General features: G+C 33.6%; 4 protein-coding genes, 2 long non-coding RNA genes and 2 pseudogenes across 9 annotated transcripts in view; 5 read left to right on the forward strand and 3 right to left on the reverse strand.

Moving 5' to 3' along the window:
- LOC144564503 (GDSL esterase/lipase At1g28600-like) overlaps positions 1–1,948 on the forward strand; it is a 3,153-nt gene extending 1,205 nt beyond the window's left edge. Inside the window, exons 3-5 of the mRNA XM_078314100.1 lie at positions 295–446; positions 874–1,150; positions 1,578–1,948. Of these exons, the coding sequence (XP_078170226.1) occupies positions 295–446; positions 874–1,150; positions 1,578–1,849 (701 nt within the window). The 3' untranslated portion in view covers positions 1,850–1,948. The remainder of the gene's footprint in view (positions 1–294; positions 447–873; positions 1,151–1,577) is intronic.
- A 15,288-nt stretch (positions 1,949–17,236) lies between these two features.
- LOC144564367 (uncharacterized) lies at positions 17,237–20,839 on the reverse strand. The gene is made up of 3 exons (XM_078313973.1): positions 20,789–20,839; positions 19,705–19,840; positions 17,237–19,632 (listed from the first exon to the last, which is right to left on the reverse strand). The coding sequence occupies exons 2-3, from the start codon at positions 19,807–19,809 to the stop codon at positions 17,518–17,520; spliced, it is 2,220 nt and encodes a 739-aa protein (XP_078170099.1). The 5' UTR covers positions 19,810–19,840; positions 20,789–20,839; the 3' UTR covers positions 17,237–17,517.
- Positions 20,840–22,053: 1,214 nt separating this feature from the next.
- Positions 22,054–23,191, forward strand: LOC144564690 (uncharacterized). Its single transcript, XR_013514704.1, has 2 exons — positions 22,054–22,505; positions 22,716–23,191. It is a non-coding gene; the product is annotated as an uncharacterized LOC144564690 (long non-coding RNA).
- Positions 23,192–30,814: 7,623 nt separating this feature from the next.
- LOC144564624 (uncharacterized) lies at positions 30,815–33,793 on the forward strand. The gene is made up of 6 exons (XR_013514675.1): positions 30,815–31,195; positions 31,660–31,762; positions 32,222–32,343; positions 32,706–32,808; positions 33,418–33,450; positions 33,546–33,793. It is a non-coding gene; the product is annotated as an uncharacterized LOC144564624 (long non-coding RNA).
- An 11,979-nt stretch (positions 33,794–45,772) lies between these two features.
- Positions 45,773–50,321, forward strand: LOC144563978 (serine/threonine-protein phosphatase PP1-like). The gene is made up of 6 exons (XM_078313442.1): positions 45,773–46,045; positions 46,679–46,737; positions 47,165–47,427; positions 48,662–48,958; positions 49,382–49,594; positions 49,971–50,321. Exons 1-6 carry the CDS (start codon positions 45,927–45,929, stop codon positions 49,983–49,985), a joined length of 966 nt encoding a protein of 321 aa, XP_078169568.1. The 5' UTR covers positions 45,773–45,926; the 3' UTR covers positions 49,986–50,321.
- A 350-nt stretch (positions 50,322–50,671) lies between these two features.
- Positions 50,672–57,551, reverse strand: LOC144563977 (quillaic acid 3-O-glycosyltransferase CSL1-like). Of its 4 annotated transcripts, none has more exons than XM_078313439.1 (9): positions 56,895–57,551; positions 54,057–54,161; positions 53,697–53,828; positions 53,142–53,354; positions 52,923–53,037; positions 52,651–52,844; positions 52,129–52,482; positions 51,582–51,826; positions 50,672–51,075 (listed from the first exon to the last, which is right to left on the reverse strand). In XM_078313439.1, exons 1-9 carry the CDS (start codon positions 57,504–57,506, stop codon positions 50,784–50,786), a joined length of 2,262 nt encoding a protein of 753 aa, XP_078169565.1. In that variant the 5' UTR covers positions 57,507–57,551; the 3' UTR covers positions 50,672–50,783. The 4 variants fall into 4 exon arrangements, with proteins under 4 accessions (XP_078169565.1, XP_078169567.1, XP_078169566.1 ...); XM_078313441.1 differs by having other exon boundaries at positions 52,651–52,841; positions 56,895–57,550; XM_078313440.1 differs by having other exon boundaries at positions 52,129–52,478; positions 52,647–52,841; positions 56,895–57,550.
- A 5,270-nt stretch (positions 57,552–62,821) lies between these two features.
- LOC144564368 (uncharacterized) lies at positions 62,822–64,087 on the forward strand (annotated as a pseudogene).
- A 2,004-nt stretch (positions 64,088–66,091) lies between these two features.
- Positions 66,092–67,395, reverse strand: LOC144564369 (uncharacterized; annotated as a pseudogene).
- Positions 67,396–72,089: the final 4,694 nt, after the last annotated feature.

The following is a 72,089-nucleotide window of genomic DNA, read 5'->3' on the forward strand; positions in this document are numbered from 1 at the left end:
CTGATCGGACTGTTTATAATGAATAAACAGAAAAAAAAAATGGTTTTGTTTCACGAGAGTTGAACTTTATAGACCACTATCTCAAGAAAAGAATTGCAAGCTCTGTAGATCATTTAACAGGATTATACTTTGTCAAGGAAAATGGGAAGGTGAAAGCAATAGCAGACAAAAGCAGGTACCCAAAAGACCAGGAAAGCGAAAAAAATGAAGAAAATGGAAGAAGTCAGACAATTGTTGATCGCCAATACATGTATAGAATAGCAAAAATTATTCACAAATTAATAAATTGTTCAGGATGTGGCAGGTCTATCATGAGCCGTGCTCTGTTTGTCGTAGGTGAGATCGGAGGAAACGACTACAACCATCCATTGGTTGATGGGGCAACCCTAGATGAACTCCTAACCTTTGTCCCTGATGTAATCAGAACCATGAGTTTAACCATCCATGTAAGCATTTGTTTTTGACTGTTTTCTCTTTTCTTAGCATAGTTTCAACTTTGAAGCCATTGATGTTTATTATTATTAAACATGTAATTGGCCTGGCCACATTCGCTTATCAGCTTATGCATTACCCACTGGCCTCTGCATCAGAAAAAAAAAAAAAATTGTTTTATACTGCTTAAACTGTGTACTAGTGTACTATTCATGCTAGCATGTTTGCCTACGGGCGTTATTCTCAAAAAAAAAAAAAAAGGAAAAAAAAAGGACAGGGCTGGTTCAAGCCAGGTTGTCATATTATTGAGAGTAATAATTACTTGATATAATAAATGTGGGTGGGTGGGGGGGGGGGGGGGTTTCAAAATTTCACATGCACAGGAATATATATGCCAATGCTAAACTAATGTATGATCTTAATTAATATACAATTATACAGGAATTGATCAAACATGGTGCCAAAACATTATTGGTTCCAACTATTTTCCCCATAGGATGTGTCCCGATGTATCTTACGCTGTTCCAAAGCCAGAAAAAGGAAGACTATGACCCAGAAACAGGATGCATCAAGCGCTTAAATGAGTTTGCAGAATACCACAATGCAATGCTTTCGGAGGAGCTTGCAAAGCTGCGGCATCACTATCCTGATGTGACTATTATCTATGCAGATTACTATGGAGCTGCCATGAACATTTTTCGCAATCCAAAAAAGTCAGGTACGATTTTGCAATCAAAATCAGTAAATTATACATTCTACAAGCCACCAAAATCTTAGCTGTCTCATTGTCTGTTATCAATAATAATTATTGTATGTCACTGTGGTCCTTACAACTTGATATCAATTTTTTAGAATTCAAATAATATAATTTCAAACTACTTCATGATTCTTTTTTAGGAGCTAAACATTATTTTATATTTTTTTGCATAAGCATTACTTTTCAAGCAGATAAGAAATATTTTAAAAGAGTGTTCATCTATTTATCGTGTGCACCAATTATATTCACTAAAGTTACTGTATATGCAAGGTAATTAATATAGTTTAATTAATTTGTTCCAATATATATTAGATCACTATACTAAAATGTAACATCCTTCTCATGTGTATTTTTAAGTTAGTTATTCAAGCTAATGTTTTGTGTGTAGGTTTCAGTTACCCTTTAATGGCATGTTGCGGGGCCAAAGGCCCTTACAATTACTCTTCAACTGCAGCATGCGGATACCAAGGTTCTACGGTTTGTTCGGACCCATCGAAGTACGTATCATGGGATGGGCTCCATATGACAGAGGCTGCTTATAAGGCGATTGCACATAGAGTGCTACGAGGCTTATACTCTTCCCCTCCCATAAGTAACACTTGCTCAAATATCATGCATGATTCGATTGACGAGCCTTCATCTCACTCCAGCGCAATGTAGTGAAGAGATAAACAACATATAGGCAATCATTCTTAATTATAGGTAGCAGCATCATTCTTGGTCTCGATTTTTTATTTTTTTATTTATTTTTTTAATATTTGAAGGTTCACAAGCGTTACAGTACTGGACTGCACGAGAAAAGGGATTATTTTTAGTAAATATAAAATCGGTTTGAACTTTGAGCACATAGGTCGATTTGTAATATGTATATTGCTTTAATATTATTTTTTAATTACTATTATTATTTAGCTTTCCATTTCAGATTAATTCTTTCCTTTTCCAATAAATAACTAAAATCCTGAAAAGGAGAACCTTTTTCCATGAAACATTTATTTGTACTGTAATTTTGAAGGTTCAAAAAATTTCACTAGTGGCCTATTTTTCATGGAAGGAAAAATTAGAATCGGAATCGGAATTGGTCATTTGACTGTAGAATCGAAGTCGGATGAATAGATCAGAATCAGCCAAATCAGATTGGAAATTCGATTTTTTTTTTTGCCATAAACTAATATGTACTACAAATATAGGAATAAAATTATAAACAAATAATTAGTCCAAAACATGTTAAGACCCACTTGTTGACCCCTAAAAAAATTGAAAACGAATAAAGAAAAAAAAGAAACCAAAAATGAAAAAAAGGAAACAGTACTTAAAGGAAAAAATATATCAGAAAATAAAAAACATACAAAAATGGAGGTGTCGTATTAACAATCGGAATGGAGTGGAAGAAAGAGGGGGAAAATAGAAATAATTTATATATTTTTTCAACATTTCTATAATTAGTGAGTGACTAGTAACGGTATTTATGAGATCTGTGGACCATTGTACAAAATTTCTGTAATGACCTCTCCATTCTGGCCTTGTTGTCTTGCTCTAGTAGACCAATATTGATAGTGTGGGCTCCATAAGTGATAGCAGTCATTTAATTAAGAATAATTATATTCATCCCTACACTTTTATCCCCATAGCTACAATTTAGGAAGATTGTATTATGATCCCCCACCAAGTATTTAAACACTTCTAAAATTAGAGGGTTCACGTTAAATAAGAAAGATGATAATTATTTAAATGTTGTACTATGGTTCCCACTAATTATTTATCCATACAAAAAAAATATTTATCACGATAAGCGTATACGAGGTGATTATTCAAGTATTTTTAACATATGTATAAATACTTATAATACTTGATATTAATATTTTCATATGTCAGTCAATGTCATATGTAAAAAATACTTTCAAGTATATGTATAAATACTTGAACGACGAGGTATTAATACTTGTGTGATGACGAGCCCGAAAATATGTTATCATGGATCTCATTTGGAAGAGAAAATTACATATAATTAATGGTTTTAGACTTGAAAAATTTATCATAGATCATCAGAAATGTGAATGAGATTGATCGGAAAAAAAAAAAACCACATCTAAAAATGTGTATGGCCCCCCATATAATTTGAGATTTGGTTGGAGAGAATTATTTATGTAAAAATTATTCACCTTATAGGTATAAATATTTATGTTCTTAGGTATAAATACTTATAAGATTAATACTTTAGAAAATAAAATTAGTACTGGAGCTTTTATGCTTCCCAAGACAGTTATGGAAATTAAGTGCAGGGATAAATGGGGGGATAGAGGTGCGAGGACAATTATCATGATCCTTTAATTAAAGAAGAGTCCCCATCTTAGCGTTTCAGTTTCTAAAGTAAAAGAACCATGCCTGATGTACGGGTGCAAACAGATCGGATAGTGGTAAAACTATATTCATATTTGTTTTTATTTTTCAGATACAAATGTCAATTGGATATTAGACGAATACGGATATGAATTGGATATTAAACGAATACAGATTCAGATATCCACTTTTTATAATAGTAAATAACATAATTATTTTCATAATATATGTTAAACTTATATAGTATATATCTATTATTCGAATACTAATAATTAAAATTTAAAACTATATATGTACCCGTATCCACACAGATATTCAGATATCGAATATCCATATTTAATTTTTGGATACGACTTCGGATACGGTCGGATAATATCCGACCCGTTTGCACCCCTAGCTTGAGATCCTTCCACCCTTACTGTGGCTTCATCTCTCCCAATCAACCTTTGACTGAGTCAAAATCAATTTTGCCCCTTTCCTTTAGAAAGCCGGGTCGTCGCACAATCAAATTCCTTTGCTTCTTCTGAAGAATCGCTTCCAATAGTGAAAATCTGCTCTAAAACATCAAGAATCAGTGAAAAATTACTTGACTCGGCTGGTTTGAACCGGATTTTCACTGAAAAATTGTAAATCAAGTAACTCGCTTCAAAATCAGATCATTGGCGATTGATTTCAATTTGAATCAGCTGATGGGGCCCACATAAGATAACCATGAAAATACTGGAGTAGGTCCCACGCACGCGATCCATGAAAATACTGGAGTAGGTCCCACGCACGTCGGCTTGCCTTGGAAATACTGGTGTGGGTCCCACGCACGCTACCCATGGAAATAATCTGGTGGGGCCCACATTCAATAACCATGAAAATACTGCGGTGGGTCCCACGCACGTGGCCCTTGGAAATAAACATGTGGGTCCCACGTCCATTTGCCTTGGAAATACATGGGTGGGTTCCACGCACGGGACCTTGGAAATAAACATGTGGGTCCCACGTCCGTTTATCTTGGAAATACAGGGGTGGGTCCCACATACCCTGCCCTTGGAAATACTTAAGTGGGTCACACACATGCAACCGTTGGAAATACTCCAGACAGTTCCTAAGTTACTTTGAAAGTATTTCCATGCGTATCGCATGAAAATAATCAGAAATGAGTATTTCCAACGACGTCCATGGAAATAAACACTATTTTCAATGAGGGTTGTACCAACGGGAGTATTTTCAATGGTATCGCATAGAAATGACGATTTCAGGGCTTTTTTCCAACGGTATTCCCATGGAAAAACTGATTTCCTACTCTTAGTAATACTTAGATTTTTGAAAATTGTCGTATCTTAGATTTTTGAAAATTGCTATATATATATAATAGACGTATTGTATTTTAGATTTTTAAAAATTACCGTATAGTCATATCGCCGTATCCATATTGTATCCGACACGATATCCGTACCCGTATCCATGCAACATAGACTGCAACAATTAAATACTGAGCCATAATATCTTCATCCACGCCTTGGTCGCTATGATCATCGCTCGGAGGCTAGGCAACATGCATGTCAAGTATATATGAATTGTAACATGGCCTTGAAAATCTGGGGTTCCGTATCTTAAATCTCAATGTACCTTTGTTTTCACTCATAGAGTCAAAAAATTCAGCCCGAAAAACAGAAGGCTAAGATATTTCAATGGGCTAGAAATGTTTACCCTTTTACCTTAAAAGAGAATTTTTTTTATAAACCATAAATAATTAAATTATTTTTAGGGAACCAATATGATTACTTTTTTTTTTAAAAACCATAAGAACCGGACGGTCCATCCGGTCTCAAAATCAGTTTTTCCCCAGACCGGACGGACCGTCCGGTCTCACTCTTTTTTTTTTTTTTATAAAAAACAGAAAAAATTTAAATTTTTTTATTTTTTGTATTAAAATATTAGAAATGTTGAATATATTTCTTTGAAAATAGATGAAATACAATATAATTTGATTTATTAGAAAGACTGCAACAAATAACCCGGATCAATATTTTTTAGATCGGATTTTTCGCGGCTGTAAGAAAAATTAATATATTTATTTATGTGTTATTAGAAAAAAAATAAAAATGCTTAGATTCTGAGTTATTGATCCCAGTTCAAAAGTCATTTCTAGGTAATCCAGAAAATATTGTGATCCTTCTAGGACATTTAATTTATAAAAAGTTGTATCTATTTTTGAAAAAAAACAAAAACTTTAAGTTATTTAATGATTATTATTCAAAAAGAATTCTCAAAATAGATACAACTTTTTATAAATTAAATGTCCTAGAAGGATCACAATATTTTCTGGATTACATAGAAGTGACTTTTGAACCGGGATCAATAACTCAGAATCTAAGCATTTTTATTTTTTTTCTAATAACACATAAAGAAATATATTAATTTTTCTTACAGCCGCGAAAAATCCGATCTGAAAAATATTGATCCGAGTTATTTGTTACAGTCTTTCTAATAAATCAAATTATATTGTATTTTATCTATTTTCAAAGAAATATATTCAACATTTCTAATATTTTAATACAAAAAATAAAAAAAATTAAATTTTTTTCTGTTTTTTATAAAAAAGAAAAGAAAAGAAGAGTGAGACCGGACGGTCCGTCCGGTCTGGGGAAAAACTGATTTTGAGACCGGACGGACCATCCGGTTCTTATGATTTTAAAAAAAAAAAAGTAATCATATTGGTTCCCTAAAAATAATTTGATTATTTATGGTTTATAAAAAAAATTCTAAAAGAGATGTCAGCAGTCAGCACTTTTTCCTTTGTTTTGTCATTGTTAGTAAGAAATTCTTTTTTCTCTAGATTGAGAAATTTGGATATATATCCATCACAACTTCTTTAATTAGATATTTACCCATTTAAAATTAAAAATTAGATATTTACCTATCTAAACATAACATATTTATTAATATATCCATTTTTAATTTTTTCCACTAAAAAACGTAAATTCATATTAATTAAATATTTAATAGACTATTCTATCCTTGAGAATTGAGCGCTCAAACCTCCATTTGCCGCTCCATTTTTCGCTTGATCCTTCTGACCCTTCCTCTCCCATCACGCAATCTCCTCCATCCCGTGCAACCCTCCTCCATCTCATGTCCCCATCCTGTCTAACTCTCTCTTCCCGCGCGATACTCCTCCATACTACGTGAACCTCCTCTGTTAGAAGCGATCCTTCACCTTCCGTCCAATTTTACCCCTTCTTTTTCCTCTCACAAAAACTATTTGCAATGAAGGAAGATTGGAACGGTATCGATCCATTTTCTTAGTTGATTATAAATTTTAACAATAATTCTAATACTGATTAGTCCAACAATGTTTTGAGCCACAAAGACGCAACGGCCCGTACGAAGTTGAAGTCGGTGAGAAAGAGAAGAGATGTGATGGTTGATTGTTCAAGGTATGTAAAATTGTAAATTTTGATTTGGACTATAAAACCTTCGAAACAAAAAGTTGGAGGATAAATTATGCCATCTGAATTGTTCAAGGTATTGTGAAATTTGATTTGAAGGATAAACCTCGGTAAACTGCACATTAATGAAAGGAATGAAACAATTATTGTAGCAGTGATTCAATTAGATTAACTTAAAGGAATGAGACAATTATATTAAGTCAAGAGTGTTCATTTGCATAGTTTCGGTTCTCTTCCACTTTTCTCAAATCTGTTTCATGTTTCTAGTAAAAAAATGATCCTTTGCCAAGTTTGTATTAGACTGTGTTTGATATTCAAAGTTAGTTGGTAGAAAATATAAATAGATGTGTTTTGGCCTTTTGGGCATTTATTTTTCTTGTATACGATAAATTCTTATTTTCTTTGAATACATTTATTTTTTAAAGCTTTAGTAATCAAATGACATATCTTTTTCTGAAGAGGGTTCTTTGAAACATCTCAAGGGAGATGATCGCAGAATTGGAAATAGCAAACCATGCATGTAGACCCCGGTGTTTTTTAGAATCTGTTCAGTAGCAAATGTAGCTTAGGTTGTTTTCTTTCTTTTCAGGAATTAAATTAGGGATTTTATTTTCAGTATAGTAACTAAGACTTTTTTCTGGTAGGTAGAAAGGAATTAGGATGTAACAAACTCTATTTGAATTTAATCAAAAGTGTCCAAGGGCTTTCATTAAAAAAAAAAAAAAACTTTTGTGCTACAGTTCTGGTTTTCCAGTTTTTTTATCTTCTGTTTTTTATGTTTTCACTATTTTATTTTAATTTCACAATTTTCTTCTTAGGTAAATCGTTTTGACCATATTTTAACTTTTAGGATTATTATGGCTCTCAAAGTCTCATGTAACTAAATTTCTGGTATTAATTAAGAATTTGAATACATATTAAAATGTTGCATTAATTATAATCTTTGCACGGGAGGAGAAGGGTGGGCTGGGAAGAGGGAGGGCGGGCGTGAGGTAAAGAAATATCACACAGTAAATTATAATAGAAAAGGATGTAGGAAAGAAATGACAAGGGTAAAATAGTCTATTAAATATTTTATTAATATTAAAAATAGTCTATTGAAAATGGGTATATTAATAAATATGTTATGTTTAGATGGGTAAATATTTAATTTTCAATTTTGGATGGGTAAATATCTAATTAAAGAAGTTGTGATGGGTATATATCCAAATTTCTCTATATTAAATGAACAAGCAAGATAATTTGCATAAAGCACTGTAATAAAATTTCTTGTATTGTCCATAGCAGAAAGACGTATTTATACCAACAACAAGCTAGAAAGGGTGATTGGGTCAATTCATGCTACGATTGCCTTTGTATGATGCTTGAGCCTAAAATAGTTTTTATTAAGATTGGAACTGTTGTACCGAGTAAGGCCAAAATTCAGGTCTATCAAGAAGACACTTCCAATTTGCATACGAATTGTTAGTTTAATAAGCAAACACTTTTTAAGTTGGTAGGCTATTATTAACATGTCGTATGCGAAAAGAAATTTTCTTTTAATAAGTGACACATTAATTTTCCACGTATCTTAGCAAATATATTAAGAATCTTAATTAGACAAAATCTGGTATAAAAAAGATCAACATTTCTCAAAATAATGTGTTACTGAATTACTCATGATTACGTACGTTGGTTATGGAATAATGTAATCGAATATCAGGATTTAGTAATTATTTCTCGAACGGTGTGAGCGACGGCTGTGGTCGCGGGTCAGGTTGTGTGACGCATGAGCGACAATCAACACACGAGCATCGGTCGGCACTAAGAAGAGAGTTGTGCGTCAGGTCGGCGGATGAATAGCGCTAGCGGAGACGAGAGACGGTAGTCGAGAGCCAAATTTTTTTAGTTAGCATTAAAAAAAATTCAAAATTGCAGTATATTGGTAAAATTTTAAAATATTAATCAGAACGCGGATATTTTTTGTTCGCAAAACTTGAACATTTTTTTTCTTACTTTTTAGGTTGTATATAAATAAATCGTAAATATAAATCATTTTAGTGAAATAAGTAATTTTATTTATATTTCTTTTGTATTTGTATTGTTAATAATTTGGATGTTATTTGTGTGTGTATTATTATTATTATTAATAATTCAATTAAGAAGTTTTGAGGATCTTTTGGTCAAACGATTTTAGAGTAACGTCTTAGATGTCACGCTGTATATCTCTTCACGAACTTTTTGAACTGGAGTCATACGCTAAAATCAGATTTTTCTATCAAAATTATAATCATTTAAAATTTTGAAAATAATACATTAACGTATTATTATAAAAACATTAATGACGTGTATATGTTTTAGAACCTGTTAATCCCTACAAAAATGCTAACTAAAAGAAATCGGCTCAGCAAGCTTGTGCGTTAATTGTGCGAATTTTGGGATTTACTAGCAAAGAAAGAAAGCGAGTAGGAGCAGAAAGAATGGAGTTTTTTTTTTTTTTTTTATAATTTTATGCTTATATTTTCTTTATAATTTAGAATAAAATATTATGGTACTTTAAATTAATTCCATATTTTATTATAAATTTATATGATTGATATTCAACATATTTTTTACCTCAAAATTTAAAAGTCTGGCTCATGAGAGAGCGCGAATCTCAATTTGAATAACAACAAATTTGATAAATTAATCAACAAGATATCTAGCAGTGAAAGCAATAGCAAGCTCACATAAGAAAGTAACACACACATGCGTTGCTCTCCTACATTAGAGACATCCACTTTTCATCGAGTCTAATCCTCTCCATCACATATTAACCCGTTTTTTTATTAATAGCAAAAACAAAACAAAATATTGATAATGGAATAAGATTTCATGAAATTTTGAAATATAGAAAAAAAAACATTATAAACCTTAACGTCCAATTAATCTAATTACTAATGATTTAAAAAAAAAAACACTGTAATTGAACGTTATGGCTTATAACATCTAGCTACAGTATTTTTTTAAACAATCTCACAATAGCGGCAACTAGCACTGAAGTAAATTTTTTTTAAAAAAAAAATACTGTAGCTAAATGTTATAAACCATAACATCCAGCTACAGTCTTTTTTTTTTATTATTATTACGATTATTAGCGATTAGATTAACTAGACCAACGTCCAATTACATGCCTAGATGTTATAAACCATATTATTTTCTGAAATTTCACGATATTTTGTTTTTTATATTTCCTATTAATAAATCTCTATCTAAACTGAAGTGACAACACTAGAGAAACCTCTCCAATGACCATTTTTCTACTCTCCTTAATTAAAATGCCCCCTAAAATAAACTTGAAAAAGGGGAAAAACAAAAGGCTATTCCCTCAAGAAGAATCAAGAAACAAGATTTAACTCTTTTTCTTTTTTAAGGTCATGTGGCAAGTTGCCTTCTGACATTGTATTAGATATAAAATAGTTTTTACAATCTAGCCGTACATGGTAGTTCGTACTGCTTATTTACTGGTACACAAACATGCCGATTTTTTTATTAATAGAAAAAAAAAAAATATCGAAATACGGGATTAGTTTTGAATTTTTTCGAAAAATAGGTAGAACGGGTTGTGAGAACCCGTCCACCGGACGGGCCTAATTATCCCGTCCGAGTTAATCTCCCTAATACACTACTTAACCAAATTCGCGCGAAAAAAAAAAATTACAAAAACCCGGACGGGTTATAGTGTCCCGTCCCGTCCCGAAAAATAAAAAAAATCTGAAAAGCCGGACGGGTTATAACATCCCGTCCCCTGCGTAAAAAAATAAAAAAAAATACTGGACGGGTTGTAGCGTCCCGTCCCTCAGCCACTCTGCGCAGAGGAGAACTAGAGCCCCTCATAATATAACAACACATCCGTTACAGTTTGTGAGGGATTTCGCCTCTTATCTAAAAGACAGGTTCAAAGCCAGCTCAGAAGTTTCAGCATTGCTATTGAAAGGAGAACTGGAGCCCCTTGTTTCATCAAAAGGAAAATAAAAGCCTATCAGTAACTACTATTTCAGTATATTATAAAAATTTACTGGCAACAAACAAACCCTTCAGACGGTCATGGTTTGTCTCCGATAAAACAAATAGGTTAGACTTCATCCTTTCACTAGAATTTATACTGGATTCCTCGGTATACCAACTAATGAAGCTACAACAATGCTAACAAATATCATCTAACAATTTTCATCAGAACAGTGTTACAGACATGCATGATGCAGCCCAAAACGATTATTCAACTAGAAAACTGTAGATTGTGACAGACGACAAACATTAGGAACTAACATACATAGAATCCATAAATTATACAAAAAAAAGAATATCATACAAATGATAAAGAATCTATCATATCCAGACAGCTTGGCAGATAACCTAATGATTATTGTCGCAAAAGCAAAAAAATAGATACATCTCCATCAAGTAGTAAGAAACAAACCCCGTAAAAATATCATATGCACATCTTGAAACCAATGAGATATCTGCCGTACTTGACTGTCCCCTCATCTCTTTAAAATACCCACAATATTTCTATTTTACATAGCTTCTCAACACTGGGCACTCTTCAAAGATATTGCCAGAGAGACAGGTGACATTTCTCATTCAACAAGTTTCGGCTCCTCTGGGGTACATTGATTTTTTTTTTTTTTTTAAAGTGCGGGACGGGACCTCTAAACCCATCCGGTTTTTTTTTTTTTTTTTTTTTTTTGCGCGAATTTGATTAAGGAGGGAATTAGGGGGATTAACCCGGATGGGTTAATTAGACCCGTCCGGTGGGACGGGTTAACAAGACCCATCCTACCTATTTTTCGAAAAAATCCAACAATACTCCCGTATTTCGATATTTTATTTATTTTTTTCTATTAATAAAAAAATCAGCACAAACATGTAAATAATAAATACCCAGATTTACATTACATTAAAATAAACTAAATTCTCACTTAAGAAATACCCAGATTTGCATTACAGGAAATAGTAAATAGTGTAAAACTCTTAGCAAAAAGTCAGAAGCCCAACGATTCTCCCTCAAGAACTTCGTTAAACCTACAACAATACCCCATCTCATATATAAAAACCCATACAACCTATATGATTATGTAAACCAAATTACCATCTCTAGTTCTCTACTCGAACTAATCATGGATTTTCCCCTCAAGTTAATGGAATCATTAATGAAAAAAGAAAAGTCTATGAAATGTACATGGATGCTTTAACAGCCCTTGCGGGCTGAGTTCGAATCTGTCAGTAACCCCCCGTACTGAGTTCCTTTTCTACATATAGATGAATTTCAAATACCAGCATGGAGGCTTGATTAAGGCATGTAACCACGCAGCGAGAAGCATCCATGAGATGACACCACGGATCAGGGTGGCAGAGATGGCCCACGCAGTTGGGCCGGCCCCTATCACACCGGGTAATTCATAACCGAGGGAATACTAGGAGTCCGATGCTCAAGACAAGGTCAGGAACCTGGTGACAGAGGAATGCAACAAGGATGTGTCACCGGCATTGTCTCGTTTTGATCTCAATTGATCTGCGCTCAAAGAAACGGTACAGCAAAACGCGCTCTGCAGCTTGAGAAAATGAAGCCTACCATTAGAAAAGTCTATTCACAGTACATGGATGCATTAATAGCTGTACGGGATGAATATGAATTAGCCCTTTGACAATGCACTGCGGCCACTGACTTGGCTGTCAAGAAATTCAAACAGGAGCACGGGATCATCATCTCTACGTTTAACAATATAGAGAAATTCATCTGTGAGATAATTAGCCCAACAGTTGATTAAGCAGGCCCCGTTCAGACCGGCTAATTCCGAGCCAAGGGAATGCTTAGAAGTCAGATGCCCAAGATGGTTGTGTGGCCCATCTGACAGATGAGTGCAACACGGCTACACTGCCGGCTTTCTCCTGATCTCGATATGACTTTGCCAGTAGAGTTGGAAGCGCATCACAAATACTATGAATATCAATAACTGTCTGATCTAAATTTCAGTAGATGTGCTTGAATTAGCATTTTAAATTTTGGATATATGATTTTTGCCCCTATTATAACAACATGAAAAAACATCTGTGACCTTTAAAAAAAAATGAAAAAACGTCTGGTAGTGCATGAAGGTCCAAAAGGAGCTGGTTTTGTGTCTATTGATTTTTAGTTTTTTCTTTTCTTGTTTTCTTGGTGGTAGACTTTTACTTCTAATTTATGGAGAAGCAATATATATTACTGAGATGTGTTTACAGTGGAATAAGTTCTTTTCTGGAATATATTTTCTTAGTCGATTAGAATCCAGAGAATTGCTTTTTGAGGATTTAATATTTGTTGTCTTGCTTTCTTGTTTCTTTTAGTAATGTGGGATTAGCATACAAATATCTCATCTTGCAGCTTGCACTAAGCAAATAATTTCCTTTTACATAATAAAGCGTTAGTTCACAAATTACTAACCTTGACCTTACCTCTAATGTGACACTCATCAGAAACCTCCCGTGCATCATCAAATTTACATCCTTTTTACACAAAGGACTTCTAAATATGTTTATTAATCAGGCAGCTCATAAATCCATGATGTGTCCTTAAAGCATATCCATACAACAAAATATCAAGATCTTTGATTATTATGCTGGAACTAATTTCCAGCACTTGCACTTCTTTCGGATAGAATTAACAAAAATTATCAGGAAAAAAAAAAGAACATAGTTTTCCAAGAACAGATGACATATTTTCCATTAATCCAACAGTTAATAATTAACAGGAAGTTTTATCCCACAAACAGTCAACATGTCCACCACATGTTACTAATTTATCTTACAGAATGTCAATCCAAAACTATTTTGAAAGGAGATGAAACAAATAACCGATCTCAGCACCATTTTCATGAATGTCTCAATTTGATCAATTAAATTCTCTCACTTACAAAAAGTCTTACAATAAACAACAAAATAGAAAATTAATAGTCCAATGGATAACATAAAACATGACGCGTCCATTCTTAAAAAAAGGTTATCAGTGGAGGGGGGTCATCATCACGACGCATCAATTCTTCAAAAGAATAAGTTACCTGATTGATGCCATGAATGCCCCATTACATTAAAAGCCCCAAGATTGCTACTGTGCTACATAAAAGTAGATAAAATATTCTGAGCACTGAGACCATGGTTTTTTCGCAAACATCACTGACCTTTTTGTTTCTGCAAACAACATCCAGCCTCTGCCTCTGTGACAGTATAAAAGCTGGAATTTGTTTATGTTGACAAATTTGCCCCTGACCCCATGAGGTTTATATGTTCTAATGTACCCATTATAACTAAATCTAGCCAACTGTTCTTATATATTGATTATAAGTTTGCATGAATTTAATTGCCCTATTTTGAATTAATATGAAAGCCATGGTTTAATACTTAGCCATGGTTTTTAATACTACAGGCGCAGATGGTTTTTTTAATACTTAGCCATGGTTTTTAGCGTTCATAAAAATTTTACAAATATCACAAGTGTAGAGTGTTATTGCAGGTGGTAAGCCATTCCTTGTAATTTGCTAAAAAGCAATCTAATTTTATATTGTCTTCTTATCTCACCTCCTGTACAGAGCATTGTCATTAGATGGCAAGGTAGCAGTACAGGTACTACAGGCTCAGCTGCTGTTGTAGTAGAGAATCTAGGATCACTGTATGAAACCAAATTCATTATTACAATATCAATCCTTTATTAGCTCATGTTCTAGTTACAAGCTATGATGGTACTGAACCCTAATACTGGTGCAAACTGGGTAAGACTTCAAATACATTATTTTGGGGGAAAAACACAAACAAATAAAGCCAATGTCAGTTATAAAAGAAACTCTTATCTCACCTCTCGTAGAGATGATATGACTAGATGACAAGGGAGCAATAGGTAGTACAGGTACAGCTGCCGTGCTTGTAGAGCATCCAGGATCCCTGCATGAAACCATAATCATTATTCGTATTTCAAACCTTTATTAGGCTTATGTTTTAGTGTTTTGCTACACTGGTACAGAATCCTAATATCAGTATAAAATGGTCGATAGTGGTTGATAGAATAGGAAAAGCAATTGGCAGTTTCTTTAGCACCAAATGTACCACCAATCATATAAGATCTCCAATTTGGTTTTGTGTTTATACCTTTTATTCTTAGTTGCAGCTATTGGGCGTTTTCAAATTGAAGGGTTGTTTTCACATGTCAGGTTTTATTTACTGTATTTTTCAATTTTTTGGCCAAAAGATGATCATAATACATCATCTAACTAAGAACCATAAGTAAAGTCATTTTGGAGGTTGTATGCAACCAGTTTCAATATATGAAATGGGCTTTAACCTTTTTTAAAAAAAAAAAGAAACATCAAGTAAAAAGTTCTAATTTGCCTTTCATAGGATGTAGGGACTAGGGAGATGGTGATGACTGTTCTTCTGTTTCTCTAGCAAGAGTGCCTAAAAGAGTAAAGTAAAAGAAAATTAGCAACCTTTAACATTTTGTAACAGGTACACAACAATGCAGAGAACAATTAAATGATGAGTTACGGTGTTGTGCATGTATCTATCTGATATTGCTGAAATGAGAAACTAAACCCCAATTTGCCCAAGAGTTTAAGAATTGCAATTCATTTTTAGTTTAATCCAAACATCTTTTCTCAAATTAAACCTTACATTTTACTAGTGCTTCCCCTTTTAAGTTACTTTTCCAATTTTAACACGTGCAGGCACATAGATAGAGAGAGAATGACTTTTACATAATCAGAAAAATCATAAAAGATGTACCCTTTTTTTTTCTTTCGTTTAAAGAGAATAATTCTGTCAAGATTTTTGAAAACCCTCTAGCTGATAAATGCTATTGATTTTCTCTAGTCCACCACTACATCTGAAATTACATAACAAGCTCATCATCAAGTCTTTAGATTACAAAAAAAAAAAAAAAAAGTTAGTTGAACACACTGGTCCAAAATTTTCTTTTGTTCTTTTTATCAAATTTCCGCTTCACTACTATGCTTAGGCAACCATTTCCACCTTTGAGAATTGAGATAAAAAATTCTAATTGAGAAAGAAGAAAGCCGCTGAAGAAATTAAGATATTTATTTCAGTTGGATATATTACCGTAGTGGGCTCAGATGGTCTTCAATTTTAGCAATCGCTTCCTCTATCATCTCAAGTTATTTCTTTCCTGTTAAGAAATAAGCAATATATTGAGTTCATAAAATGGAAGATGGAACTAAAAACTATATTGTTCAATTAATAAAAAAAAATTACCTCAAAAGTTTCATCCCCTTTGGCTTGATGAATGCTGTGAGAAAATTATAAATAAAATTAACAAACAAGAGATAGAAATACTTCCAATAATAATTACTAACCGGCCTACCATGCAAGTATTAGAATTTAGAACCCCTAAATGTCACACCGTGCAATTGGTAAGATGTTACATGTTGAGTAACCGGCCTACCAACTTTATTCACTATCTGGGCATTGTTGCATGCTGAGTGAAGAAGAACTAGCTAGATTGGTATGTACCAAAGAACAAACAAGGTACAAAATATTAGGTATTAGATCCCTACCCGCCATTTGAGGTTAAAATAATTGAAAGGCAAACAACAAAATAAATATGAAACAGACCCATTATGCATTAGACTTCTCACATTTACTACATGGTCATCTTCCTTGTAAGCTCTTTCAAGTACCTGCAAGGCTGCAACAGATACAAATTTAGTAAGACAGATGTCATCTTAATAGACCATTAATATGAAGAAAAGGTGAATTACATGGTGTGTGTAGTCACTATTTCTGAATAAGCCCTCCAATCCTCAGTAACTGGTAATTTTGGTGAAGAGATAGATTTGAGAAGTACCTGTGAATTGGTGTAAAAGCAACCTGTTTGGTGGTTTAATTCCAGTACCGACTGAATACCTGTTAGGAAAGCTAATGCCTCCATATGATAAGCAGAGAAAGCTCGAGATGCAGAAGCACCAAAATGAAGGAGAGTTGTACAGGCCTTAATGACAAATGCAAAACCACCCTTGGCAGGAAAAGAAAAGGAACCATCTACCCAACACTCGATAGGCGATGCGGGGACTGGTATTGGTAATCTGACAGGGGGTGTTGCAGAATCATTCCTGCTAATTTGCATCTCTCTTTCTCGGAGGACTCGCCTCTGAAGGGTTATTATAAAACCTCGGGTAAAAGCTAGAGGAGACCCCAAATTTTACCTTCTCTTGTAAGAAATTCAAATAATAAGTAAAAAAAGATTATATGTAATTAAAATATATTGAAGTAATTAATTAAAATCCATTCAGTAAGAACTATCCACTGAGTTTGAACTGCTAAAGACACTGTCAAGACAAGCACACGATATTAGAAAAAACTAGACAATTTAAAGATACTATCAACCACTACATTTTCTCTTGTTGAATAACTAACAATTTCTCTTAGAAAGTAAAAATAGCCAGCCTATATCCTCAATCTTTGTTCCCATTTAGCAGAACCACTATCCTACTTTCCAGTGACACATCAAATGTAACCAAACAAAACCGAATCAGGGTCATCCTAGCTTTATTGAAAGCCGGCAAAACTCGCCAGATCATCAGGTGTTGGAATGACATCAGAACTATTTAAACCATGCAGAGGAATATCATTTCCACCATTGACAGGAGCACCGTATGTTAGGAAAGGCTGAATTGGAATAGAGCTCAAAGCACCTGGTCCATACACCCATTGATCTGATCCATAAACCGAGAGCTCATTTTGATAACTCCAGAGACCAGGAAAAGTACACCAAGGAAAAAGTTGTGCTTGTGCTGCCATAGACATTGATAGGCCAGGTCCATAAACAAACGGAACCAAATGTGATGCCGTGGATCCTGATGGACACCCTGGCCCATTGACCAATGAACCTGGCTTATTGGCCAAATGGTTCCCTGGTGCATCAGCTATTCTAACAGCTATCACCTTTCCTTCAACCAGAGATCCGTTCATGACCTTGATGGCCTCAACTGCGTGACCTGCATCAGAAAATCTGACAAAACCAGAGCATTTGCTGATTCCAGTAATCTTATCGTTAATCACCTTCGCTTGCACAACTGGCCCAAACTGTTCAAACAATTTTACAAGACCAGATGTCTCCAAACTAGCCGGTATGTTTGAAATATACAGGTTAGCCTCATCTCTCTGTTTCAACCCCTCTGTGGTTATTTGTGCGGTCGTGTTTAGGGCATGTTCTGGCACAACACCAGCTACTCTGACACAGATTGTCTTCTCCTCTATGGTGAGCCCATTCATACGTGCCACAGCCTTGGCCGCATGGGCAGGGTCCGCAAATCTAACAAAGCCATAGCCTTTGCTTACACCAGTGGCCTCATCCATAACCACCTTTGCTTCAACAATTGGTCCAAACCGTTCAAAGAGATTGCAAAGACTTTTTTTGTTTATATAAAGCGGGAGGTATCCAACATAGAGATTAGCCTCGTCAATCTGTTTCCCAAACCTAGCTATGCTAACACACAACTCTTTTCCCTCAAGTACATATCCATTCATGTTTTTCATCGCATCGGCTGCATGAGCCACATTACCAAACTTGACAAGACCATAACCTCTACTCAATCCAGTGGTTTTATCCATGACCACCGTAGCCTTTTCAATTGACCCAAAACGTATAAAGAGCTGAATCAACCCATCTGTCTTCAAATTTTGCGGAAGGTTACCAACATAGAGGTTAGCCATGTCGACCCCTTTTGATGCCTCTGTAGTGCATTGTGGGCCAGGTCTTGGATCAGGGGAAGTGCCAAACACTCTGACATGTATAATATGTCCATCAACCATGCATCCATTCATGTTTGCTACAGCTTGTGCTGCATCATTTCCATTTGAGAATTTCACAAATCCAAAACCCTTTTTTACCACAGCATCAGTTACATGGCCGAAGGGTGAAAACATCTTAGCCAGTCTACAAGCATCCACTCCAAGGGGGAGATCTTCCACAACTAGGTTAGCCTCATCTAACTCTTTCATTTTGACAGATATGATGTGGCTTCCAATTTTGTAGCCATTCATGCATGCCACAGCCTTGGCTGCATGAGCAGGGTCCGCAAAGCTGACAAACCCATACCCTTTGCTGAGACTCGTTTCTTTATCAATTATCACCTTGGCATTACTGATGCGCCCAAATGGCTGAAACAGCTGTACGAGGCTTGAGGTATCCATGGAAAGTGGAAGGTACCTGACAAATAGAGTAGTCTCATCCACCGCTTTCGGCACCAAAATGCCGGGTTCCGTAATAGATGATCCAGCCGAAGAGTCAGCGGCACTGCCAACCAGGTCCATGCTCCATCTAACACGTTTTCGTTTTTTACTGTTCACTGGTGTGGAATCCACCTGCTTTGGCTCGGTATTGCCTTGTACAATCTCTTCGAGGGGCTCTTCCTCTATTGGTTCTTCTTCAAGGGACTCTTCTTTTATGGGATTCTCTTCAAAGAGCTCTTGATTTATGGGTTCTTCTTCGAGAAGAGGCTCTTCTTCTATGGGTTCTTCTTCAAGAGGCTCTTCTTCTATTGGTTCTTCTTCAAGAAGCTCTTCTTCTATTGGTTCTTCTTCAAAAGGCTCTTCCTCTGTTGGTTCTTCTTCTTCTTTTTCTTCTTCTATTGGTTCTTCTTCTTCTTCTTCTTCTTCTTCTTCTTCTTCTTCAAAAGGCTCCTCTTCCTCTATTGGTTCTTCTTCTTCTTCTTCAAAAGGCTCCTCTTCCTCTATTGGTTCTTCTTCTTCTATTGGTTCTTCCTCGAAGGGTTCTTCTTCGTATGTTTCTTCTTCTCTTTGTTCTTCCTTGGAAGGTTTTGATCGATTTTGCTCCATTGCTGAGCTTTGGTAGACTAGCTTGAGTGCACTGAAACAATGATTTCACACCATACATTAAAAGTTAATTTAATAGTAACTGAATTTATGAAACATGAGAATAAGTAACACACAGGATGATCACCCAGCTTATAAGGTCGGCACATATTTTTTTGACAGTGTACCAATTCAATAATGGGCTTACACAACTGCAATTATTGGATTGACAAGCCTTGGGTAAAAATAGAAGAAAAATGAACCCAAAATAATCCAAGCAACTAGCACTCATCAAGTACACTAAAACGGCAATTGGCAGGGAAATGAGTAGCAGCATGACCAGCACAGCAATGGTATAACAAATAGCATTCTCAAACAGAGTGGTAAAGTAGAGAGCATATTATGCAAGAATGGGCTTATACAACTGCAATTGCTTGATTGACAGGCCTAGAGTAAAAATAGAAGAAAAATGAACCCAAAATAATCCAAGCACATAGCACTCACCAAGTACACTAAAAACGCACAGTTGAGTCACAGGGAAAGGAGTAGCATAACCAGCACAGTAATGGTATAAGAAATAGCATTCTCAAACAGAGTGGTAACATAGAGAGCATATTATGGCTGGTAGAGTACTCGTATATTATTCCCAATCCTTGATGCATACAACTTCAGCAAATAAGAAAATTGAAAGAACTCGAACTCTCTTTGTTCCAAAATTCCCACTGCTTATGCAAGAGTACAAGTTTATAAATCAAAGTGCACTGTTCCACATGGAACCAGTGCTCCAATAAAATCGAAATCGAACAAAAGAATACCAAGATCCAACACTAAAACTGAGATGCACAGATCTCTACTTCTCTACTGATAATACAAAGTTTTTTTTCCCCAAAATTGCATAAATACAAGAATGCACTCACTAATAAGCGATCAGAAGATGTTAGATCAATGCATAGGAGAAAGGAAGCACGACGAGAAAAGAGGAGCAGCTATTGAGATGTTTTACCTCTTTCGATTTTAGGAGAAGGAGAGCGGAGCAGTAGTACGATTTTTGACGTGAGAAAGACTGGAGCTCGGGAAGAGGAGAGCAATAGACGGGGGCACTATAAAGAGTGCGCCAAATCACGGATTCACATTCCCTAAATTAACTCAAATTTTGAGTTTAGATCTGGACCGTCCGATCAGCTTTGGTCCCATTCATTCCTGGGTATAATTGGTCGGATTCTGATCGGACGATCAAAATTATAAACTCAAATTTTAAGTTACTTTAGGAGAATGGACCCCCAAATCACATAGTACTCTCGTGTTGTCTTTCGTGGATCATGATTTTCTATGACGCTGTCTGTGTAACAAAGATGTTTCAAAAATATCAGCATAAACAAGCTGCTGGGGAATGGGGATGGAATCAACTCTGCTGCTTTTCTATAAGAAAAGCAGCAGGTTGCTTTTCCGAATCTAACCGTTCAAATTTGTTGAGATTTGTGTATAAAAAAATTTCTTTATAGAGATACGTGAATATAAAACTTTGAACAGTTAGATTCGGAAAAGCAGCAGATTCATATCCGGGATGGGGATGCGGTTGGGCAGAAAGCAACTTGTTTATGCTGATATTTTATGTTCATTTAAACATTCAAATTACAAATAAGTTATTAGTAACATATACATCCAAAAAGGGAAAAATTATAAAAAAATGCAATGATTTCGATTATTTAACTTATTTTTGCACATAAAATTGGATAAATTTCTAATGTTAAAGTCACAATATTATGCGTGGATTATAGATTTCAAGTTCACTAATCCATGATTATATAACATATAATAATCCATTTATTAAAATTAATTGATCGAATACTTTGAAAAAATATTATGGTACAAAAATATTTTCAAACTATTTTATTACAATATTTATTTTTATACATTCTTTACTATTAGACGTGCATTAATAACGTCAAAATAAGAAAGAAAAAATAATCCAATTAAAAAATAAATTAGATATTCAAAGGAAAAAAAAGGGAAAATTAGTTTTATGCCACTCCAAAACATTGAAATTATGAATTTGCCACCTCAAAACTTGAAATTAGTTTTTTGCCACCCCAAAACTTAGAAATTTATGAAATTGCCACATCTATACAACTAATATACATATTGGATTAAAAATATTCTGAAAAATATTGTATAAAAAACGTATTTTCATATTTCCAAAATTACCCTTCAACAGATAAAATGAAATTGATCTCTCCAGTCCCCTTCCCTTCATCCCCTTCACCTCTCTTTCACCCTTCCCTTCCAGTCCTCTTCCTCCGCCAGGGGAGCAGCTTGGTTCTGATGCCTAACGAAGCTGATTTCATCAAAATTGATTAAATGAATCTCGCTGTCTAACGAAGCTGAAGAAAACGAATTTGATTTATTCAGAATTTTTGAACCCAGTAACCAATTAAACCCACCCTGATCTCCCATTCCGACTTCTCATCATTTCTTGATCTCACGCAGTGTCGTCTGTTGCTCTCGCGCGCGCAACTCTGTCGGCTCTCTCTCTCTTGCGTGCGAGCAACTCCGCGTCGCCTCTCTCTATCGCACCGTCCCTCTCGCGCGTGATTTTTATCCATGTCAGGACTCTCTCCCTTTATTTATATCTTCATATGAGTACGCACAAGCTCAATCTTCAGAAAGGCACAGAATTGAATGATGCTTGTTTACTTAGTAAAACCAAGAAATTAAATGAAGTAAGTTTATTTTTTTTGCGTTGTTTGTTCTTGGATTTATTCTGAATTTTAGCACGATGCTTTGTAGCTGAATTTTTTTTTTCTTTACCAGTATTTATTTGTTTGAAAAGGCCCAACCTCTCTTGATTAGGTAACATAAGAAAAAAATTATTTGTATAATAAATATCAATTGGGTTATTAATATTCCTTTTTTTTAATTTATGATTTTAGAAATAAGCACCTGTGAATGGACTATGCCTTGGTGTTATCGGGCAAAAATTCAACAAGCTATAGTTGGCTGTGCAAGGTACAACCACAAAGGATTTGAGGTGGCACATATCAGTGACTGCACTGGATGCTGGAGAAAATTAATTCGAGGTGGTACAAGTGGTACCAGTGGTACTAGAGCTGGAGGCAGGCTTCAACATGGAGCCGAAGTTGGAAGTTTTTAAATATAGTATGGTCTATAATAAACATAAAATGCTGTGCATAATTTTGTTTGGTATGATGGTCTGAACCAATTATCATACTTGTGGGATTACTTTTAAAAAGATGGAAGGATTTTGTGTTTGAAAATGCTGCCAACTATACAAGCTTTCAAATAGGAATACAGAAGTGGTTGCTTTATGTACAACTTGTTGATGGTTAAAATGTATGAACTTATTGATAGTTTATATGTACGCTTTTGTTTATAATGTTTGGTTTAATTCTAGTGAGTTTAAATTTTGTTGCCTTCTGAAATATAGCAACAAATGAATGTATATTGCAGACGAGACCCACTAACTACATCACTTATCAAGTTTTAGGAGCTATCAAACCTTTCATAAATTCAAAAAATAAAATTTATCTAAATTAACGATGCAATTACCATCCTGAGCTATCATTCAACATCTTTTTATCAGTCTAATTACAATCTCCATAAAAAAAATACTGATTTTCTAAATTACGCTCCATAGCCTTTTATATTGTTTCTTTCACTAATACTAAAACAACATTTGTACATAAAGCATTATCTGATGCTGAAATTTAATCTTATCTTGACAAAAACCATAAGCTTTCAGAACAAATTCTGATATTGATTCTTTTACTCAAAAAACCTTCAACGATGACATCTTACATCAAAAAGGAAGACAAATAATCACCATATTGCCTACTACACTAAAATAAAAATCTACAATAAGTTAACCATAGATAAGTAAGTTTCCTTGCACAATTGTTGACACTACAACAAAACATCACCAAAACAATAACATTTATAGTTTGGATCCTAAATTTTGTCTATATGAAGCTACATTCAAAGAGCCGAATTAAAAAATGCATCCACAGTTTAGCCATTCTATTTCTCTAAACCTGCAAAGAACAGAAAAATCTACAGAGGGTGAAGAAATTACAGAAAAGAAAAAGTCAATTGAGAATATACACATCCTTATTTGTTATTCTATTGGTCAGTTGTAGGTACTATTAATTGATTCAAGACATAGTCAGACTTGATACTTTTGTAATTCCAGGTATAAAATTATTGGGTTTTTTTTAACATTAATAAAAATAACCACATAATTTAAAAGATAAAAGAACATACGACTCAGGGGAGATGTACTCAATTCTCTTGTTAACATTTACTCTCGCCTCTGCCAAATCATACTTGACAAGAACTGACTCAATTAACTTGACAAGAACCGGCAATGGGGGCCAAGAACAGTAAATAGTTATCTGTGAGTTAAATCATCAATTTAAGTGGAAAGACCTTCAACCTCGGCAAATTGCAATATTCATGTCCCTAGCATGGCAAATTTGGAAATCGTGATGTTCACACATATTCAATGGTTGCAATCCAGAGTTCACTTTGAGGCAATTGTCCTTAAACCAGATGTTGGTACCCAAAACTATACCTGGCCATAACAGTGCAATGGCTATTGGGGATTCCAAATTGTTGCAGAATAGAGCAAATTCTGCTTGATATGCCTGCTGGTCTGATGGCTCCATGGATCAATGGGGTAAAGGTGGTGCAGCATACATCTTGGAGAATCATCAACAATTGGTCAAGTATGAAATAAAATATTTTAAATGGGGAATATCACCTTTTCATATCGGGAGAAAACATGGTTTGAAGGAGTTATTCTTTGAGAAGCTTGGTTGGAGCGAGCCTTATTGGTTGAAGGGAACCATGAGTTAATGAGAGGAGAAGGGAAGAGAAGGGTGAAAGAGAGGCTTTACGAGAGGGAAGGGAAGGGTGAAAGAGAGGCTTCTCAGGTTTTCTGACTTGGTTTCTCAGGTGCTCGCGAGTGAGAGAGAGAGATCGCCAGAAATTTTTGGTGCTAGGGATTACGGGAGGGAGAGTGAGAGAGGAACTGGAGCGTCCATTTTAATTTCTCTGTTTAATTGAAGGGAAGGAAGGGTAAAATTGGAAATACAAAAATGCGTTTTTTGTAAAATATTTTTCAGAATATTTTTAATCAAATCTGTATAACAGTTGTATAAAAATGGCAATTTCATAAATTTCAAAGTTTTGGGGTGGCAAAAACCTAATTTCAAGTTTTGAAGTGGCAAAAACCTAATTTCAATGTTTTGGAGTGGCATAAAAAAAATTTTCCCGAAAAAAAATTACTGATCTTAATAATTTATTTATTGCTTTCAAAATAACATCTCAATCTCTTCATTTTAATATGCATAGAAAACATATTTCTATTATTGTTCGTTCCGATTCAAACAGTAAAACAAACTTTTTCCAAAACAGAAAGTGTACAGAAATTGGACTGTAGCCTGTGCAGATGGAATTCGTATCGTCTGAGATATCTCAAACTTTGCGTGACTTTATGGAAAATCCCAACCGTTTAAATACGTTCTGCACGAATCTCAAAGCACACATAATACTTGACCCCGTACATCACCCCGAATAGGCACCGGACACGTCGGTCACGCAAAAATTGAGAAATCTCAGAGGATTCGCACTCGTGCAGATGAAGACAAATAAATCCGGGAGATTTGGAAGAGCAAAAATAGAGAGAAGGTGGTTTCTTACTTTCTGCCTTTTTATTACTGTACAAATACAATACAACTTTCCACCAAAAAAAAAAAACTTTAACCGTGTAAACACATATCGAAATTTTTATTTCTATTTTCAGAAAATTGAATAGAGAGAAAGTGGCTTTTTAGTCTTAACTTTAGTTATTTTTGCCATTTTATTAAGAATAATTATATGAATCTCTCACTCCCATCCCCCCCCCCCCATTATCCCCCCATCTTTTAAACCTCCATTTATGTGGAATTTTGCTAATGTCGTCCACATTTCTCACAATCTATGTGAAATTTTGCGAATCTAAAACCACGAACGTATTCTACGCAATTTTATCTTTCAAATGAGATCCATGATCATATTTTCGGACTCATCGTCACATAAGTATTTATACCGCATCGTGCAAGTATTTATACTTATACTTGTAAGTATTTATCCCCAATCGTGTTTAACTTCCATAAACTAACTTAATTAACTAATTTAATTAAATTTATTCAAAACACTGTGGTCTTCCAAGTTTAATTAAATTCATAGATTTAATTAAATTCATAGGTATAAATACTTGGAAGATAATAAATTAATACTTGCAAACTAAGATATTAATACTTGCATGTCTAACTTGATATGACTATATGGGAGGACCACTCAAACTACATGGGAAGAATAATCATACACGTTTTTAGTTTTTTTTTTTCTTTTTTTCAATGTCGTCCACATTTCTCACTATCTATGAGGAATTTTGCGAATTTAAAACCACGAACGTATTCTACCCAAGTTTATCTTTCAAATGAGATCCATGATGATATACTTTCGGGCCCATCGTCACACAAGCATTTATACCTCATCGTGCAAGTATTTATACCTATACTCGTAAGTATTTATCTCCAATCGTGGACCTCGCATCTCCGCATCAACCTTTCCCAATCGTCCCTGCGTCGACCTTTCTCTAACAAAAATAATTGATCACATAGGTATAAATACTTGTAATACTTGATATTAATACTTTTAAATGTCAGTAGTGTCATATGTGTAAAATACTAGGTATAAATACTTAAATGATGAGGTATAAATACTTGCACGATGACGAGCTCGAAAGTATATCATCATGGATCTCATTTGAAAGATAAAATTGCATAGAAGACATTCGTGGTTTTAGATTCGCAAAATTTCTTATAGATCATGAGAAATGTGGACGAGATTGAACAAATAAAATTGGGGGATAATGGGAAGATGAGAGTGGGGGGACAATTATCATACCCCTTTTATTAATGTACAATACAATTTTAGACGTGTAAACTGTAAACACACATCGTTTTTATTTCTATTTTCAGAAAATTGTATATGTTCCTTTGCGTTTTTAATTTGTTTACGGCTGTATATATTCAAAGACACATAATATTCAATATTATGTAACATCAATCAATATAATTGTCTACAGACTTTCAGCAAAAAAAAAAAAAAATGCATATATGAAACAGAAAAATTTAATTTAATTTGATCATTAATTGTGTGTTTAAATCAATGAAGTTATAGAATTCTTTAATTCAATGACGTCCCTCCACTAATGTAATCTTGATATATATAACCCACACAAACTTTCAAATTAGTTCAGTTCGATCCTCTGATTAGTTACTTGATAGTTTCAATATTATTTGTAGTTGATGTATTTTCTTGCAAGTAATCTAAGGTTTATACAGTAATTAAAGTCTTAGCTGATGATCTTGTAACTATTCATTGGGGTAAAATGGAAGAATGTATAATGGAGTCGATACATTTTTTTTTTGTGAGTTAATTAAACCAAGTAAAATTAGGGTGTTTTTAAGCTCATCAATTTTTTTGTGAGCTTAATTTTAAAATTTATCGGATTAATTTTAAATGACAAATTCAAACTATTGAAATCGATCTATTTCATAAGAGATGCTTTCACATGTCAAATTTATAAAATTTTGAATAAATTTAGTATAAAGTCAAGCTATATAAATTGAATGAAAAATAAATCCATTAAAATTATCTTGTTAATCTTTATTTTTACCGCTTGACTTTATAAGTCAAAAATTGATATATTTAACATGTAAACGTATCACTAGTGAAATAGATCAATTTCAATAATATGATATCATTGTTTGGAGTCCTTCTAATAGATTTTGCAGTTAAGCTCGTCAAAAAGCTTAATGAGCTTATTGCAAGAGATGATCTTATTATATATATGAATAACATGTTAAAGGTATTGATGAAGAAAGATGAAGGCAGATGCTAAGAGAAGAAGAATTTACCTTTTAGATAAAAAAAATGGGATTTTAACTTTGTTAGGGTACTTTGTGCTTTAAAACTGATTGCAGTGGTAGGCTTGTATATATGTTAGATTTTTCTCTTGATGTTATGTTGCTTTACGTGTTTTGTTTCCCCACTTCTTTCATGAAAAAAAGAACTTGGTGAGTTTAAGAATACTCTAGTTCCAATCTAATTAAACTAAAAGGGACTTCAAAAGATAAACAAAACAAAAAAAGTTACACATATATTTTTGTTTGAAGGAAAGTTGGAAGTGGAGCTTTCATATATGAGATAGAGACTGTTTATTGACATTCAACTAATTTTTAAAATAAAGATAAAAAAAAAAACTTTTTACTTTTAAAAATTCATATAGAACTCTATCAGAATTAATTTTGAACATGCGTCTTTCTACATAGACTTTTAACAACTGGATCAAGGACCAGTTATTAAAAGGTTGACATATTTGATTTAATCAAGTGCATTTATATTAAGGTCAAATTAGATTTTGCATTATGACGTTTTAAAAGTTTCAACATTTGTAAAACATTAGCCATGCAAAATAAAAGAGCACAAGTTAAAAGAAACAATTCAAAATCATTAATGTGTGAATATACGTACGTAGGTGTTTTAATTTAAAACACCTACACTTTTTTTATTTTTCAAAAAGCACCATAGTGCAACTCCACACAAAAAACATATTTAGGACTTGTTCGGATGTTATGGAATTGTACATAATAGAATTGTACAGAATAAGTGAGCTCAAAGTTTAGGTTTTAAAGGCTAGTGTTGAGATGAGAATAAGTGAGCTCAATGTTTCTCCGGATGTTATAGCTCCTATGTTTAGGTTTGAGATGAATTTCCAGTGTTGCATTGCAATGTTTATGATCTTAAAACTGTTCTCACTTTGTATTCAATCGTGTGAAGAATATTAGTTTTAGCTACCTAAGTTCCCAACAAAAAACTTACTCGTATTTCTATTGGTACATGAAACCAACGGTATCATTCACCCCAAGTTTACTACTTGATTGGATTAAATTTCACTGCAATTATGGTAGACATGAAAACATAATCTTCTATAGTTTTTGGATAACACTAGTACAAAAAACCCCTTCACCGACCCTTAATCACTGACTGTTTTAAGCAAAGCATCAGTGTTGCTCATACTACACTGACTCTTTTATTAAATAACAGTCAGCGTTGCAGTTCAACACTGACGCTTTAAAAACAGTCAGTGTTTGTTATCAACACTGACGCTTTAAAAACAGTCAGTGTTTGTTATCAACACTGACGGTTTTTCAAAAAACAGTCAGTGTTGAACACCAATACTGACGCTTGAAAAACAGTCAGTGTTGAGCACCAACACTGACGCTTGAAAAACAGTCAGTGTTGGTATTCAACACTGACGGTTTATAAAAACAGTCAATGTTGGTGTTCAACATTGACTGTTTTCTAAAAAACCGTCAGTGTTGATAATTCAGTGTAAGAATTCAGTTTAAAGTATGAGATTCATCGTTTATTTATCTAAATAGAAATACTGTAAGAATCAAATTTTGAGTTAGTGTAAAATACAACATCTTTTTGTGTGAAAGGTTATCAATTTAAATATTGGATGTGAAATCTTAATAAATAATGGAGTTTTGAAGACCAAACTCTATTTTTTTCTAAAAATAAAATTCTAGCTAGCAATTAGATATAACCATTCTTTAGCTTGTGATAATTTTGGTGAGTCAATAAAAAAATGTTTGTGGAGAATGAAAATTCATTGGTATCTTAAAAATTATTGCTCCAATTAAAAAGTTCAATTTGTCCATTTTTATTGAATAAATATGACACGTACCAAATTTAGCTCAATTAATAACAGTCGGTGTTGGCAACTAAATATTTTTTAATGAAAATTATATTATTAATATTTATACAATAATTAATGTTATAACATATTTATTGCTTAATTAAATGATTTTAACACATTATATTATATATTATATAGCATTAGAAAATTTGATCGATTGTGCAAGAAAAAGAGGAAAGAGATGTGGTCGTATTTGGATTTCACATGAATTTGATACAGTGAAGAAAATTGAAATGGGGGCAGTACTCGAGACAAAACAAGAATGGATGGAAATACAAATTAAAGGGGTGCGGTTTCAATAGGAATTTATTTATAAGAAGTTTAATCAAAGGGTGCGTCTGTGCGGGGCATTAATTTTATTAATTTTGTTCTCCATAATCGAATTAAATCAACCAGAAAACAAGCCATTAAAAATGAGACGGTTTTCACAATTGTCACAAATAGCCGCTTGGAAGGAAATACCATTAGTTTATGAATAAAAATAGAAATAAATTTGATTATATAAATTTAGCTAGGTTATCATTATTTTATTAATTTCATTTAAAAGAAACCTTATTTTTTTTTAACAGAGATGTATATATAGTATATGTAATATTATAAAAATAATGTTTAAGCATAAATAGTAAAAATTCAAAATTTTCGGAATGTTACAAACACATTGTGTAACACATGCTCATGCAAACTTGGATCCGTTAATTAAGGGCTTAATACCCAACAACAAATATTCATGCATAAAAAATAATGCAAACTAAGATCAAGAATTTCTTGCATAGAAAATAAAGATTAACTATTTAAATTATAAAATTAATATAGAAAAGATGCTGCAAAAATTCAACATAAATAAGTTAATATTGAATGTCCAAACTAATTTGTCAAAATTTTCCCTTATCCCATAAACTTTTGCAAAAAATATATCTCTTAAATAAAATTCAATCTATATAATATAATTCTATATATACAAATTATTTTGCAAAATTTTTTATTTTTCTTTCTTGCAAAATTTTTAACCTTCTGCCAAAAATAATAACCGACTGTTTTTAAAAACAGTCAGTGTTGTGTTGACTGTTTTTTTTAAAACAGTGATTTTTTTTTCTCCCCTTTCGCTGAAATTTAAAAAAAAACGCGCAGCTACAAAAAATGAAACGCGCCATGCCCCCCTCTCCGCCAAAAATCGAAACCCTCTCCGCCAAAATGCGCCCAAACCCCAGACAGCACTTCCCCCCCTCTTCCCAAGTCCCCGCGCGCCTCTCAATTTCTCAAAATCCCAAGTTTAGGGTTCACGGCCGCTCCATCTCCGCACACCTCTCCATTTCATTTTAAAAATTTCATTTCCCCGTCTCTCCCAAGCGCTCTCTCTGCCTAGTTAAAACACAGAGATCGGCAAGTTAAAACAAAGCCTCCTTTCTCCCTCCGCACATCTCTTCCGCTCGGAAAAACCTAGCCGCCCCTCTCTCTTGAGCGTTCACTTCGCTTCTTGCTTCTCTAAGATCCGATCTTCTCAAACCTAGCCACTTTTTCTAGGCGAAACCTAGTCTCGGTTACGCGTCATCTCCAGTGGTGTAGGATCACCAAACTCGGGTAATTAATAAGCACACCTCTTTTTAATTGTTGCTTGTCAAATTTGCTTTTTTCGATGAAGTCTTGTGCGAGTTGTTGATTTTCTCGGCTTGACTGGTTGGGCCGGTTGTGCTGGCTGTGCTACCCTTATTCTTTGCTTTCTTGTGCCTTGTGCTGGCCCAGTATGTGTTCTTTTCGATTGACCCTGCACTGGTACTGGTACTGGCCTGGTATGGGTTCTTTTCTTTGCTTGGCTGCTGCTTTGACTCTGTCGTTTTGGCTGATTTGGCTGTACTGGTACGGTGGTACCTGTACCTGTGCTGGTACCTGTACCGGTGCATTTTACGAGTTGACATAATCCCTCCAGAAGACCTAAATGGGGAAGCACTGGACACGTCGAATGGTTATGTGAATAATGATGACAGGGCTCTTCTAAAGGTAAAGTTTATCTTAACCCATTATTTTTGTAATATGCATAATGATAGGCATACAATCTATCGAGAGACCATAAGCCAGAGCGGGAGGCAGAGAGAGAGAGGAAGAATACGAAAAGCTGGCAGGGTTAATGGAAGTCTCAACCTGCTATAGGTTTTATACTTTTATATTTATATATTTTTAAATGATTCTTTTTTTTTTTTTGGCGGTACTGATTTGCTAGAGCATTTTTGCTATTTATGTTAGTTATTAGTAGAGTATATTTTCCGTGATTAGTGAAGCAAAGAGTTTATGCATACTTGAATAGTACTTGGGTAAATGATAAATCAGTGGCATTTTTTGGGTAAATGATAAATCAGCGGCATTTTTTGGGTAAATGATAAATCAGCAGCTTAATAAGTGAAATGGCAATGAAGTCCTAATTGGAGCATAATCTTAATTCTAGCCTCATTTGCATAATGGAAACCAGAGCCTAACTGCATTCATAACATTGAAGTTTAATTAGGCCAGTGTGGGTTTAAATGCAAAACTGTCATGATTGTTATTGCTCCTCTATATAAATAATTGAAACTTTTAGTTAAAGCTAACCAGTATAAATGGCATGCATGTCAGGTGCGCTGACCTTGGCTAGTGTACTGCTCTATCCTGAGACCTTAGGTGGTGGTGCTGTTTTTAGTGGCTGGGTACCTTTTAATTCAACAATTATTGAGAAAATCTCTCGAAAGGCAAAAAAGGTTTTGTAGCTTTCCACTACTATTATTATTTTTAAGTAATATTGGGATCTGTTGAATGCTTAGTTCATCCTATTTCTTTTTTTCTCTACTTTTCTGATTACTTGGAGGTTCTTTTAATTAGTGATTATCAAATACCTGAATTTTCTAATAAAAAAAATGACATTTCACATAGCTGTCAATGCTAGTGTTAAATTGATCTAAAAAAATGTGATAAGGAGATGAGACAGACAACACCTCTATGCAAAGAATATCATGCCTTCTTATTTTTCATGCTCATTGCATTTTACTTCTGAATTGTGTGAGCATATTTCTGAATTCTGTATTGGGATGCAACAATGAAAAGATGCTTCAATTTTTTGTAGAAAATATATTGGTTAAGGATGGAATAGTTAAAATTGCAGATTTGGGGCTAGCAAGAGAACTTTACTCGGAGCCTCCTTATACTGAATATGTCTCTACAAGATGGTAAGTTCATTATTTTTGTTCACTAAATGCTTTAAAGTTTGACCCTTGAAATTCTACTGGTACCGCAAAAACCCCAAATGGCCTTCTGTGACAGATCAGCCAGTGCAGGCTGATCAGAAGTCCAAACCAAAAATCCACATGAACAGTCAGATAGAGGACTCAAAAACACACACTTTAGACCCGAATTTTACATTCATAGCATTTTTCTATGATTTACTAGCTATTTTTAAAGTTTGCTTTCTGAATCTCCAAAAAAAAGCTGTTTTCTGCATCTTTTACCAATCTGCCCCTGCATTCAAGCATCTGTTAAAAATAGTTAGAAAATTACAAAAATCTTGAAACTTGGCAAGCATGTAGTTTAGACTTCCCTTTACATTTCTATAAAAAGAACAAAAAATTTGGCTTTGTAGATTGTCTAGAATGAATTTTAAAGATTGGCTGACAGCGCACAGCTAAACTCAGATCTGGGTCAGTTTTCTTTCCATTGACCTATCTCGATCTTCTCTTCCTACTTTAGATCTGTTTCTTTTCAATTGATAAAACAACATTGCTTATGTTCTTAATTTTGCTTAATGGGTGAGCTTGCATTAATTTGAGAATAATTTGCAGAGTGAGTTTGCATGAAGTGAATACACTTCTACGGTATATTGTCATACTACCCTCTTGTCATACACTTTATCATTGTGATATTAAATTTAATGACACAGATTCTAATTTTCACTAATTGCTATCCGTAGGTTGTACTAGGTGAAGTGGCAATGTGAGGTTGATTACGTTGAATAGGCCTCGTCAATTGAATGTCATCTCTTCTCAAGTGGTACTATCCTTTATATTAGTTATAGGTTGCAAGAAAGAGAAGAATTTTTTATTTAAGTCAAGTAAATAGATTTTTGATGGTAATTAACTTGGATAATTTGATGTCTTTTGTGTGTTTTGTGGATATATGGCATGTAATTTGGATAATTTTTAATGGCAATTAACTTGTTTGGTGTCTTTTGTTTGTGATTGTGGCATATTAATTTTTTAATGTCAATAAATGTTGAATGGTAATATATGGCTAACAAAAATATGGAGGCTAGCCCAAAATCAAACAGAACCATGCCAGTCGATGTTGGTGCTCAATACTGACTCTTTTGAAAAACAGTCGATCTTGGTGTTCAACACTGACTCTTTTGAAAAATAGTCGGTGTTGGTGTTCAACACTGACTCTTTTGCAAAATAGTCGGTGTTGGTGCTCAACACTGACTCTTTTGAAAAACAATCGGTGTTGGTGCTCAACACTGACGCTTTAAAAACAGTCAGTGTTGAACTCAACACTGACTGTTTTTAGAGAGTCAGTAAAAGGTAACCTTCATTGGCGCTGGCTTTATTGACGCTGCTATAACAGTAGGTGTAGGGGTATTTGAACAGTGAGTAAATGGGTTTTTTGTACTAGTGTAACAAGATTTTCTTTTGACATGCAGGCAATGAAAATGAGACCAACAGTAGGGCAGTTTGAAATGAGTTGCTAAAGGCATTTCTAGTGGAACTGTTTGTTGAATTTAAGGTTGCATAATGCATGGAGTAAGGTTGCATGGAATGAAATGACGCGAATATTCAAGGCAAAGCTTATAAATTCAAGTTTCTCAGTGAAGTAGCTTAAAGACTAGGAACACACTCTTAAAAAACAATATGAAACTATACAACGATTCAGAGATTAAAGTGGATTCAGATGGAACCCTAGAAGGAAAATGCCCATGCTAACATGCTAACATGCTGATTTGTTTTTTTTTTCATGATTAATTGGCTAAACTAAAATGGATGTTCTTTACATGGATCTGACCAGATTGCCCCTGCTGACAAGATTTTGAATTTTTTTTTTGTGCCAGTAAATGACGGAACGAGATCCGCTGCTATTCTTTCCATACTCTTCTCTCTATCTCTCTCCTCTTTATCTCTATCTTTTCTCTACACTTTCTCTCTCCTCCTCTTTTGAAGAGAGATAGACACATAAAGGAAAAACACAAGATGCTATTCTTAGAAGAATAGCAGCAGATTTGTATCCGTAAATGACAATTCTACGAAACAATATGATCACCGTCAACTTTTCAAAAAGGCTACACTCACAGACTTTGTAATTCATCGATTTTTGAGTTCATAGTATAACAAGAAGAAAGGAAATTCTTTATCAAGGCATGATTTGAGTCAGTTAATTTTTTTTTTTGTTATTTGAGCTCAGAATCCTGTACAATTTCATAACATTCTTAAATATGTTTTTGTGTGGAGTTGTACTATGGTGCTTTTTGAAAAACAAAAAAAGTGTAGGTGTTTTAAATTAAAACACCTACGTATATTCACACATTAATGATTTTGAATTGTTTCTTTTAACTTGCGCTCTTTTATTTTGCATGGCTAATGTTTTACAAATGTTGAAACTTTTAAAACGTCATAATGCAAAATCTAATTTGACCTTAATATAAATGCACTTGATTAAATCAAATATGTCAACCTTTTAATAACTAGTCCTTGATCCAGTTGTTAAAAGTCAATGCAGAAAGACGCATGTTCAAAATTAATTCTGATAGAGTTCTATATGAATTTAAAAAAATGAAAAGTTGTTTTCTTTTATCTTTATTTTAAAAATTAGTTGAATGTCAATAAATTAGTTGAATGGTTTAAGAGCAAAATTAAGCTTTACTGGTACTACACAGATTTATGCACATTGGTACCTAAAAGTTACAGAAGAGACCGACTCAACATTACATAACTAAATATGAAACCTAGTAAGATCAATCAAAAGAAAGCAGTTTGTCGTTTGTAAGATATATAAAAATAAAAACTTTACTGTGTGCTTCCGGTGATAAAGAAGATATTTTAGCAGACACTTTTGTGCACATTACAGTACAAAACATAATGCACATCTAAATCAGTACTTTATATATTTCATAGATAAGTCAAATGAATTAATTATTACTTTGAACATAGCAGCATCAATTCCTGAAAGAAAACACACCAAATCCATCATCAATCATCACTTATGAATAGTGTTCTAAATAGCGCGTTATAGCGGCACTATAGCATTTTTGGACCCTAAACGCTAAGCTATGACATCAAAACCCGCTAAATATCTAAAAAAATAGTAATTTTTTTTAAAAAAAATATAAAATTTGGTCTCCAAACACATATTAATATGGAGAACAAGATGAACGGTTCGGATCGACCGTTAGGATTTGAAAACTTGAATATAGAGCCGTAGCACAGTGCTAAATCGTAATATGCATAGTACCATAGACTCACTCAATGAAAAATATATACTAAATTTGAAGTTGTATGTTGCTGGACAACAAAAAACAAAAATAAATAACAAAAATAACTTGTATATATGTTGGTAGACAACCTGGATGCAAAATGTACAAAGACAAAGGAATTTAGCTTACAATATATGAAAGAGAATACATTGCAAATCAGTTTGAACTCAGAAATAGAATATATATGTTTTAACTGATTTCTATTATAAAAAAGAGAGTGAAAAAACAAAACAAGAAAAAAGAAATAGAAAGAAGAAAATAAGAAATTGAAAATCAGTTTGAACTCAGATGGAAGGAGGGTGACATTTGCAACAAGAAAATACATTGCAATATCTTCACAATTTCTGCATGAAAATTTAAATAAAAGTAATTTTAAAATATTGCTAAAAACAAAGCATGTTGTCAAAAAAATATTTAGTATTTTTTGTAGAGGGGTAAGTATAATTATGGCAATGATAGGCTCTAGGTTCTCCGTAAAGATGTTTTTGGCAATTGCAATTCCATCATGTGAATAGTAATTTGTATATTTTTTATTTTTAAAACTAAAAGATAATAAAACAAAATTTGGTAACTGGTACCAGGTGGAACTGATATAAATTCTGCTATATTTTTTGAAATATAGAAACCTAATTTTGTATGTTTTTGTCATCTTTATGCTATTCAATGGGTAGATGATTTAAATTTCTATATCATAAATACTTAACTTATTCAACTTGTAGAAGAGCCTAAGATACGAAATGAGGATGAGCACCTTGTAATAGCATAACTTTTACACACTGACTAATTTTTACTATAAAATTATTAAAATTTTAATATATATGTTTTATTAGGGATCTAATGTAGAGAAGACCATAGTTTTAAGCAAAATTTAGATATATGTAATAAATTAAATAGATAACAAAACATAAAAAATATATATATATATATATATGAGTTAGGTTGGGGTGCTATGGATAGCATAGTGGCCTCTATGCTACGGCTCAATATTCGAGTTTTCAAAATCCAAACGGTCGATCCGAACCGTTCATCTTATTCTCCATATTAATATCTGCTTGGAGACCAAATTTTACATTTTTCTGAATTTTTTTACTATTTATTAAGTATTTTACAAAATTGTTGATCCAACGGTGGCTGCACAAAACAGTAAAACCGTTGGATTAGCGATTTTCAAAGTGGCTTAATAAATAGTAAAAAAATTCAGAAAATTATAAAATTTGGTCTCCAAGCAAATATTAATATGGAGAATAAGATAAACGGTTCGGATCGACCGTTTGAATTTTGAAAACTCGAATATTGAGCCGTAGCATAGAGGCCACTATGCTATCCATAGCACCCCAGCCTAACTATATATATATATATATATATATATAGAGGAGGGATCAAGTTACAACACTTGAAAGTTACAACATCGTTTTTTTTCATTTTCAAAGTCCAAATCGTCGATCCAAACCGTTAGATATTCAATCTATATTAAAATGTGCTTGCAGACCAAATTTTACATTTTTTGAAATTTTTTTGCTATTTATTAAGATGGGTACAAAATCGCTGTTTTTAATGGTGCAGAATTTTAATAAAAACAGCGATTTTGTACCCATCTTAATAAATAGCAAAAAAATTTCAAAAAATGTAAAATTTGGTCTGCAAGCACATTTTAATATAGATTGAATATCTAACGGTTTGGATCGACAATTTGGACTTTGAAAATGAAAAAAAATGATGTTGTAACTTTGTTGTAACTTTCAAGTGTTGTAACTTGATCCCTCCTCATATATATATATATATATATATATATATATATATATATATATATATATATTGTGTGATTCTTACTCTTGTGGACATATTGAAAGACTTCCCTACAAAGCTGACAAAACAAACAAGAGGATTCAGCCAAACTCATCTTGAAATAATGTTACTTATGGTATTGGTTCAATTAATTAATAATTTTTTTTGACAAATTAATTGATATTTTACAAATAATGTCGTGTATAGCTTAGTACCTCGAGAGACCAAGCATTATCACAGCCTTGCCTTCTTCTATCGCCTTTGCTACATCGGGCTATAGCTAGACCAAAAAAAAAGTAAAAATCCTCCTAAGTGTATGTTTGTACAAAAAATAAATAAAATAGAAATTAATTAGAAAGATGTAAAATATTGAAATCATAGATTCTCCAAATTGTACAACGGCGGCCACCACCCCTCTTAATAAATCTTTAGGGTTTCTACTTCTACTCACATATTCTAGATTTAATCTCATGGTATTATCTATAGAAACAAAAAAAAAATAGAAATAAGGAAGTGAACAAAATCTTGATTTCCATTGTCATTGGAAGGTGTTTTGATTGGAGAGAGAAATAAGAAAATAAAGAAACATAAATTATACAGATGGAGTTGTAAAATTAGAAAGCGAGAAACAGGGAAATAAATAAATAAGGAAACATAGCATTACAATTACAATTAAATTTGGCAATATAATTTTTTGTGTGGCGGTACGTGTGGCAAGTATGTTTTTAATTAAATCTAAATTTCTACACATTATTCATATGCATTTAATCAAAAGAAGATAGATTATGTGATTAGAGGGCTGATATGAAATTCGAAATTTGAACTTTCAATCATAGCCGTTGGCGAATCGGACACCCAACATGCTTAATAATGGAATGAAGATTTCTTGAAGTAACAAAATGATACTTACTATATGGTAGTTTGAATATTTTGAATATATTAAGATAGTTAATTATGTCATGATGTCTAGGTTATTTTGAAATTTAAATAGAAAAAAAATATATTATGTCATGATGGTGAATGTATTATGAATAGAAAAAAATCAATAGTTTATGATATTAGTATTACTATGGATATTTTGAGTTACAATTTGGACTTTGTATTAGTTCAATATGAATATCATAATTTTTTAATCAATTTGATGTTATTTATTGTCCTATGAGACTTAGATAATGTTGATATATAGTACAAATATATGATATAATTTTTATATAAAAAAAACGCTATGTAGCATAACTTTCGCTATATCGGCGCTATTCGCTATAGCTTTTTTTGTAGGCTTCCCGCTATGACGCGATAAAAGCTATTTAGAACCTTGTTATGAACTTATCGATTAGAAGGGAAATCGACAAATTCGAAGTGAAAAACAAGCTCAGTGTAGATAAGTCCCTTCAGTTATTGCATCTCTAGAAATGTAATAGATGAAATTTTGAGATTTTGTTCGTTTACCTTCTCCAATCATGATTCTTCGTCTTTTTTCCAGCAAAATGTGTGATCTTCCTTTCGTCTTTTATTGCACTAAGCTCTTATTTGCTTTTCGCTCGTGTTTCGGTGCAGCTAATTTTTTTCTGCCGAAACAAATTGAGAAAAGAGACAGATAGAGAGAGCAAAACAAAAGATAGTGGGAAAAAAAATATTTACTCTGACTAACATTTTTTTTTTCCGTGATATTAAGATGTAGAGAACGATTTTGGGAACAAACGATAAGAACTTGTGGGAAATTTTGGATCTTCTGAACGGTTGTCGAGAAAAAAAATTAGAAAAAATCCAAAATCTAATTGAAACCATAGAAATACCAACAGCTGAACAGACCCTTATTGTATTCACGAGCAAAAACTTGATAAATTATTTATACAAGAGGGTTTGAATGCTATCAGCTTTTCTGTGACGAAAAACCTCACTTCTTCATTTATATTTTAAATTTTTAAATATCGACCCGAAACCGCTATGTAAATTTTATGATTTTTGGAATTACACTAGATCGAGTTGTAGAAAATTAAATAAATTTAGTTAACTATATTAACTTATTTTAAACATTTATTTTTTGAACACTTAATATAGTATAAAATAAACTCTAATAAAGAATTATAATTTACATACATGCATCTCTAATGAAAATAAAATAAGATCAACGGTTTGAAATTCGACATTTAAATTTTGAAATATAAACATAAATATAAACTTGTGATACTAAAAATTTGTGACATTAGACCCTCCAAGAAAGACATCTATAATATGACCCCACAGTGCTACGCCAAGCCGATGCTAATCTGATTGCATATTACATTACAGTAACATAAATTAATATCGCTTGTTCCGTGTTGTGATTATCTATACATAACACGAAAGATTTAGCCACGATACGGCACGTGATTACACAAGTTAATTGTAATTAGGACAGTTAGATCTTGATCAAATGATGAATCTTGAATAAACTAACATAAATTATGATTAAATAATCACGCGAGTCACATTTAGTCATAACATGTTTGGACACGGTGTGACTCACGTGTTGTAATCATTCACGTGCCGTGACCATTTCTTGACTTTTTGGTCACGGCACGTAAAAATAACTTGATCATGACACAAAACTAAAGTCACAGAATGTTAGTCATGCCATGACACGTTTTTTTCCACTCACCTTCGAGCTGAATTGATCCTTGATTGAGATTCTAATTGGATAGTCTGGATCTAAACTCACAATTTGAGATTCTAATCGGACAGTCCAGATCAAAACTCACAATTTGAGTTACCTCAGAGGATTCATATTCGGCAGGCGGTTGGGCCCGCCAGGGGTGGATTGAACCTACCCTATTTTGAGTTTGATTTGAATAAGATTTGAACCGAACTAGGTTTGATTTGTTTCGAATCGAACTAATTTCGAATCGAATTAATTGCGAACTACATATTTTTCGAATTGAAGTCAAATCAAATTACGAACTAAATTCTTTTTTTTAGCAGCCCTAGTTATACAGGTAGTTATACATTAATTTTCTTCTCGCTAGACAATTCACATAACTTTCTTTTACCTTTCACAAATTCACACTAATGGATTATAGGCTCTAGTTTATTAGCTGTTAACTGCTATTATCTTGCAAACTGAGCATAGACAAGTTCAAGACTGATAGCTGCCACATTAACTCTCACAATTGCCACTACGGTACTCAAAAAAGAGTTTCAGTGTGACATCAAAGTATGAAATGAGTGTTTTTAAGTTAAAAAATTGTTCATGAAAAAAATACATCACAACAAATAATCGTAAAAAGAGGATTAAGTACAAGAACTGCAATATGCAATAAAACAAGTAATCGTACAAGAATTGAGTGTTTTGAGAGCCAGGGAGCGTCGACTAGATTAAATTATGACTTTCTATCCTGGGTTCTAATTTCATCAGGTAAATAAACGGCTGATGTTATTATGAGATTCGAACCATAAAAGTTCGCGAACTCATTTCGATCGAGTCATACCTACTTTGAATTTGATTTGAATAAGATTCGAACCGAACCTGATTTATTTTGTTTCGAATCAAATTAACTCGAATCAAACCCAAATCAAATCACGAACTATCAACTTTTTTGCCGGCCCTAGGCCCGCCCATTGAGGGATACACGCGCGATGCACATGAGCGTCGTTCAAAATTTGAAATATATCAGAACATAATAAGACAAACGAGTCTAGTGGTTTGCTAACGGGTTACCCGTGACCCGTTCCGGGTAACCCGTTAGGGGTAACGGGTAGGGCGGGTAGACGGGTAGGACGGGTACGGGTACAACCCGCAACGGGTAGACGGGTAGTTTTCCCAAAACCTCTACCCTACCCGTTTATTACCCGTACCCGTTGCGGGTTGACGGGTACGGGCGGGTTTTTTTTTTTTCTGTTTTTCTGAATTTTATGCTTTGAGATTCGTGCCAAGTTAAAGGACATATCCCGGAGTCCGTTTAGATATAGGGGTCCGTTTTGAGATTCATGCAAAATTAAAATTTCACGACTCATATCTCATTGACTCATTCTACTCAGTCAGGTATTGCACTGGATCTGAATTCTATAGGGGTCAAATTTAAGATTCATGCCAAATTAAAATTGACGACTCAGATCTCATTCTACTCAGTCAGGTATTGCACTGGTGTTACGTTACGAAATTTTTTTATAATTAAATTTAAATGATTAAAAGCAAGAATAAAAAATCGTGCTAACAAAATGGAAATATAAACCTTAATTTATGTTTCCCTAGATAAGTAAATTAAGTGTGAATCGAAACCGCGTCGAAATTTCGAGAATGTGAGACTTTATAGGCTCAGTGCGTCCGCACTGGTGGTGAGTGCGGGTGACTGACCCGCACTGGATTCTGTTTTCCTTGAGTTGTTTTCTGAATTTCTTCTCAGTGCGTCCGCACTGAGTTGAGTGCATCCGCACTGAGAAATTCTGTATTGACTGAATTTTCCAGAATGAGACTAACTACTGAGTGCGTCCGCACTGGAGTGTTCTTCTGTGTTGATCGAATTTCTTCCCAAAATTCGTCTAAGTACCGAGTGCGGGTGACTGACCCGCACTGAAATTGAGAGCGTCCACACTACGCTCAGACATTTCCTTTGTTCAGTGTCGTTTTCATGAAAATTTGACTAAGTACTGAGTGCGTCCGCACTGGAGTATTCTTTTCTGTGTATTTCAACTACTGAAGATCTGTTCAAGTGCTGAGTGCGGGTGGCAGACCCGCACTGAATTGAGTGCGTCCGTACTCAGGGGATCTTTTCATAAAGGCCCAAAATTTCTTTCTTTCTCTCTCTTCCCCTGCGCCCCTTTCTCCATTTCCTTGTGATTTTCGCCCAAAGAGAAGAAAAAGAGCGTGAGAACTTTCCGTTCCTTTCAAACCCCCGATTGTTGCGAGAAATCAAAATCGGAACCGAGTAAGTGCCCGTGGATCTCTCCTAGCTCTCCTATTTGGTATTTCTTTCTCTCTCCGTTTCTCTCGAAAAACTCATATTTATCGATTTCTCAGATCTTCGTTTTAAACCCGAGATTTGTGTTTGAATTGCGTGTAAACTAACTCCTTGAGCTTCTTTGACCGTTTGTTTGCCGATTCTTTCCCGATTTCGTCTCGATTTCGGATTTCTGATTTGAGGGTTTTCGTGCCAAAACCTAAATTGGGCATAATCGTGAATTGATCTGTTTAATCCAACCGATTAGACTTATAATCGGTAAGGTTACCATTTGATCTTGAATTTCTAGAACGTTTAACGGTTAATCTGAGGTTTTGACCAAATTAGGGTTTAACCAATCGGTAAATCGAATTGTTACGAGAACCAAAATTGTGAACCAACAAAGGAATTAGTACCAAATTGAGATCGTGTAGGGTTTGGAAGACCCAAATGGAAATTGTGAGAAGTTAGAGAATTTTGGTAAGAAATAAGGAATCGAACGAATTGGTACCAAAGGATAGGAGTTTAGTAAGGTGTAAGCCTAAAACAACTCGAGTAAATGTTCTCAATCGTGAACCAATGTTAAACCAGTATACGTGTAAAATAGGTGTAGGCTCGGTCGAGCAAGACTTAGCGAGGAAATTCGAGACGCCCGATCCTTAACTAAGCGGTATGCTCGTCGTATTCAGGTGCGGGATTCTTGGACTTGTTTGATACTTTATTTTCAGGAATTAAACTGTTTATTCGTTTGTCATGTTGAATGCTTAATTGTTGCATATTTTGGAATTCATGCTGTATATTGATTCTTGCATAATTGAGAATGATTTGAATTGTTCGGTTAAGGTTATTTGGCATGTTGGTATGGTTATTATTTGATTAGTTCTATTAATTGTTCTTGATGTGAATGAATCTGCCAGGCCGACCTGTTTAGGTGGCTGGATAAGGTGACGGTGACCTATCCGTTGACCTATGTTTATGAATTTGCCAGACCGACCTGTTTAGGTGGCTGGATGAGGTGACGCTGCTGACTTATGCGTTGACCTGTGATGAATTTGCCAGACCGACCTGTTTAGGTGGTTGGATGAGGAGACGCTGCTGACTTATGCGTTGACCTGTGATGAATTTGCCAGACCGACCTGTTTAGGTGGCTGGATAAGGTGACGGTGACCTATCCGTTGACCTGTTTAATGAATTGTGCAAGGCTGATAGCTGATTGTTATTCTATTTGAATGAAATTGCAAAGTTGAGCGGTATGGCTGACTTTGATTCCGTGTGATTGCATTTTTGTCAAGTTGACTTGTATAGGTGACTTTAACCAGACCTTAGGAAATGGTTAAGCCAAACAGCTACAGATGGGTGTCAGATAAAGGGTCCAGCTTGGTTGGCCATCTGTAGGCGTCAGTAACCCTACAGATGTGGGTTTGATAAAGGTCCAGCTCGAAAGAACATCTGTAGTTGCTACAAGCCCTAATGAATCAAGTTAAGCCAACCATATGTGTTCATTTTGAAATTCATCTTGGAAATTCCGTGAACTGTGTTTCAGGTTGATTAATTGTTGTCGAGCATTGGCATTCTGTTATTTATGTTTATATATATCTGTTTGCATTGTTATTGTTTGGGTTTCATCTTTGAATATGGAGTTTGATTGCAAGTCCAATAATCTAAACTGTGGCAAATTTCGCACTGAGAATTTATTCTCACCCCCACCCTCCGGGTTATTTTTACAGGTACGGGTGCGATGGATTCCGGAGAGGCACGCGAGTAGTGGGCCTTATAGTTTACCATCTCATGACCCTAGATATGTTTTGGTGTATAGTTTTAGGGTAGGCCTCATGGTTGGTATCCGGATGAGATACTTTTGGTTGTATTATATTATGACCAGACTGTGTACTCTGATTTGTGTATATATAAACTTGGTTTATATTAGTTGGTTTTGAATTATTGAGTATAATTTGAATAGCCTTGTAAGTATACACGGCGTTGTATGCTTACGGCGGGAGACTGTCACGACCCGTGGCCGCGGGGTGTGACAACTGGACCTGAATTCTAAAAGTAGTCCGCCAAAAAAATTTTGAAATTCAAATTTTGTAACGGGTCAGGTACGGGTACGGGTAAAGGGTAGACGAGTACGGGTAGGCGGGTAGACGGGTACGGGTACAACGGGTTTTTTTCAAATTGGGTAGTCCAGTCCGTTTATTACCCGTACCCGTCTACCCGTTTATACCCGGGCAATGGGTACGGGTATCTCGGGTAACGGGTACGGGCCGGGCAAAACGGGTTGAACCCCTAACGGGTTTAGCAAAACACTAAACGAGTCCGACGTGTTGGAGCTATTTTATGACTTTAAAAATTAGAAGAAAGTCGAAGAGTGAGTCTATGGTACTATGCATATTACGATTTGGCACCGTGTTACGGCTTTATATTCGAGTTTTCAAATTCTAACGGTCGATCCGAACTGTTCATCTTGTTCTCCATATTAATATGTGTTTGGAGACCAAATTTTACATTTTTTGAATTTTTTTTACTATTTTTTGAAATTTATTGAAAATCACTGTTTTTGGATGGTCCAGAATTTTCAGATCAAGTGATTTTCTAAATATCTAAAAAAATAGTAAAAAAAATTCAAAAAATGTAAAATTTGGTCTCCAAACACATATTAATATGGAGAACAAGATGAACGGTTCAGATCGACCGTTAGGATTTGAAAACTCGAAGATAGAGCTGTAGTACGGTGCCAAATCGTAATATGCATAGTACCATGTCAATCATGAACTATTAAATTTGATTCAAATCCTTAAGTTTCATTTTAATTCATGAAAGGCCTTACAGGCCACGGTTTAGTAACACAAGTTCAAGGGTTTAATTGTGTTAAAAAATGAAGTTCAGGGACTTAATTGAATCATTGAACCAAATCTAATAGTTCAGGGTTAAAAGTAGACTTTTCCCAATATAATTATTACAAGGCCCATTCATAAATGATGTCTTTGACCTAGGGTTTTATGTAATTTCTTTCCTAGTCGCTGAGAAACTTCTACTTTAGTTTCTCTTTATCTCTTTTCTTCTGCCCGAACAGAGAAAGAGGTCGGGTTTAGGTTTATTCGAGGGCCGAAGTGTAAAACTCCGTTGAAACATGGACGCGGCTGCGCTTGATGATATCACAAGGAAGCTATTAGAGGCGAAGAAAGGAAGAACAGTGAAGCAAGTACAGCTGTCAGACCCCGAAATAAGACAGCTGTGCTCCGCGGCTAGGTAAATTTTATATTTGTAATTTCTCCACCTTGTCCGTTCTCATCGTTTTAATTTGTATTGTATCTCGTGAAATCATATAATCAACAGTGGTTTTTCTAGGGTTTAAACGGCGTGAATTTGAATATGTTGCGACTGGATCATGGTTTATCAGAGAAGTCTTAGAGCTTGGGGGAACTGGTGAAATGTTATTTCTGAGGACTAGTATACTGGGACAATGCTAATTCACCTAAATAATATAGTATATATTTGTGAATATATGTATTGCATATGTTTTGGGATCACTTAATAATTCAACCAAATACTGGTCAGCTAGTGTCTATCAGGCATACTAAATTTTTCCTTTTGATATTTACATGGACAAAAAGTACTGTAGTAAACAAATTTGGGGGATTTTTTCAGGTTCGTTGAAAGAAAATAAATTTCCTCAGTTTCTATATGGATATGTTAGAAGTTTGGGTTTTACCTGGGATCACGTTAGATTGAAATATCTGTATGTTACAGTGAAATAAGGTAACATATTTTCTTGTAAATGTATATCCAGTTTTTGACAACTTAATGAAGAACCCTTTAATCTTAGTTGATAATTTAAAATTTCACTGATCTCTAAATCAAGAATCTCTAATACAATTTCAGGGAGGTATTTCTTTCTCAGCCAAACCTTGTAGAGCTTGAGGCCCCAATTAAGATTTGTGGTACTCTATTTTTCCTTCCTTTCTGATTACTAGTAATTCTTTTGTTGTATGTTGATCTTTCCTTTTCCTTGTACTTGAATAGAGATTGATAAGTCAACCATTAAAAAAGGGGGAAGAAGAACCACCAAAATCTTTATAAAATGCCACTTCCTTGAAAGTTGAGAAAATCTCTAAACAAAAAAAAACAAGGTGCACTAGACCAAAACAAGGAGGTATAGAATAAATAAACTGTATGCTAGCCCAAAAAATACTGTATAAGCTAAAAACTATTTGGTATGTTAGATATAAAATTGACATACTAAATATGTTGAAATTTGTGATGCTTCTGCTCTTTGAGACAGAGAAAATTCTTGTAGTTGATAGAAGTACCGTTCTCTAGTAAAATAGCAATCTCTCTTTGCAATCTTTCTTAACTTCCAAATATCAGGCGACATTCATGGACAATATTCGGATCTTCTTCGCCTCTTTGAGTATGGCGGGTTGCCACCTGAAGCCAACTATCTATTCCTTGGCGATTATGTAGACCGAGGGAAACAATCAATTGAGACAATATGCCTCCTCCTTGCGTACAAAGTAAGGTATCCTGAGAACTTCTTCCTCTTGCGCGGGAATCATGAATGTGCCTCTATTAACCGTATCTATGGCTTCTTTGACGAGTGCAAACGCCGCTATAATGTTCGCCTTTGGAAGGTCAAGTATATCTGTATTTCATTTTTTGGCTTTTTTGTAATTTTGCTTGCATGCGGAGAAAGTGGCTTATATTTTTTTTAAGGTTGTGCAAAGGTTGGAGATGAATTATCTCTAGTGTACAGTGTTCCTACAGACTAGTTGTTAAATCTGTCGAGCCGTGTTGAAGTCAAGGATTGGATACTGACGAGACATTAGTAATTCAGGACATGACTTTTTTTATTTTTATTTTGGAGTGTACTGAAACAGCAGCGAAGTTTGAAGACTTTAGGTTTAATATCATTTGATTATTTCTCATCTTATATGCAATCATGAGGGCAATCCAAGAATGTCAGTCTTTCTTTCACTTAAAATTGATGGAGGTATATTGATTGTGGTTTTGGTAACGTATTTGTTCTCGCCAGCAGTAATAAATCCTTGATTTAATTCTGAATAATGTTTATTTCTTATTATTATAACATTTATGCATGTTTATAGGCAGTTTGGTTGTTTTTAGCAATTTACTCTGGTATAATAGATGGTGTCTTCCAATTGATGCGAGGTACCACCATGGGTAACCATTACAAGTGTACATTTGTGCACTTCTGTAAGGTTTTGCACCAGCTAATTTGTGAATTGTTGAGAGCTGTTATGGTTTTCAAACTGGTTATCAAATTAGTTTTGTTATTAGTATGTAATATCTATTTCCTTGATTATATAAATTTGAGATTGTTTAGTTGTTGCTTAGGTGTTGTAGTACATGGTAAGTGTTTCTTAATCAGGAACTGGTGATAATGTTAAGTATGGAAAAACTCCTACAAATAAGAACACTAAAGATTCAAAAGTATGGAAGGAAGAGTAAGTGACTTATTGTAAAATAAGTACAATTTGGTTGCGGTTGGATGGTTAAGAATAGTGCTATTCCTGGGTTAGCGCTAACCTGGATTTCCTATTCTCTGTTTGGACACGTTTCCCAATGCAATCTCTATCTTGGGTTAGAGGCTATTCTGTTATTCCAACAAAATGTTGGGGTAGCAACCTTGGGTTTAACTTGGGTTAGCTGCTAATCTGACTATTCTGCCTTTTCATCCAAACATTTAATAAGAAGAAAAATGTAAAATGATGCTTACATGGAAAATTTTTATAAACACCGAAATGAATTCTATAGCACCTAATAGGCAACTCTAAAAGTTAAAAAAATGCGCAAGAAACTGGCATAACTGATACATACTAACCCAATTTGCTTCTCTTGCTTCAGGTCTTCATCGAGTGCTTCAACTGTCTTCCAGTAGCAGCATTGATAGATGAAAAGATTCTGTGCATGCATGGGGGTATATCACCTGATCTGAGGAGCCTGGACCAGATAAGGAGGATTGAGCGGCCACTTGATGTGCCTGAGAATGGTCTGCTATGTGACTTGCTATGGTCTGACCCTGACAAAGATATTGATGGATGGGGGGAGAATGACAGGGGTGTTTCCTACACCTTTGGCCCTGACCGGGTTGAGGAGTTCTTGCAAAAGCATGATCTTGATCTTATCTGCCGTGCTCACCAGGTAATTTACTATGCATGCTTGCTGATCCACAGGGAAGAATTGTTGTGATACTTTCCGTTATATTGCTCTTTATATAATTTATATGCAGTCGTTCTGGACCAAATTGGCATTGGCATTTTTGTTTTGTTTTGAGTATTTAGATGTTAATCCTCAGTTAAGAGCCTTGATCGATGCATCTGGAACAGACTTAAAATAAAAGAGGCATTAGAAGGTCCATTTTAGAAAGAGCATCAATTTTTTTTGAAAGGGTATTCCTACCTCCATCCCAGCACCTGACTGATACAGCATTGAAATCAAGGATTCTAATTTTAACTGTTGGTTTAAGCAGACAGATGATTTCCAATGGTGTTGTCCTTTCACCAGTCTTCCACTTTATTATTTTTTCTTCACAGTTAATGTTCTTGTTTTGTGTCTCTTTGGCAGGTGGTTGAAGATGGGTATGAATTTTTTGCAAACAGACAGTTGGTGACTATATTTTCGGCCCCAAATTATTGTGGTGAATTTGACAATGCTGGGGCAATGATGAGTGTCGACGACTCCCTCACATGTTCTTTTCAGATTATCAAGCCATCAGATAAGAAAGGAAAATTTGGAATGGGAACTAGCATGTTGAATCCAGGCACTCCACCAAAGAAGGTACAATTTTGAAGTTGCAAATATATTTGTATTTTGTTGTCACGTGTGGTGGTGGTATTATTTTTGCTGGATAATTTTTTTAGGGTGAAACTATACTAGCAGTACCTTTACTATGGTTGACATGCAATTTACAGGCAGTGAGAACATAGAAGACAGGTAGTTGATAAGAAGTGATGCTAATTATCTCAAGTAATAATGCCCATACTTATAAGGGCTATTTAATGAAATAAGGAAAAAAGCAGTTCAATATAAATAGATGAACAATGCAGTGTGGTTACAAGTTGCTCAGTTGTAGAAATGTTCTCTAATTCGCAAAAGTAAACTTGAACTGTATTTGTATGATTTCATTTTGTTTTGTTTGTGACCATGATTTCAGGGTGGGAAAGGATAACAGGAAGAACATAATGAAGTATTAAGTTGTAGTAATATGGGTGGTTGATCTCCATTATATAGTAATCTGGAGACGAGTGCTAAAAACACAAGCTGAAGAACTAAGATGAAACGAGATGGGGGCAACATCATGCAATTTTTCCATGTAATTTCCAAAAATGTATTAAAAAGGCAATATTTAAATTTATTAGGTCAGGTTTCAGAAGAGATATGGATTAGCTATGGTATTTCAATAATTTGATAACTATAGGTGAATTATAATGTAGGTTTTTTTGTATTGCATTTCAAGGGGCTTATTTTTTTTTTTCTGGATATTAATGAATTTTGTGGGTTGTAATGTGTGCGCATATTGTTGGAAATACAAATTACTATGATTTGGTCATTGGGACATTTAATCACTAAAATCCAATGAACAAGATACATGAGCTATTGTTCTACTTCTATTCGGGCTGTTGTCAATTAACTACATGACAAGCTAATGCAATCAAACTTTGTTAGAATAAGCTGGTCGTTTCTTCTTAGCATCTGATGGAACTTATTATTATGCTGAAATTTAAAGGTCAAGAAACATCGAACAAAGAAGAGCTGAATTGCACATACTTTTACGAAAGTAAATTAATGTTGCATTTTTGTTTTCACTTGCTCCCTTGAGAGTGGAATGTCAATATAACTAGCAATCTCTGCTCATATCAAAACATAATAGCATAAAACAAATATGGCAGTGACATGGTTGTCACACTAATGCCGTTTATGTTTGCATATATATTGGAACCAAATAATTGCTTCAGGCATGAAAGGCTTAGCTGAACATAAATATAATTAAACCACTGAGCAGCACAAGAGACCAGATGGTGACCCGAGACGGGACTCTCCCTGTGTCTCGCCGGTATGTAATCCCTTCAATTAAAGGAAGACTCAGCAACAATATAAAGCATGAAAGGGAAAACTGTGCAAATAAATTGTTAATTGCATTGAGCTTGATCATTTGCCAAGCTCCACCAATGAGTGCCCCCATGTTTAGTAGGCTAAGTGTTGTTGCAGGAAGAAGCATCAAAGAGCATTCGTCGAAGTCAAATACTCCATTTTCATACCTATTATAGTAAAAAATTAATGCCATGTTGTGGAAAAATAATAGACACAGTACACTTATTGGGAAATATTGATAGCTGCCCCTGTTTGATTTTATTTTTTGGTATCATAACTGCATATAATGCAAATGATAATATTTTTTTTGACAGAAAGCTATGGTAAATTTCACATACGTTTCTAGGGAGGCTTTTTTTTATCTATATTTATCCCAATGAGCCATCTATCGAATCGTTGCAACTGATGCTCGGTCCCGAAGAGAAGGAAAAGATCTTGGAAAAGTAGGTTTTTATGATCCAATAAATAAAAAAACTTATTTAAATTTTTCTGTATAAAAATTAGTTTATTCCTGTACTGCACCTGTTGGCTATACAGTCCAGGTTTGCTAATGTGATTCTGGTCTATGGCATCATTAATTGCATTGGTCTTCTATCTTGATCTGAACCATCATTTTTTTTTTTTTTTTTTTTGAGAATTACCACATCAATTTAAACTGATAATTAATTGGTACCTCTTAATTTGGGCCTCATTGGTCGTCTTATCTGTGAGGTCAAAGTTAACAGCACTGATGCCGATGAGCTTTAGAAAAACATTAACAACTGCAAACAGCTGCCCTGTCAGCCCGATTATCATCCAATATCGTTGTTCATTGCACCACGTGGTGAAGTTTTTTCCGGTGTGAAAAACTTCCCTTAGGTGTTGTATGCAAGTTGAGAAGAAAACAAAGGCGAATGCACCAAACCATGGGCTTGTGACCTGAAGAAGTATTATCAATGTCAACAAAACAAAATATTTAACCTCTCTAGCTCCAGTGGGGTGTTGGCTGTATTATAACATTAGAAATTTATGTTTTTTTTTTTCAATTGTCTTCGTTTGTTAAGATAATTTATACTTCGCTACATAATATTTATCTGAAACAAAAATGGTATACATGACCGAATCTGGATTAATTTCTAGCCTAGGAAAGTAAAATAAGAAAAATAAAGGGCATAGAATTTATTGCCAGGACTAAAATTGTCAAACCAGCATTTATTTATTTGTTAATTTTTTTGACAAACCTCAGGGAACAAGGATATCCCATTCAAGAAGCAAAGCTGTGGCAAAGTTCCATAGCACAATAGGGGAAATGAATACACAGGCCAAAATGCGAGCCACGCATAGCACATGCTTTGAAGAACTGAACTGAAGTTTTTCGACATTCCAAAAGTAAGAGGGCAATGCTTTGAAAGTGCCACCTCGAACAATCCTGTATTCCATCTCTTGTTTTGAACTAATGTGTCATTGAAATTTATCGGGACGTTACCACGAAATGCAGGTTTTGATTGGAAAAAATAGGTTGAGATCCAACCACGGCAATGCAGGTGGAATCCGGTGAAGTAATCTTCTACAACCGAACCATATAAAAAGCCTATCTGGCAGAAGTAAATATAACATGAAAGAATTAGCACTTAATAGGTACAAATAATCAAAGCAATTTGTATTGGACCTAATTTTTTCCGGCATTTCAGATATAATCGCTCAACCTAGCATTCCTCAAGATTAAGAATTTTTTTTTTTCTGTACATACTAATTGAACTTGCCTGTTTTCCCCATTGTGTATAATCTTCATATTCACATGATGCGAGGATGCGCATATTCTCCATCTGAGAATTAACATATGTTGTGATTCTCTCATCAAAATCATAACTGTTCTTTTCTACCAATGACAAGCAGAATTCATTGGAGTTGCCAAATTTATCCCTGAGTGTTGAGATCTCTCCAGCATTAAACTCTGCTAAAATTATAACCTTTTTTTAGTTCAAGAGTGGTAAAAATGTCAAGTTATAATAAATCTAAACTAGTGGCTTATTACCTTCTCTGTTTGATGGGTCCCCTGGTTTGGCACCATATAGTGCACGCCTTTTGACAAAAAAGTTTGTGCCAGAGAGGATCGGCCCTCGGAGGCCATCTAAACCAACCCAAAGAGTCTTAAAAGAAAAACCAAATGACATCAATCACATACAATAGGTTACACAACACCAAAATAAAAAAAAAAAAATAATTTGGTCGGGCTTATAAGTTATAACATTACCTTGAATACTTGTCGTAGTTCACCACAGTATATGTCATTCTTGCTTATGTTGTAGAACTCTTGTGGGAATTGAACAAAGGCCAAGTAAGGAGATAATTTTGAGTCAAGATGAAAACACATTGCTTGCCTTGCCGAGCTTGGGTCATTTGAGTACATGTCACAGTCTAATAGTAGAATATACGGTGAGTTGGTTATAACACTAGAGACCCGGAGCTGAAAAAAATCAGGTAATTGTAAAATTAATGACCAATGCAAAAAAACATGCAGCTAATGTAATCTTCTTCCAATTACTTCTGAACCAAAACCTTCTCTGAAGTATTTCTGCACAATTAATGGCCAGTTTCTCTACTGGTAGAATTATTAGCGAGCCGTATCTATAAGTATTTGATTCAGTCAGTCCATGTGGAATCTTCCTTATGGTGAACAAAACATTACATTTTTTCCTCATGATATGTGTATATATGTAGACGACGTTTCAGTTATTACAAATGACTCACGGCTGGTAACTAATTGTATGTTGCACAAGTATAAAGAAGAGAGTATCTTAGAGCTTACAAGAACATTAAGTGCACCGGCCTTGAAGTGGTGAGGTACACCTTTTTTCTTTTCTCTTGAGACATAAACTAGAGAAGGGATGGTCAAATCTTCTCTGCCGGTAGAATCTCTTTTTGCAGTATCTCTGATGATCTTATCACCACCACATGCCCAACACAAATTCAAAAGATATTTTCAATAAAACTAACAACAACAGAATTTTTGGACCAATTTCCTATTTTGTCCTTCTATTTACAGACTATCTCTTGTACAAATAATAGTGTGAAAAGTAAAATTTAACAATGTATAGACTAAATGGTCAGGAAACACTAGTCAGTGAGAAAGTAATCCTTTCTGAGCAAGCTACCTCAAAACCAGTACCTTAATTTCTGAAGGATGCTCAAGGCGTGTCTTTTGAAATCCTTTAGTACTATCTTTAACCTCCTTAAGCTTCATAATCTTCTCCTTAAATGTGTCATACATCACCTGCGCAGTTTGCATTCCATGAGTCTTCAGGGAATTAAATACTAATAATTAAATGTTGTTTGCATATTTTATTGTAACACTACAGCTTAGGGCTGCACAAAAAATTTGTAGTTCGTGATTCGATTCGATTTTGATTTGAAAAAGTTCGTCAAAAATTCGATTTGAAATAGTTCGAAATTAATTTAAACCAAATTCAAACTGGACTTGATTCGTTCGAAATAGGTTCGCAAACTATTCTAATTCGAATCTCAAAGTAATGTGAATACTTATGTTCTCTGATGACTTAAAAGTTAAAGCATAAGGCTGCCCAGTCATAAGTCATAACTCGTAACCCTTCTCTTAGTTCTAAAACCCTAGATGACTTTCACCTCTCGCTTTCGGCGACTACGATCACTCTTCTTTGTCGTAAAAAAGTTTGTAAAAGATTCAAAATTGAGTTCTAAAAAATTTGATTCAAAATTAATTTAAACCAACTCAAATTGGAGTAAGTTCGATTCGGTTCGATTCGTTTGCAGGCTTGCAGCCCTACTACAGCTTCATATTTTTTATACTAGTCACTTGGGCCTCACGTAGGCAAGCCCAAAATAAAACACAATCATTGGGCCTACAAGACGAAATCATAGTGCCAAGCCTCCAAGGGCGATTGATTTATGTCCTCTGCTTTTGCAACAGAAAATATCAGGCAGGACCTTCACAACAGAACCACACACTAGAACTTGTCGTCAGGGGCTGATCTATGAAGGCCTACCCCTGATTTGAATTTTTTTTTATAGAATTAGTACTAATTTTTTCCTGTGCCTATCTCTGATTTGATGGAGTGCCTATTCCTAATTCAAAAATATTGACTCAGTCACTATTTTGAGAAAAAAAATCTGATTTAAAACAAATACTTTTGCTTTAACCAAAATTGGTTGTAGAATAGAAATTATAAAGAGAAGAAGAGAAACTGAAGAAGACAATTCTGACCATGGGACCCATTGATTTATTATATATGACATCTAACTTTTCAGATTTCAAATTAAATTGGGCTCTCTGAAAGCCCAAATATTTAGTGTCTATGTGTCTATCTTTCTGTTGGCATTTCATTTTATATATTCCCCGAAAGCCCAATTGGCATTCCACATGTATACTGTATACATGTATATATTTACCAAAAACCCAATTGGCATTCCATTCAAATATTTACTCAGAGCCACTGTAAGATGTAGGGGTGGCAACGAACTGAACCGAACCGAACTTACCTTAGGTTTGAGTTTGGTTTCAATTAATTTTGAACCGAACATGGTTTGATTCATTTCGAACCGAACCCATTTCGAACTACACATTTTTCGAATCGAACACGAATCGAATCACGAACTAAATTATTTTTTAGTAGTCCCAGTTATACCGGTAGTTTATACATTAATTTTTTCTCGCGGGACAATTCACATGGCTTCCTTTTACCGGTATGAACTATGAAATGAGTGTTTTTAAGTTGAAAAATTGTTCATAAAAAAATACATCAGAGACGGCTTTCCTGGTATGAACTATGAGAGACGACCGAAGAGAGAGGAGAGACAGTCATCTAGGCCGGAGAGAGGAGTGACAACCGGAGAGACAGCCAGTCGCCGAGAGCATCAGCTAAATTTTAGAGCTAGAGGGAGAGTGAGTTAGGGAGAGGTGGAGAGAGAACTAGGTTATTGATATTTGAGAGCAAGGAAGTGTCGGCTAAGTTAAATTATAACTCTCTATCTTGGATTTTAATTTCATCAGGTAAATGGACGGCCGATGTTATTATGAGATTCGAACCATAAAAATGATCGAACCCATTTCGATCGAACCAGGCTAGGTTTGGGTTTGGTTTGAATTAATTCCGAATCGAATCTGGTTTGGTTCGTTTCAATTCGAACCCATTTCAAATCGAATTAAACTCGAATCAAAACCGAATCAAACCCGAATCGAATCACGAACCTTGAATTTTTTTGCCAACCCTAGTAAGATGGTATATAATTGATATTTTGGTTCGGTTTCTATTATTGACAAAAAAAATATTTTCTTTGTTTCTTAAATGTTATTTTATTTTGTCAAGTTTGTAACATTATTTGTTGTCCAATATTGGAATTTACAATTTAACTCTATTAATTTTGGAATTTACTCATAATTTTTGTATGCTTTTATTGCATAATAAAAGTGAGACATTTATTTCGAATATAGTATTGTACCCTATAAGTTAATGAATTTGAACCTAATTAGCTATTTGAATTCAATTAGTGTCCTACTCTGATACCTGAATCGGCCCCTGCTTGTCGTGTGATGTATATATACGCAACCTGCCATGTGCCAACTGCCAACGATATTTTCATGTTGAGAATGATAATGACATAATTCATGACTATTATTGGATATATTTTTTTTCTTTGCCTTAAAATCAGGGGGCCAGTCCATATTAAGTGAATGGGGTCAATATAAAACATCATTTTCACATTTTTTTTTTATATAATTTTACATAATTTTTCAGTATAGTTTAGAGTAAAATGCTATAACTAACATATAATTACTGTAAAATTAACCTCATATGTAATATGAAATTTTTATAAGATTGAATCATTCACATTTTACCCCGTATAGTTAAAACTAGAAAAGTTGTTGCAAAAGTTCCACATCTTTGGTGAAAAGAATACGGACTATGCATTGACTTTTATTTTTCCAACTAAGAGTGAGTGGTCTAGCTAGTTAAAGAATTCAAACATGCACCTTTATCTTTTGCTTTTCTTGAACAAACTCCGTTTTGCTCTCTTGCCCATCAATCTCTGAATCATCGAAGAACACTTCCGGGCACCTCACGCCGACCGCAAATCGTTTACAAAATGGCACCCAAAATCTCCCGAAAGAGTATGCTTCCTTGGTCGCCCGTAGCGTCACATCAGCTCCGGCATCGTCAGATAGATAGATGTGCAATTTCTTGGGCGGATAGTCGAGTGCCATCACCGACAAAACCGTGTTCATGACCGTGATAGTCGGCTCCTTATTGGGGTCGGCTGTCATAATGAAAATATCTAAAGGTGGAAGCAGGTCATCTTCAGGCAGTCTTTCGGGAAAAACCGACCTCGAGACAGGCCGGTACCGGAAGCCCTGGCTCAGAAACCACATGAAAAAGAGCACGACATCTGCTAAGAAGATGAACACGAGAGATACCGAAGTTAGAGAGATTGGATTGAGATGAAGAGTGACAAAAAGGCGGGAAGCATGGTAATATAGCACAGCTGAGGCGGCACATAAGTGGAGAAGGATTTGGAGGCGGTTGATCGTGGCTGCCGGCTCGATTACACGGCAAGTGTGAAGAGGAAGATGGTTATTTTCTCTCATTGTATTGAGGCTTAACTACTAGAGATATTTTCTTTGCTAGTGTTTGGGAACAAGAAGGAAGTGAATATATAATATTATAATATGAGATATGCATGGACAACTGGCGGAAGCCAGATTTGAGTGGTAAATAATATCTTTATTTTTTTTAATAACAAGATGCCTAACACAATATAACACAAAATTGGATCGGATATTATTTTTTCTGTATAGGTATGATGTTTCCAAATTGGAAGGATTCATTTTTTTTTTTTTCATTGTGCAAATACAAAAAAATAAAACGTCTAAATAAAAAATGAAATCCAGTCCGATGTAATTTTCATTTTTAAAATTTACTTTCAAGAATTTTAAATTTGTTATTATTATTGAGGGGTGTTAATACATATGAAAGAAATATAGTAAAAAATTGATCCGCCCATTTGGACAAAACACAGTGCTAGCCTCATAGTGACAAATGAAAAATTCGGGTTCGGTTTGGCAGGTTCAAAAATTCGTGATTCAGGTATAATTTAAATATAATTCGAAAATAATTCGGTTTCACAAAGAAGCAAAAAAAATTGTACATGTACTTACTTTAATGTTATTAATTTTCAATTTTTTTAATAAAATTTGGATGGAATTTTTTTTCTTTTAGAAGTGTCCAAAAGTTTATATTATACATGTGATTTTTTTTTTATCTTTAACATCCAAAATCACACGTATGAATTCAAAGTTTGATTTGAGTGGTTGTGGACTCCACTTTACTGTTCAAATTGTCTCACCCTCACTCACGTGATGGGTCCTGTCATCCAAAATTTCATCCAAGCTTCAGCACAGACTATGAAGCGCGACTTCAGAGCTCAGATAAGAAAAAGACAAGATTATACTGAGCGAATTTTACGAATAAAACGCGAAAAATTTGTAAAAAACACATTATACGTGTTTTACTCACGAATAAATCGGTAAAAGTACAGTCAAGTGTTTTATTCGCTGTTCGATTCGATTATCTTAAAAAAAAAAAATTATTTGTGAATAAAACGCGAATCATATTACTATAGCTAGCCTAAGTGAGTGCTAGGTGACTTAGCATTCTAGGTTCAATTATGATCCGTCCATTCGGACAAGACAGTGGAAAATTTTGTCAATTTTCTAATAAAAATTGTGGCCAAGGAATAATGCGGAGGGGAGCCTCCCGCCGCAAAGACGAACAAGTCAAAGAGTGAGGGTACTGCTATGCGTAGCGCACTCTACATGAACAACAAATATATATCTTTATTTTAATAAGATTTAAATACTCAATCCGAATGATTCATCAATGATTTCTATATACAAATATAACTGGATGGTAAATTTTATATTTTTCAGAAAATTATTACTATTTTTAAAAAAATATTCAAAATCACTTGGATCTAAATTTTTTATACCATTAAAAGTATCTATTTTAAAAAAAATAATAAGCAAATTATGAAAAAATGTAAAATTTAATTTATATGTGTATTTTTATATAAAGATCATGATGAACAGTTCCTAGTAACTATTTAGATTTTAAAAATAAATATATAAAACCGCAGTATAGATTAAAATGCGCTACGTATATTACTGTAGTTTCACTCGCAAGTAATGTATACTAGGCGAAATAAATCTGCTGTTACTCAAATGGAATAACAAATTCCTGTTATATATTCCGATCCCAACTATTCAAATTTTTTTGTGCATGAATCTTAATGAAGGGATTTTTTTTCATGCACAAATATTGACAAAATTGAATGATTGGGGTCGGAATAACACGAATATGTTATTCCATTATATTTATTTCCTTGACCGGTTGTCTAATGGGCCCGGATCTCCTAAAGTAATTCAATCTTTGGATTTTGGATCGAGACCGTCCGATTCGAATCTGTCGTTTAAGATTGTTTCGCGATTCGAATTCATCTCTCGGAATGTTTGACTCCACTTTGGATAGATTATAACATATTCAAATTGGACGATTCCAATTTAAAACCCAATCTTCGGTTACTTCATTGGATCTGAGCTCTTGCCTAATTTGGTGATGACGCATTGACAAGGGACAGAATTAAGCACGAATATAATTAGCTATTCATAGTTTAATTGAGATGAGATGCACTTACTGGAACATGTGTAATCATGATTTATAATAATAATTTCAGAAACGTTTGTCAAGTGTTTGGATTGCGTGTCAGAATTTTAATAATATTTTGAATCCATCTCGCTTTCATTTTTCATCTCCATGTTTCTCTATCATTTCTTTAACGTATTGCTCAATTATAGATTGAATGCGAATTCTTGACCGAAATTTTTATTTATATCATAATAAAAAAATAAATAAACCAACACACTCTGGTTTTGAAAAAAATTCATATCTATCAGACCGCTAAGTCAATCTGCGGCCTCATTCTTGGAAAGCTCAGATTGGCTATATGCCCACCTCAAAAGCCAAAAAATGAACTGTAATATTAAATATATTTAGGTTCTGAGGGACTTCCAAACCAATTTGCAGTCCTTTAAGAATGAAGTTACAGATTGACTTAGCGGCCCGAGTAGATAGGAGATTCTCCCAAAAGCAGAGTGTTTTGGTTTATTTATTTTTTTTGAAAATGTATAAATAAAAAATTCAGTAGTCTTAGTGGCAGCAATTAACTAGTATTTATATTATTATTTGAGTGATAGGTTATGGTAATATGGACTGATTTGTGCTCTGGATTTATATTTTTAAATTTTAAATAGTGAATTTGAATTGTTAAACATAATCTTTATATCAAAATATCTTTGTAGATTAAATTTATTTTTTTAGATATTCTTACTATTTTGTAAGTCTAGAATTTTCAAATGAAATAATTTTCTACTTATTTAAAAATATAGTAAAAATACTTCTAAAAAAATATAAAATATAGTTTGTGAGTACATTTTCATATATTTATGCATCACTAATAAGGTAGACGGATTTCAACAGTTCGAATTCGTCATTTAAAACCAATTTGATAGATTTTAAACTTAAGTTTATCAAAGAACTTTGTGAACTTAAGAACACCCTAGTTCCTCTCTCTATATATAGAGAGAGATCATGTACAATTTAGCCTCATGTCGATTATATTTTATTTTTAAAAATTATATAAAATAATATACGATGTTAGATGAATTGCGATTAAATTGTAATAATGAAAAGAATCGAATCAATAATTTAGTTCCTTTAGATATACTTAAAAATCACAACCATGGTTGGATTTCTTTAGCTAGGAATAGCCCATACCTAACCATTTCCGTAAAATATCTCATAACTAAAATTAAGAACAGTACAAGTTCCTTTATCAACACGAAAGACACCATAGTTCAAGTGTGAGAATCTGCTGCGATCCTACAGAATCGCAGGGTTCTGTGATTCCAATTTTAACTCTTCATTTATTACAGTGTGAGAATCTTAAATAGAAATAGTTTTGTGCACGAATCTCAAAAAATATAAACGATTGAGATTAGAATCGCAGAAACCCTGCGATCCTACAGGATCGCAGCAGATTTATTTCCATAGTTCAAACCATAGTGACAAGATACCCGAATTATACCCGAATTATACCCGTTTAATTCTTTTTTGGGGTGATGCCGAACCGAATACCGAATTATTTGGTTGACCGAACTTTGACCGAATTAAACCCGAATAATTCCCGAATTTTACGAACTTTTCCCGAATTTTATGAATTATTCCCGAATTTTTCCTGAATTTTTCCAAGAACAATTATTTTTTTGGTTTTTATTTTTTTGCTCCCTTGCAGGACTGAGATTTCTGGTCTGGATAATTTCAAATCATTCCCGAATTATACCCGAATCACGAATTTTTGATCTCGCCGAACCGAACCCGAATAATTCATTTGTCACTATGGTTCAAACCAGTAGTTCGTTTCTTTAGGTGCCGAACTCTGTTGTGGTCTATCATAGGGTTCTTAGTTTTGGTGTGGCAAGTGGCAACTAACACTCTAAAAGAACGCACTAGCGGTTCGATTTCTTCTATTATATCAAAATTTAATCACAATTTATCTATAATATCTTATATTCTTTTATATAATTTCTAAAATAAAAAATTGTGCTCCATGTCAGTGTAATTGTCCTTTTCACATGATGTGATCAGTCGAACTGCCCCTCTTATTTATTGATTTTATTACGGTCTCTGTTGACTGTGGTCGGTGACAGAACTGAGAACCCTGATATTATTTAAGAATTCTCCGACGAAAATTCAAACAATCTTGTAAGTTAGAATCGTTATCTTAATTATATTAGTAGGTCAAATTTTGATACGAATAATTCAATTACAGAAAACCACACTGGCAGATGATGTTCAGGTCATTAAGACCCTGTTCGGATGTTCAATTCGGATGGTCCAAAATTTTCAATCTTTTCCCATTTTATTTCCTACATGAATTCCCGGCTCAGCGTAAATTTGTGGAAATTTTTTTGTTGAGTCTGATTAAATTTTCATTTTCCCACTTGCTCTCTCCATGACATTCTATTTACTTTATCCATTTAGTCCGCAACAACCTTTAACTCTTGAGTGTATATATAATTTGTCTAGTATTGTTATATTCATCAATTGTAAAAAATGGTTTTAATGGCGGATTATATGTCTGTTTAATTGTTAACGGCAGTCAAACCATTATGAATATATTTATTGAAGGTCTATTAGTGAACTTTTTAGATTAATTGACCAATTATTCTAGATTATTTTCAATTATTTCATTTATTCTCGTTTGATCGTCCGTTTATTTCCGTTTATTCTCATTTATTTTCATTTATTCAAGTGATTATTTATTTTTACATTAATTTTTTTCTGTTACTGTGTGATAATAAGTTTCATGAATAATGTATTGCAGTTTTATTTATGCTTGGTTATGTATACAACTTTTTATATATGTTTTCTCTTCTTACTTATCTCTCATTCTTATTAAGGAGCTTAATGTTTAGATCATGTAAGGGTCCTGATTTACTATTTTTTTGCGGAAGGATGCTCAGCCATTAAATTTTCAGATCGTACATAGAGGAATTTTTCAAATTATGCGCTTCAACACTTAAGCATGCACTGCTCGCGCCGCATATGATCGCTAATAAAGTTTGCTTCCGCTCCGTCTCTTCACCAAACCATTCCAAGAGTTCTGAGAATTAGTTTTTTTTTTTAAAAACACGCGCTTCAATTCAAAATCCAATACACACGAATTTCTCCGGTCAATTAAAAACATTTGCTCTCTCGTCTGCCCTCCTCTTGCCTCCTCTCACTTCCACGCCATATGCAATGGAGAGGCATTGTCATGGAAAGGAAAATCAACCACCACTTAACAATGGACAAACAAATTCAAATGCAACAGAACCGACAACATCAGGTATTTCGACAGCAATAACTCAATCTACACGACCACATGATCTAATATATTATATATAATTGTAACAAATGCTCCCAGTTCTTGCATTTGTTCTTTTTTAATAACCAAATAAAAAAAATACAGTATCCAAATAGAAAAGAAATACAATACCCCTATCATAAAAATAAATACGATACCCCAACAGATCAGCTTTTGATATCCAAAAACCCCTATCTTGTCTAACCAGAAAAAAGTATCACAGCTATTTCCTAATACATTATCTACTACATTATCTCATAATTATTGTAGGTGCTCCCAGTTGTTAGGAAAGGTACTAGAGCACAAATTGTTGATTCGAGTTTAAGAATAACTCTTCTTTGGTCATCGATCAGGAAAATACATCTTACCCAGAACATGAGGGCTTTGTCTGATCTATAATTTTTGGATTATTTGTTGAGAGTTGGCGATGGAACGGAAGAATCGTTGGATGGAGAATTGATTCGCATTCCTGAAGAATTGATCATTCCATAAAATTCAAAAGGTGACTGTAAACAGGAATTGATAGACTCTATTTTTCCGTCGCTCCATCATCATAGTATATCACTTCTAGGGCCATACTATCAACAAGAAATGTCTATGTTGACGATTTGAATCAACAAATGATTGAGACATTTCCAGGAGATGAGATGATTTACCATAGTTTTGACAAAGCGGTGGATGATACGGCGAATCACTATGCGATGGAATTTCTGAACTCTTTGGCTCCGAGTGCGCTGCCCCCCTCCCCACCTCCTAAAATTGAAGCTTGGTTGCCCCATTATATTACTACGGAATCTTGATCCATCAAATGGCCTATGCAACGGCACAAGACTGATATGCTGTAATTTTCAGAAAAACGCCATAGATGCAGAAATAGTTGTTAGACAGCATGCTGGAAAAATAATATTTCTGCCAAGAATTCCAATGTGTCCATCTGACGATGAGATGTTTCCTTTTGTGCGGAAGCAATTTCCTATTCTGTTGAGTTTCGCCATGACAATCAACAAACCACAAGGTCAGACCATCCCGAATGTTGGTATTTATCTTCCCGAGCCTATTTTTTTGCATGCCCAATTATATGTTGCATTGTCAATAGGTATATCCCGACAAACGACAAAGGTGATGATAAAACCTACTAACAAAGTTGATGCAACAGGAGTGTATACCAAAGATATTGTTTATCGAGAGATCTTCAGTGAAGAATGAGGTAATAAATTCTTACAGACTGATTTTGATTAAATCAATCAACTTTGCTGGTTTTATCATTTTTATTATCTAAAACCAAATGGTTTTATACATATTACTTCTTTCGTGTTTACAGGGACAACAAACTCCGATCAGTCATCAGATGACACATCAGAAAGCTTTTCTTTGGCGGTGGTAAATGGGGCTCTTCGTGTTTTTGAAGTACATGGACAAAGGATAAAAGACTTTATGTACTATAATTTAGGGCTCTCTCTCTCTTTCTCTCAGCCTGTGTATATATATACACACTTGATTTGGTGATTTTAGTTGTTGTTGTTTCCTTTTGGGAACATATCATTTTTCAACTTGGTTCATATAAATGCTTCTTTGTACAACAACTCTTAGATTTATGCTCTTTTAATCAAATAAAATATATAAGCATAATTTTTAGTTGTGATAGATACATTTTCAAAATATGGTTCCGTATATTTTCAGAGCAGCTTTACTTTGCTCTTTTAATCAAACTTGGTTCTGTACATTTTTTTTTCTTAGTTTATTTGATATTCGTTATTTTTAGTTGTGATAGATACATTTTCAGAATATGCATATATATCATGCATATCATGCATATCCTGCATATCCAGCATACTTAATTTGAGATAGTATCATATATTTAGATATCATATCTGCAATTCTCACGAGAATATTTACTATAAACATCATATCTGCAATTTTAGACATCATATATTTACTCTCACGAAAATATTTTAATATAAACTCTTATCGACAGCATCAATATGCAAGTCTAATTTCCCCCCCTCTCGTGAACTAAGACAAACACCGTTGATTACAATCTGCTCTTCCACCTCTCGACGCTCTCGTAAATTAAATTAAGGCAAACACCCTCATTTGCTCCAAGATGGATCGCCAGCACCAAGAACATAGGTACTTTCTCTACTTTGTTATAATATTGCACTACTGTTACTATTTTTCTTTTTCTTTGACAACAAGATGGATCGCCTTACTTTCTCTCGGTGAACTTAGTTTGTTGTCAAAGAAAAAGAAAAATAGTAACAGTAGTGCAATATTAGAACAAAGTAGAGAAAATACCTCTGTTCCTGGTGCTGGCGATCCATCTTGGAGTAAATGAGGGTGTTTGCCTTAATTTAATTTACGAGAGCGTCGAGAGGTGGAAGAGCAGATTGTAATCGACGATGTTTGTCTTAGTTCACGAGAGGGGGGGGAGGGAAAATTAGACTTGCATATTGATGCTGTCGATAAGAGTATTTATATTAAAATATTCTCGTGAGAGTAAATATATGATGTCTAAAATTGCAGATATGATGTTTATAGTAAATATTCTCGTGAGAATTGCAGATATGATATCTAAATATATGATACTATCTCAAATTAAGTATGCGGGATATGCAGGATATGCAGGATATGCAGGATATATATGCATATTCTTAAATGTATCTATCACAACTAAAAATAACGAATATCAAATAAACTAAGAAAAAAAAATGTACGAAACCAAGTTTGATTAAAAGAGCAAAGTAAAGGTGCTCTGAAAATATACGGAACCATATTCTAAAAATGTATCTATCACAACTAAAAGTTATGTTTCCATATTTTATTTGATTAAAAGAGCATAAATCTGAGAGTTGCTGTACAAAGAAGCATTTATATAAACCAAGTTGAAAAATGATATGTTCCCAAAAGGAAACAACAACAACTAAAATAATCAAATCAAGTGTATATATATAAACAGGCTGAGAGAAAGAGAGAGAGACCTGAATTATAGTACATAAAGTCTTTTATCCTCTGTCCATGTACTTCAAAAACACGAAGAGTCTCATTTACAACTGCCAAAGAAAAGCTTTCTGATGACTGATCGGAGTTTGCTGTCCCTGTAAACACGAAAGAAGTAATTTGTATAAAACCATTTGGGTTTAGGTAATAAAAATGATAAAACCAACAAAGTTGATTGATTTAATCAAAATCAGTCTGTAAGAATTTATTACCTCATTCTTCGCTGAAGATCTCTCGATAAACAATATTTTTGGTATACACTCCTGTTGCATCAACTTTGTTAGTAGGTTTTATCATCACCTTTGTCGTTTGTCGGGATATACCTATTGACAATGCAACATATAATTGGCCATGCGAAAAAACAGCCTCAGGAAGATAAATACCAACATTCAGGATGGTCTGACCTTGTGGTTTGTTGATTGTCATGGCGAAACTCAACAGAATAGGAAATTGCTTCCGCACAAAAGGAAACATCTCATTGTCAGATGGACACATTGGAATTCTCGGCAGAAATATTCTTTTTCCAGCATGCTGTCCAACAGCTATTTCTGCATCTATGGCGTTTTTCTGAAAATTACAGCATATCAGTCTTGTGCCGTTGCACAGGCCATTTTATGGATCAAGATTCCGTAGTAATATAATGGGGCAACCAAGCTTCAATTTTAGGAGGTGGGGGGGCAGCGCACTCGGAGCCAAAGAGTTCAGAAATTCCATCGCATAGTGATTCGCCGTATCATCCACCGCTTTGTCAAAACTGTGGTAAGTCATCTCATCTCTTGGAAATGTCTCAATCATTTGTTGATTCAATTCGTCAACATAGACATTTCTTATTGATAGTATGGCCCTAGAAGTGATATACTATGATGAACCGCCATTAAGATGGAGCCACGGAAAAATAGAGTCTATCAATTCCTGTTTAGAGTCACCTTTTGAATTGTATGGAATGATCAATTCTTCAGGAATGCGAATCAATTCTCCATCCAACGATTCTTCCGTTCCATCGCCAACTCTCAACAAATAATCTGAAAAATACGGATCAGACAAAGCCCTCATGTTCTGGGTAAGATGTATTTTCCTGATCGATGACCAAAGAAGAGATATTCTTAAACTCGAATCAACAATTTGTGCTCTAGTACCTTTCCTAACAACTAGGAGCACCTGCAATAATTATGAGATAATGTAGTAGATAATGTATTAGGAAATGCTGTGATATTTTTTTCTGGTTAGACAAGATAGGGATTTTTGGATATCAAAAGTTGATATGTTGGGATACTGTATTTATTTTTATGATAGGGGTATTGTATTTCTTTTCTATTTGGGTACTGTATTTTTTTTATTTGGTTATTAAAAAAGAACTAATGCAAGAACTGGGAGCATTTGTTACAATTACATATAATATATTAGATCATGTGGTCGTGTAGATTGAGTTATTGCTGTCGAAATACCTGATGTTGTCGGTTCTGTTGCATCTGAATTTGTTTGTCCATTGTTAAGTGGTGGTTGATTTTCCTTTCCATGACGATGCTTCTCCATTGCTTATGGCGTGGAAGTGAGAGGAGGCAAGAGAAGGGCGGAGGAGGGCAAGAGGAGGGCAGAGGAGAGAGCAAATGTTTTTAATTGACCGGAGAAATTTATATATTAAATTAAGTTATTATTATAAACTAAATTTAGTGATTTTGTGTATAATTTATCATGTATTTCAAATAATATATTATTAGTATTTGAAAATACTCTATTTTTGAATTTATTTTTTCATTAAATACATGTGTTACTTACACATGTAAAGTGCGTGTGTATTGTTAAGCGTAGTGTTATGTTACAATAATAGAACTAAGTTAAATTAAGTTTATTTGATAAGTTTGATGAGTTAAATAAATTATGAATATATACACATAATTTTAATAAAATATAAAATTGTCCGCATAATTATGATTAATCAGCCGCATACCGATTAATCGCTTGACAGTATCCTGTCTTTCGACAAGCACATACCGTCATTTACAATACTGATATATACAATTTTTTTTATTAATATGCCAATAGATCATACCTATTTATAGAAAAGTTTGGATTCTTTATATATTCAAAGTTTGAGATCTAATATTTTATATATTTAATATATACAGATTAATTTTTTTTAAATCTATACAAAATATTTTTTTTTCTCTTGATTGGCTGTCCAGCACTAGAGGTTTGCTAAACCCCTAACGGGTGGAGCCCGTTTTGCCCGGCCCGTACCCGTTACCCGTGGTACCCGTACCCGTTGCCCGGGTACAAACGGGTAGACGGGTACGGGTAATAAACGGACCGGACACCCCTATTTTGAAATAAACCCATTGTACCCGTACCCGTCTACCCGCCAACCCGTACCCGCCTACCCGTACCCCTATACCCGCCTACCCGTACCCGTACCCCTTTACCCGTACCCGTATCCCTTTACCCGGTTGCCCGTACCCGTTACCCGTTACCCGTACCCGTTATCCGTTACCCGTACCCGATCCGTACCGCAAAATTCAAATTTTTTTGAATTTTCCGCCGGTTCAAGACGGGGCCCGGGCCTGGTCAAATCAAACCCGGCCGGACCCACCCGGGTCACCTCAACCGGTGGTTTTTTTTTTTTTTTTTTTTTTTTTTTTTTTTTTTAATTTCAAATTTTATTCCCTCTCCAATTTTTTTCTTTAAATACACCCCTCTAATCCTCTTCCTCTCCACACTCAAATTTTCAATCTCTCAAACTCAATCTCAAATTCTCATTTTTCATTATTCTAAATTTTTAAATTTATTGTTTGAAAAACATATGGTTGTAATTTAATTCATTTTACAAATACGCAAACGGAATTAGAGGTTCGCTAAACCCGTGACGAAATTACGAAGGTATCGAAATTACAAAGTTGTGCACCTCCCGCAAGATTTCTCCGCGAAATTTAAAGGTTAGATTTATTTTATGTTAGATTAATTTATTTTTGTAGAGTAATTTAAAATTTCATATTAGATTAATTAATTTTTGTAGAGTAATTTATTGTTGTAGATAAATGTATAATTTAAATTGAATGTTAGATTTAGTTTATGTTAGATTTGTTACATTTATTTAATTTATGTTAGATTTGTTAGATTTATTGAATGTTACATTTATTTAATTTATGTTAGATTTATTAGATGTGATTATGTGAACTTGTGAAATAATTAGATTTATTTTGAATATGTTAGATTTTATTTTTGAAATTCGGATTTATTTTTAATAGGTTAAAAAAATATGTTAGATTCATTTTTGTGAATATGTGAAATATTTTGAATATGTTAGATTTATTTTATGTTAGATTAATTGATTTTTGTAGAGTAATTTAAAATTTCATATTAGATTTATTGTTGTAGATAAATGTATAATTTAAATTGAATGTTAGATTTACTTTATGTTAGATTTGTTACATTTATTTAATTTATGTTAGATTTATTAGATGTGATTATGTGAACTTGTGAAATAATTAGATTTATTTTGAATATGTTAGATTTTATTTTTGAAATTCGGATTTATTTTTTATAGGTTAAAAAAATATGTTAGATTCATTTTTGTGAATATGTGAAATATTTTGAATATGTTAGATTTATTTTTGAAAATGATAGATTTATTTTGAATAAGTTATATTTTTTGAATATGTTAAGTAATTGTATTTATTTTTGAATATGTTAGATTTTTTTTAAAATAGATTAGATTTTATTTTTGTTTTTTCAAATTCTTTTTTTTTCTGTTTTTTCCGGATTTTTTTAATTTTATTTTTTTCTGTTTTTTTTAAAAGAAGTTGTATTTGAAATTCATTATATAACTAGGTTAGATTTATTTGTTGAATATGGTAAGTAATTGTATTTATTTTTGAATATGTTATATTTATTTTTAAATAGATTATATTTTTTTTCTGTTTTTTTCAGATTTTTTTAATTTTATTTTTTTCTGTTTTTTTTTTAAAATAAGTTGTATTTGAAATTCATTTTATAACTAGGTTAGATTTATTTGTTGAATATGGTAAGTAATTGTATTTATTTTTGAATATGTTATATTTATTTTTAAATAGATTATATTTTTTTCTGTTTTTTTTTCTGTTTTTTCCAGATTTTTTTAATTTTATTTTTTTCTGTTTTTTTTAAAAGAAGTTGTATTTGAAATTCATTATATAACTAGGTTAGATTTATTTGTTGAATATGGTAAGTAATTGTATTTATTTTTGAATATGTTATATTTATTTTTAAATAGATTATATTTTTTTCTGTTTTTTTTTCTGTTTTTTCCAGATTTTTTTAATTTTATTTTTTTCTGTTTTTTTTAAAAGAAGTTGTATTTGAAATTCATTATATAACTAGGTTAGATTTATTTGTTGAATATGGTAAGTAATTGTATTTATTTTTGAATATGTTATATTTATTTTTAAATAGATTATATTTTTTTTCTGTTTTTTCCAGATTTTTTTAATTTTATTTTTTTCTGTTTTTTTTTAAAATAAGTTGTATTTGAAATTCATTTTATAACTAGGTTAGATTTATTTGTTGAATATGGTAAGTAATTGTATTTATTTTTGAATATGTTATATTTATTTTTAAATAGTATATTTTTTTCTGTTTTTTCCGGATTTTTTTAATTTTATTTTTTTCTGTTTTTTTTTAAAAGAAGTTGTATTTGAAATTCATTATATAACTAGGTTAGATTTATTTGTTGAATATGGTAAGTAATTGTATTTATTTTTGAATATGTTATATTTATTTTTAAATAGATTATATTTTTTTTCTGTTTTTTCCAGATTTTTTTAATTTTATTTTTTTCGGTTTTTTTTTAAAATAAGTTGTATTTGAAATTCATTTTATAACTAGGTTAGATTTATTTGTTGAATATGGTAAGTAATTGTATTTATTTTTGAATATGTTATATTTATTTTTAAATAGATTATATTTTTTTCTGTTTTTTTTTCTGTTTTTTCCAGATTTTTTTAATTTTATTTTTTTCTGTTTTTTTTAAAAGAAGTTGTATTTGAAATTCATTATATAACTAGGTTAGATTTATTTGTTGAATATGGTAAGTAATTGTATTTATTTTTGAATATGTTATATTTATTTTTAAATAGATTATATTTTTTTTCTGTTTTTTCCAGATTTTTTTAATTTTATTTTTTTCTGTTTTTTTTTAAAATAAGTTGTATTTGAAATTCATTTTATAACTAGGTTAGATTTATTTGTTGAATATGGTAAGTAATTGTATTTATTTTTGAATATGTTATATTTATTTTTAAATAGTATATTTTTTTCTGTTTTTTCCGGATTTTTTTAATTTTATTTTTTTCTGTTTTTTTTTAAAAGAAGTTGTATTTGAAATTCATTATATAACTAGGTTAGATTTATTTGTTGAATATGGTAAGTAATTGTATTTATTTTTGAATATGTTATATTTATTTTTAAATAGTATATTTTTTTCTGTTTTTTCCAGATTTTTTTAATTTTATTTTTTTCGGTTTTTTTTAAAAGAAATTGTATTTGAAATTCATTATATAACTAGGTTAGATTTATTTGTTGAATATGGTAAGTAATTGTATTTATTTTTGAATATGTTATATTTATTTTTAAATAGATTATATTTTTTTTCTGTTTTTTTTTTTAAATAAGTTGTATTTGAAATTCATTATATAACTAGGTTAGATTTATTTGTTGAATATGGTAAGTAATAAACCTTATTTTTGTGAATAGGTTTACATTTTTTAAAAATGTCATCTCATCGTGATTCGGTGCAAGAAGATATCGCGAGAATGTCGGCCGATATTTTTGGTCCCGAAATACCAACTACAAATTATCCACAAGATTATCCACAAGGACCACAACCTTATTTTGATAGTTCCTCTCAAATGCCGCCACCTAATTATCCACAACCTCCCCAAAATTATCAAAGAAGAGACCAAATGCTACAAACAAATTATCAACTCAACCCCCAAACGGGTGCACCGTATTATACTTCAAATGATCCAAACATATTCATTCCACAAGAATCACATCAACTACCACCACCGTATGCATATGGAGGCACTTCTTCTGTTGCATCGTCGAGTCAACTCAACCCCCCTATTTCAGGTACTCCTTCGACAAGTGTCACTGAAATTCAAGAAGAAACTCTCGCTCCTCCTCCGCCAATTGTCCCCCGCCCCCCACAACAACCAGCAGCAAAGAAGGCTAGAAGACC

Source organism: Carex rostrata, chromosome 13, assembly GCF_964058835.1.
Source record: "Carex rostrata chromosome 13, lpCarRost1.2, whole genome shotgun sequence".
Taxonomy (NCBI): domain Eukaryota; kingdom Viridiplantae; phylum Streptophyta; class Magnoliopsida; order Poales; family Cyperaceae; genus Carex; species Carex rostrata.

Excerpts from the sequence above, each read along its gene's own strand:
- LOC144564367 (XM_078313973.1), bottom strand. The coding sequence starts at position 19,809 with ATGGAGCAAAATCGATCAAAACCTTCCAAGGAAGAACAAAGAGAAGAA. Across the intron at positions 19,633-19,704 it reads TAGAAGAAGAAGAACCAATA|GAAGAAGAAGAAGAAGAAGA; the intron begins GAGGAAGAGGAG and ends GAAGAAGAAGAA.
- LOC144563978 (XM_078313442.1), top strand. The coding sequence starts at position 45,927 with ATGGACGCGGCTGCGCTTGATGATATCACAAGGAAGCTATTAGAGGCG. Across the intron at positions 46,738-47,164 it reads GGCCCCAATTAAGATTTGTG|GCGACATTCATGGACAATAT; the intron begins GTACTCTATTTT and ends TCCAAATATCAG. Across the intron at positions 47,428-48,661 it reads ATAATGTTCGCCTTTGGAAG|GTCTTCATCGAGTGCTTCAA; the intron begins GTCAAGTATATC and ends CTCTTGCTTCAG.
- LOC144563977 (XM_078313439.1), bottom strand. The coding sequence starts at position 57,506 with ATGAGAGAAAATAACCATCTTCCTCTTCACACTTGCCGTGTAATCGAG. Across the intron at positions 53,355-53,696 it reads CCGGTGCACTTAATGTTCTT|CTCCGGGTCTCTAGTGTTAT; the intron begins GTAAGCTCTAAG and ends GATTTTTTTCAG. Across the intron at positions 51,827-52,128 it reads GGATATCCTTGTTCCCTGAG|GTCACAAGCCCATGGTTTGG; the intron begins GTTTGTCAAAAA and ends ATACTTCTTCAG.